The sequence below is a fragment of the Vombatus ursinus genome, unplaced genomic scaffold (genome assembly GCF_900497805.2).
Source record: "Vombatus ursinus unplaced genomic scaffold, bare-nosed wombat genome assembly UNPS02000582.1, whole genome shotgun sequence".
NCBI classification, from domain to species: Eukaryota; Metazoa; Chordata; class Mammalia; order Diprotodontia; family Vombatidae; genus Vombatus; species Vombatus ursinus.
Window position 1 is genome coordinate 5193442 of NW_020940360.1, and position 63625 is coordinate 5257066.

The following is a 63625-nucleotide window of genomic DNA, read 5'->3' on the forward strand; positions in this document are numbered from 1 at the left end:
CAACCAATATTTGCTAAACTTCTTTTATTATGTCCCTCAGAACACATTTCTCATTAAACTGTGGAGATGTGGTCTGGCCTAGCGAATGGCTAACTTTGAATGATTGCTGCTACAAGATGAAGACAAACAGTAAAGAAGTGGGTAAGAGGCAGGAGATAGTCTGGTATGCACCTTTAGATACTTCTGTGGCTTCCCAAGTCTCTCTTAAACCTGAATAAAAACATAATCCAGTAGCTAAGAGTCATGGATAATTATAAGGAGTTTACTGAGAGTGGCAATGATTCTAGAATAGGAGGGATCCCAGTGTGATAGGATGAGGTCCAGGAGGGCTCATGATGCTAGCAAAAGGAAGAGAGTGGTGAGTTTGCCACAATGGCAATTGATGATAGTAACTGTGCTTTGGTCAGATGTACCAAGTTTAATACTCTCCCTCTCCACCGAGTTTATAGATGATGACAACTTGGCATTTGGAGCAAAGAGCAATACTTTAGAAATTAGGATTTGAATCAGTGAATGAAGAAGTGGTCATTTAAGTAACAGAATGAAGTTTGGTAATATGAATAGAGGATCATCCATCCTAGGGAAGGGGAAAAATGCATTCACTTAACAAACAACTATTAAGTCCCTAGTTAATATCATGCAAGATATCATGCATGATACAAAAATAAATTATGTAGTTCCTTCCCTCAAGAAGTTTACATTCTAGCATGAGAAAAAAATATATATAAATATGGCATGTGGAAATATGTGGCCAGCACATAGCACAGTGCCTGACACATAAAGCTCTTTCAATAAATCCTTGTTGAGTGTGACCCTGGGCAAGTCACTTAACCCCAATTGCCTCACCAAAAATAAATAAATCCTTGTTGACTTGTTGACATTCTAAGAGAGATGCAAACAAAATGTTATGAGAGGAAAACAAAGGAAGATAGCAATCAGTAACGCAGATGAGATGGAGTAATTGGGGGAGGAAGAAAAGAGAGAGTATTGGCGCTAATAATATGGAAATGTCAGAATCTTGCAACCTCTGACTTAATGAGTTCTATGACCACAGAAACCAGAATGTCCAAGAGGACTGGGAAGATAACAGAAGGCCAAGGACACTACTGTGGCTGACTTCATCAAACAGATTTATCACTGCCCAAACCCTTTACTGTCTCTGTGCCACAACCTTAGCCAGCTCATAGCAGAACACAGAACACAAGATGTCCTCAAGTGAAAAATCAATGATAATCAGCTTGGTATGGTAGGCCAGCCTAGACAATACCATTCTACAGATTTTGGATTCTATATTCTGCATCAGAGTAGATGAGAGCCTAGTGCCTTCGTTAGGGCTATGGATGGCATCTGATACCTTCCTGTCTCTACAATTCAACTGTCCTGTCTCTCTGATTATGGTACCAACAAATATAATGGAAAAGAAGATCTAGGGCTTATAGAGAATAGCAAGCTGAGTGTGACTCAGCAATCTACTGCTGTGGTCTGAAAATCAAGCAAGATATTGGAGTACAAAAATAGGAGAATAGCCTGTGGGGAAGCCTAGAGTCATCTTCCCACAATATTTGGCGCTGGTTAAGGTCCTATATGAGAACTCTGGCCAGGTCTGGGCTTCACATCAGAAAGAACCATATGGAAATTTGGGGTCTAAATAGGGGATCATGATTAAAGCATTGATAAAATAAAACCTACCTGTAAAAATTAAAGGAACCTGGGTTTTTCAGCCTGGGGAAAGAGAAGGCTGTGGAGCAATTTGTAGCATTTTTCAAGTACATGAAGGAACCTAACATGTAGGATGGTGACCAATTGCTCTCAATCTATACAAGACTATAACATGACAGATTTAGGTTAGATAAGAAAGTATTTCTTGACAAATGAAAATTAGGATGGGAAACTGAGAGAAGAAGCTTTCTTTGGAGGACTTATAAAAATAGCACAGATTCCAATCTTTCTGGAATAGTGTAAGTGTAGTTTTGCCAGAAGAAAAGGGAATGGATATGACGACTTTTTCTGGTTCCTAAGCATTTCTGAAAAGCCAAGTTGAGCTATAAATTGAGTCTATTTTAAATGGTGTTAATTGCAGATAATATACTTGCAGTATATTGTATTTCTTTGATGCGGAAAGCGCAAGAACGAAACCACAAATCATTAAAGCATTGATAAATAAAACCTACCTGTAAAATTTAAAGGAACCTGGATTTTTCAGCCAAAGGCTTTTTACTAAAACTTGTAGAATTCTAGCATACAAGTTTTATCTTTGACTGTCACAGACCAAAAAAATGTTGTATAACCCATCTCTTGAGATTCCAAAGCAGGCTCCTAACTGTGTTTTGTCACCATGTGGAGAACCCAGTGCCTCACACCCTCTATGAATATTTATGCATATTTAATTTTCCCTTACTCACATTAGGCAAGAGTGAGGAATTGAACGGATGAGAACATACCACAAACTTGCTGAATTTAGAGTCCTCTGACTTTTTCATGGAATTATAGATAGAATTTCATAGAATTATAAATTATGTAGATACGAAAAGAACCCTTGAGGACGTCTAGTCCAACTCCATCATTTTGCATTTGAGGAAATTAAGGCCCAACGAGAATAAGAGACTCATCCAAGGTCACATAGGTAGTAAGTGACAGAGTCAGGATTTGAACCGAGATCCTTTAACTCCAAATCCAGTGCTCTTGGTGCTGCAACACAATTCCTGTAAGAACCTTAGGCAGGTTCTTTTCTCTGGTTCTGAGTTTCCTCATGCATTTTAAAAAAATGTGGGGGCAATTAGACTAGATGAGCTCTCCTTCCACCCCAAAATCCATAATCCTCTTACAATGATGGGGTACATTGAGTCTGCTAGTTAATTACCCTCACTCAGTTAAAATGAGTGAGAACACATCTCAATTGTTCACTAGGTTTTACTACCTCCCCAGGTAAAAACGTCTATTCAGATTGTCTGAGACACTTGGTGATAGTCCCTGGGGCCTCTTTAAAACCAAGGAGCTCATTGGAATCTAAGATTCAAGAAAGTGGAAAAGATTAAACATTCCAATTAGTCCTCTGAGAAGAAATGAGAAACCAATTAGTGGGAGAGAAGTAGAGCCCTCCCACTCACTGCTCCCTACTGAAGAATCTAGTTAACCTTGGGACTTATCATCATTCTAGCAGTAACCCAGGATCGATGATGATGGTGTCTGCAACAGGGCCCAAGGACAAACTGGTTACAGATTTCAGACATGACAAAAAGCCCAAAAGAAGAGTTAGTTACTTCATAACTAAAGAAAATATCTTGACTTGAAGTCAAGGACTTCCAAGAGTTGTGACATATTCCTTTACCACAAGCTTGAGCTCATTCTCAAGTTTATTTTGAGATTGAGCTTGAGCTCATTTTCTCCTAAACTTTGTATGTATTTATGGCAGAGTTTATCAGTGATTGGAGGGTGGGACAGAGCAGAGGAAAGGTGGCAAAATTTTGTACCAGCTATTTTCACTGTACTTACTATCTTAATAAATCCCTTTCTAAAACCTACTGAAGTCTGATTGACCAGTGGATATCATTTGAAATCATCATTATGGAATAGTGAGGACTTGTGAGCCACAGCTTTAGAAGGACATCCCTCAACCCTGTAGGGTGACCCCTAGTACCCTAAGTGGACATAATAGCTGTGCTCTGGAGACCTGACATATGAGTGAACGTGGAAGTTAAAATGGTTGCCCCAGAGAATGTGTTACACTCTGACCTCATGATCCTATGTTCCTCTGCTCCATGGAGAATTCTTTCTTCACGGTCTCTAGTCTTCTCTCTTCTATACACCACCCATTAGGCCCCATTGCTTTTTTCATGATCCCATTTTCCAGATTCAAAGCAGCTCCATCAAAGAGTACACCCAGTGCCCAAGCACCGAGGATGGTTTACTACAAAGTAGTTCATCACAATAGTGAGTTATTTGCCTTAGTCATTTATTCACTCATAACTCTATATGTCAATTGTGTCCAATTGGAGCCTTTAAAAACCCATGTACAAATGGACTCCTCAAACCCTTTATTTCTATACAGCAATCTTACAGAGATTTATCTTGTCACAAAGGAGGAAAAAAACAAAGCCTTTTTGCTGCCTCTGAAGCACTCCAAGAGAGATTATAGGTTACTGAACATTTTACAAAGTAAACTCTGCATGAAAAATAAAAATTGGTTCCTTAAAAACAGATTTAAAGAGAGAAGGGTTAAATTCTACCTTGAAAAACTGATTTAAGAGGGAAAAAACCTACCCTGCGAGGTTATCAGCACTTTCTGATTAATATCAAAGGCACAAATTGGTTTTCTCTACAGAGGAGGTAGTTATGGGCTTAGGGCCATGACTTTCTCAAACATGTTCTACCTTTCATTTTGATTATTACTTAAGAACTTTGGAGTCACTTAAAGTAGCAAAAGTGAAGAGATTTAACCTTGGAGAAAGAAACTTTCTCTTTCACTCATTAAGTCCTCACATTTAAAAAGTATAGAGTCCTGTTATATCACAACTCGTCATTGCATGGTTGGTCAGATCTCTTCACTTACGTTGGCCTGTTTCCTCATCTGTAAAATGAGGGGTTGGACCAGATAATCTCTAACGCTCCTTTCTGCTCTGAAATTCTATGAATTTGTCCTCTGAGAAATAAGGTCATGCAGAAAAGAACCAGCTTAAAATTTAGATTGTAAAGTAGGTGGGTATATAGTTTGTAGAAAAAGAACAAAGGCCAAAGGTCTAAAAGTGGGATGGATTCTAAGACCTAAGAAAGAGACGGTTGAATCAAAAGGTCAGAGTAAGAACAAGACATCCAAACCAAAGAATGGCCAATCTCCTCATTTAATAATTCAAAAAGCATTCATTACTTCATTGCTCATTTACTATATACTAGGTGGAATACAAAAGAAATACAAACAAAAAGGTAAATTTTTCTCTTTTCTCAAGAAGTTTACAGTAGAATTGGAAATGTACATATATTTAGTACATATACAAACACATATATATGCAGACAAAAACACATGCATACACAAATACACATATGTAATATACGCAAGTGCTTGCATGCATATATATGCACAGGCACATGTATGTATATGTGTACACACAAACATATGCATATGTATGTATGCACACTTATGCTAGCCACATACAAACTAGATACAGGGGCATAGAGAGGAGGACACTAGCAGTTGGGAGCACTAAGAAAGATCTGCAGAAAATAGCACTTGTGCTAAGACTGGGTCTAACAAAAATCTAAATATCTAAAGACGGAACCAGTTGTTTATGAGACATCATCCCAGAGACAATCCATCCTTAAGAGTGATCTGCACAAAGTTCACCAACATGGCTAAAATTTAGAGTCTAAAGAGAGCTGAATGGGGCATTAGTATATTTCAGAAGCAGGCCTTGAAGTCATTTCTTCCTTACTCAAGGCCAGCCCATTATCTGCTATGACCCGCTACTTTTCATCCTGTTACCTTATTAAAGCTGTGTAATCATCCCAATTAGTTTCTTCACTGATTCTCTAGAATTTTAAAGCAAATTATCATATTCTCTGAATTAGAGATTACTCTGCATCCTCTTCAACAATACTTTTTTCCATTAATTTCTTTCTCTTATCTTATTGTTGTGTATATTATTTCTATTACTACAGCAGACAGTGGAGAAAGGAAACATTCTTGCTTTACCTCTGAACTCAGCACAGAAAAACTCTAGTGTTTATCCATTACTGATAATGCCAGTTCTTAGTTTCATATGTATACATATACATGAACGAAATTAAGGGGCAAGCGCTCACATGGGGGTCAGAAGAAACAATACAAGGACACTCTAAAGGTTTCTCTTAAGAACTTTGGAATTGATTGGGTGACATGGGAGACACTGGCACAGGACTGCCCAGTATGGCATTCCCTCATCAGAAAAGGTGCTGTGCTCTAGGGGCAAAGCAGAATTGAGAAACACGAGATGCACAAATTTAGAGAATCCACCCCAAATGTTCACATGGACTGTATGTGCCTGACCTGTGGTAGAGCATTCCAAGCTCATATTGGTTTGATCAGCCACAGCCAGACACATTGTAACTTGACTCTAATATAATGATGTCATTTTGGTCCTCTTCAAAAATGAACAACAACCTATGTATACATATACATATGCATATACATATGCGTACATATATACATGTATGTGTGTATATGTGTATGTATGTATATGTATACGCACTCACATATACCCCTATAAATTGCTAAAATGGAAGAAAGTTCAGGTTCAAAAAGGTGGACCTGGAATCAGCCAGAGTCTGATCACAGTTTTACAAAGATTATAACTACATTTATTACCTGAGAAGAAGCTTGCAAGCTGGAGCAATGAGATAACACTCTCAGGTGCTCAAAGGGGAGTGGGAAAAGGGTGAAATATTTTTACACATTTTAGGTATTTATGACTATTTGAGGTATTCATGGCTAAGGGGGGGGCTAAGGGAAAAATACAATAGATTGAGATGTCAGAGGAGTAAGGGTTCAGGGACAAGACATCTGCAAGCACAACAAATCAGAAAGCAAGATGTCTGTTGCTCTTCAGATAAGTTAGGAACCAAGGTATCTACTGTGCTCTCTGAGCTGGTCAGGACTGGTTTCAGGAGTTTCAGGCATCTCTGAGTTCAGCTAACGTTTACTCTCAAAGGATCACTGACATGTCAAGCAGCCCTGGGCTTCAGAAGTCTTCCTGATTGGCTAGTTGCTGTGATACTCTACTGTCTGGTTCCCCTATGCAAAAGGAAATCTTTGGCATATTTATTATGGAAATTCAAGCATTACAGAGCTCATGTCCACTACATATATATAGACACATATAATATATATACATATTATATATATTTCTATATATTATATATACATGTATGTGTGCACATGTATATGTGTGTGTGTGTGTGTGTGTGTGTGTATATTTCAAACTGGGTGTCCCAAGACAGCTTAAATTCAATATGTCTAGAGCTGAACTCATTATCTTTTGCCCTAAAATCTCCCTTCTTCCAAACTGTTGAAGGTACTACCGTCCTTCCAGCTTCTCGGATTCATAACCTTGGCATTATCCTACACTCCTCACTCTTCCTCCTCCCACATATACAACCAGTTGCCAAAACTTGCCAACTCTACCTCCAAAATCTATCTTGCATCTGGCCACTTCTCTTGCTCCCACCTTAGTTCAAATCCATCACGTCTCATCTAGATTATTGCAATAGCCTCCTCCAAGATTAATAACAGGTGGGAGGCTAGCCCCTTCACAAAGTGATTTCACAGCCAGGCAAGGATAATAGAAAGTAATGGAGAGTCGTAACTCTACAGTCTTAAGATGTGGTGAAGGTAAGAGGCCACAGCCTCTGTTTTAGAGAATAGGCGGAGGTGGTTGTTTTTCTATCGTTTCAATCATGTCCAACCCTTTGTGACCGCATTTGGGGTTTTCTTGGCAGAGGTACTGGAGTGGTTTGCCATTTCCTTCTTCAGTTCATTTTACAGATGAGGAAACTGAGGCAAACAGGATTAAGTGACTTGCTGAAGGTCACACAGCTAGTACATGTCTGAGGCCAGATTTGAACTCACGAAGATGAGTCTTCCTTATTCCAGGCCTGGCACCCTATCCACTGTGCCACCTAACTGTCCTAGGGTCATGTCCTAGTATCAGTTAAGCCATCTCTCTAGATTGCGAACTGCCCTTAGTCCCCCATCCATCTGGTCATGCAAGGATGTCATCTAGAAAACACAGCCCATTCCCGAAGAAGAGAGACTCCCAAAGTTCCAAGTCTTGCTGTGAAAAGTCAGAATCCCCCCTCACCTTGAGGGAAATCTGTTACAAAGCCTCCAGAGTGATCCTTTACCAAGAGTAGATTGATTTCTTCCTCTCCATCCCAAAGATCCCCCCAAAATTATCTTTAAGCATCTATTTATAGGCCTGTCTTTTGGAAATAGAATTAGATTTGTTCTGTTTGACCTCAAAGGGTAGAACCTGGCAGCAGTGGATAAAAATTGCAGAGGCATATTTGGCTCAATGTTAGAAAAATTTCATAACAATTAGAGCTATTTAAATAAGAAAAGGGTTTTTTGTGACATAATAAGTCCTCCATCAGTAAAATTCCTATTTTTTAAAATTTTATTGATGTTTTATTTTTATATTGCATCTACAGACTGCACCCCACAAATTCCATGAAAGGTCTCTTGTAAAAAAAGAAAACAATTAAGATTAGCAATGCTGTGACCTCATCTTAAAGTGCATACAATATTCCACATCTGTAGCATCCCACCTTTGTTTTTTAAAATCAATAGAAATCTATTTTCTTATTCTCCCCCCTCTCCACCCAATTGGAAAAAGAAGGGAAAAAATTCCTTGCAATAAATATGCATAGTAAATTAAAACAAATTCTCTCAATGACCACATACAAAAATATTTGTCCTGTTCTTCACCCTAAATCTATCACCTCTCTGTCATGGATAGCATGTTTCACTATATTCAGGCAAAGGTTGAAAGACCATTTGTCAAGTATTATAGATGGATTCCCTATTAAGGTATAATAATTTAGACTGAATGACCTCTTAAGTACCTTCAAACTCTGTGATTCTGTGATGTGTGTGTGTGTGTGTGTGTGTGTGTGTGTGTGTATGTGTTCCACTGCAGGGAAGAACAGTTTTGGCAACCTGAATCCCAAAATACATATACCAACTGCACTGCCTCCCACTAGAAAAAGAAAAAAAAGGCAGAGGCAGTAGATTTGTAATTGTGGAAATCATATTTGTACTGACTACTAGTAGATTCATAATCATTTTTTTCCTGGGAAGGCCCCTAGTGCTCACTTATATGAGCACTCTTTTAATTAAGCAAAGCTAATGAGTGTCCTTGCCCTTTCTTTAAGTACCATCCAGGTGGTGGCTGTAGCAATTATTATAAATAAAGATAATGAGAGTGCCAGGGGATTACGGATTAATTCCTGAGAGAATTATTGTTTCTATTTGGGGTTTAAATAAGCAACTCAAAAACAGCAGAACAGAAAAATATTTTATCAATAACTAGCTAAAAAGTATGCTACCTGGAAAGTGCTTTCCAGAGCACTAGAAATTAATAAACAATGGAATTATTTTGCCAGTTTTCTGACATTTAATAGCTGGGTCACTTCTGTGGGTCTCATTTTCTCATCACTGTGACAAGACAGTTAAAGTAAGTGAACTACAATCCCTTCTAGCTTTGACAAAATGCGTTTTCCTGAGCTGGTGCAGGCTTTATCCTGTTGCAAAACGAATGTAGCAATATGGCTAAGGGGAAAGAGCTTTGTACTGAGAGTCATGAGACCTGGTTTGAGACCTCAACATCTGCAGCTCTGCCAGATTTCAACTCCACTGAACAAAATGCCCCTCCCAGGATACACTGATCACTTGAATCTCAATCATCATACTGCTTAACTCAAGTTTTAGATGTCACTTCCCTTAACCTTTTCTCCCCTCAGATTGGAGGACTAGAGGGTGAAGTACTATAAGCCTCCCAAAGCTTTCCTATATAAAAGGCAGAAATTGTTCTTTGGACTCATTCCATTCTCCACCTGCAGAACTCCAAATATCCCCTGGTATCCTTCACTTCTTTCCAGCTTCCTGTTGTGCATCATCTTTCCCCATTAGATTGTAACCTCCTTGAGGGCAAGGACTATCTTTCTTTTTCTTATTTGTATCCTGAGTATTTATCACAGTGCCTGCCACATAGTAGGTATTTCATGAATGTTTATTGAATTGAATTGGATGCTAGTCTCAGTTTTGCCACTAACCAGTCCTGTGACCTCTCTGGGTCTCAGTTTCCATATACATCTTTAAGGGAGAGGGGGTAGACTGCTGGTGAGCATGTGCAGTGTGGTTGGCTCAGGAAATCTCCATGGGTACTTAGGAGCATGTGCAGACATTCTGTAACTGGTTCTGGTCCATCAAGCACATGGTGAAGAAGATCCTTTTTGACTGACTGCAGGAACAGTTTGGGTACATTCAAAAGGCAATAACCAGTCAAAGTGAGTCTCTTCCTGGATGGTAGTCCGGAGGGAAGATGAAAGAGATCAGAGAAGGAGTATGAGCCACTTTAAGTCTCTTGTAGGGAATGGGGTCTCAGGCCTCTCTCACCAGAGTTTGCGTGAAGCCAAGAGTATCCATTCTTTCCTGGTTTTAGGTGAAAAGGATTAGAAATGGCTACAACTTGGTGAGTTTTAAAATGTAGAGGAGGTCTAAGAGTGGAGTCCATGCCAAGATTTTCTGGAATCCAGATGGTGAGGAGCAAAGTCCTAAGTAACTCCGCTTGATCTGGCCAGCAATAACAGAGATAAAGACTCATCCATCAATTAGTTGTGCCACATTTGGAAGTTAAATTGGTTTTTAAAAAGGAGGGTGTGGAGAGAGAAGATGCTGTGAAAAAACTGTGTTAAGTTTGAGCCCAAAGGTGGTAAATAATCTGCCCTTACATGTTAGGAGGAAGCATGTGTAAATCTGTTCTTGAAACATCTTTGCAACAAATAGCCCTTTGTAAAAGTGAACTAATACTAAATGGTTAAATAGAACTGCAGTGCTAATCGTTGGTGGTTAAGTTAGAGTCTCAAGCCAATAGCTCTAAAGAAGAGATTATCCTGACCCCTCAGGGGTTCTCTTGGACCCATAACAAGACCCATAACAACTCACTCTCTAAAACTAAGCCCACTCTCAGAATGGACTCAAGAGTCTTGCTGCGTATAAAATGGTAGAGTTGAACCAGATAGCCAATGAGGTTCCTTCTTGGTCTAAAGGTCAGTGATTCAACCTGTGACAATCTAAATTTGCAAACAAAGAGGTATTTATTCACTTTACAAAAGGATTCACCTCCAAAGTTTATTTAAATAGAAAGCTCCTCTAGCACATTGAATCCATGATTCAATTTACAAGAATCTGTCCTACACACAACTTTTTCCAGAATGCATATAGTAGGGAGAAGCATAACCATAGCCTTCAGGAAGTTTGGTTGGAAACTACATACAGCAGTTATAATGCAAAAAATCGTCCCACAGCTGAGCACATTAGCCAGTCTGATATCATGGGCAGTATCTGGCCAAAGTTTATATGCCTATTCTGTATGTAAGCACTGACAAGGACTTGAATACCTGCCTTTCTAGATGAACAGTCTTTTGCAATAGATATTGTTTTCCTGGAAGGTCCTAGAAAAATGGGGATGGGTTTATCTATTTTCACTTTAGAAAAGAACAACTCTTCAGAAGAAAAATTAAAATGTTTTTCCAAGAAATCTAGAATTTTTATTAATAGTTTGGGGGAAGTCAGAGGCTTCCAAGTAATGTGAATCACCATTTTCTAGCCAACATTTGACTCTCTGATAATATAACTGATCATGGAACTTTCATTAACTTAAGCTGCTCACTTTTAATGATATAAGGTTTTATGCAGGCCATTCTTCCTTTCCCAGAAGCCCTGAAGGATGGTTAGATCAATGCTTCCCAACCCAAACTATACACTGGATCAAAAAAAAAAATGTAAACTATCTCATGGAAATTCCCTTGCTCTCAGCCAAAAAGAAAGAAGAATCCAAGAGTGGAAAAAGCAGGGCATAAAGTAAGGGTATTTGATAACACTTATTTTCCTTAAGACTAGTAAAAATTACTTACAATCTGGTGCCAGTCTATAAATTGGCAGTTAAAAAATATTGGGCTATAGAGTAGTGAATATCCATTCACTGTTTAGACTTCTTAAAGAATTGGGACTAACCAGGGTCTCTCTAGACCTACAAGTAGAGCACCCACATCACCATGGAACCATATACAGCCAGATTTCTTCTCAAGCCTTTTATTTAGGAACCAGATGACAATTAAGAAAGTACTTCTGTGAATGTCGTATACTTGCTCCCCATTATTCCTTTGAATTTTAGCTACGTTCACATTTAATCTTTGTTTGGGACTTCTGTATAGAAGAGTCTTTCTTTAACATTGATCCTAAACTTATTCTTCCATAATGCTTACTATATGTGTGACCTTGGGCAACTTATTTGCCCTCTCTGGACCTTAGTTTTCTCACCTGTAAAATGAGGAAGTTGGACCAGATGACCTCCAAGTCTTTATGATCTTTAATAATATACATTTCAAACTCCATTATTTGTTTTATTACATAAGCTCATCTATGCTTTTGTTGAACTGATTCAATTCAAGATGGAATTATAAAGTATCTACTTTAAGATTCAAAGGCAAAAAATATATATTTATATAACATTTTAAATTTGTATTTGATCAAATAAATTTATATAACAGTTTAAAGTTTATAAAGGTTCTGAAATATATTATCTCATCTGTGCCTCAGGAGAACTCCACCAGGCAGGAGTTAAAGATACTATTATCTCCATTTTGTAGGGTTTGAAATTGAGCCTCAGAAAGGTTAATTCATATGTCTAAGGGAATATGTCAGTGGTGGGATTTGAATACAGACTTCTTGACTCAATCTCCAGCCTTCTATCCACTACACCAAAAGGATCAGAAGTGATCACAAATAATTTGTAAGAGGTCGAAAGAATGGCCTGAAAAATTTGAGGAGACAGAGTATTTGCTTACCAAGGCATATTCTTCCATACATGTAGTAAACTCACAGAACTGATACAGAGTGAGTTCTTTTAGCAAAGTGTATTGTTCAGTCATTTCAATCACGTCCGACCCTTCATGACCCCATTTGGGATTTTCTTGGCAAAGATACTAGAGTGGTTTGCCATTTCCTTCTCCAGTTCATTTTTACAGATGAGGAACCGAGGCAAATAGGGTTAAATGACTTGCCCAGGATCACACAGCTAGTGTCAGATTTTAACTCATGAAGATTAGTCTTCCTGATTCCAAGCCCAGCTTTTATCCACTTTGCCACTTAGCTGCCCTTTTCTGCAAAGTATAAAAGGACTATCATCCTCATCTTATTTGGTTGTATTTTAGGAGGTGGGGGGAGAAGCTTGAGCGGCAAATTCCATCATATTCTCTCTTCTCAATGATAACCTACCCAGGAAATCCCCAATAAAATTTCTAGCAGTATTCTTCATTTGTTTTTTCCTCCAATTGCTCCAGAAGGTTCAGTCCCACTAGAAATAAAAGTAAATATCACAAAAATAAAGCATCCCTGATATCAAAGAGAGTTGTAGCACCCCACCTCTGACTTCTCTCTTTAATTTTTATGAAAATTCTCACAAATAACTTATATTCTTACTCTTTACTCACTTAACCACAGATATATTTCTATTGGCAAGGGCATTATTTCTTTCTAAGCCCTGAGACTGATGTCTAAGTACTAATTTGCACAGCAGCATTTTTGTAAGACATGAAAAATGAAATGCTCCTGTGTGTAATTATTATTATTTGTAATTGCAGGTTTCAGTCTGCACATTGATTGCTCCCTGGGGCCTTAGTGTTATAACAGTATATGTAGCAATAAAAGCCATTAGAGAATTTCCAGAATTCTTTTGGAATGCTCTGAGGACTGGATTTTTTTTGTTTGTTTTGGTTTGTTTTTTTATTTTGGTGAGGCAATCGGGGTTAAGTGACTTGCCCAGAGTCACACAGCTAGTGAGTGTTATGTGTCTGAGGTCCTTCTGACTCCAGAGTCTGTTCTCTATCCACTATCCACCTAGCTGCCCCATGAGGGCTGTTTTTTTCTGGCCAACACTTGACAAATGCAGAAGCACATATCACAACATAGAGAAAAGAGAAAGCTGCTCAACTCTTTCTATATTGTTTTGACATACTTTAATTCAGATTCACATCTTGCCCCCCTGAGTGAGCGCAATTAGACAAAATAGGGTAGCCAAAGGAGGTACAGCTGGTGGAACACTTAGACCATAGGAGTATCAGACTATAGAGGGGGCAATCGAAAAAAAAATGAGTTCCACTGATGGAGAGAAAGCACAGAGTAGAATATGCAGTCATTTACAGGTTGTCTCACTCATTCAAATGTTAGCATCTTGAGGGCAAGGACTATGTTTTTGTATCCCCAACTCTTAGCAAAGCACACTATCTGGGACACAATAACGGCTCAAAAACTGCTTATTAAGTGACCAACTGAGCGAGTATGAGAGCAAATTAATAACAGATGGGAGGCTTGTTAAGTAGTAAATGAGAAGGATCCAAAGAAGGAGAGTGAGGGTATTAGGTGCCAAATACAAGAACCTGAAAGAGCGTAAGGAGAGAGTAAAATTCATAAAGTAAGTGACATCCAAGAGAAGTGTTCAATACTAAATTCAAGGGAGAGTTCCTCCTATTTAACAACTAATAAACAGTACACAGAACGGCACCACAGAGAGAGGATAGTTGTAAAGATATTTTATTACATTTAACAAATACATATATCTAGTAGAATGTAAATACCTTGGGAAAAAGGATTATATCTTATGCTGCTTTGTCATCATGCCCTCAACCCCACCCCCAGTGCATTTCACATAACAGATTCTTAAGTATTTACTTGGGGCAGGTAGGTGGCACAGTGGATAGAGCACTGGGCCTAAAATCAGGAAGACCTGAGTTCAAATCCAATCTCAGATACTCACTAGCTGGGTGACCCTGGGCAAGTCACTTCACCCTGTTTGCCTCAGTTTCCTCACCTGTCAAATGAGCTGGAGAAGGAAATAGCAAACCATTCTAGTATCTTTGCCAAGAAAAACCCAAATGAGGTCACAAAGAGTCAGACATGACTTGAGAAAAACAACAAATACTTATTGATTAGATGAATGAATGAATATTAAGATAAGGGAAGTATGTAAAATATAGAAAGAGAAGAAAATACATGTGTATTTTAAGACGTGTTATTTTAAGAAAATTATGTCAACGTATCTGAATGTACATAACATATAAAATAAGCATGGAATTCAGGGATTTATTTACTTTACAAGAGAAATTCACTGCTGAATTCCTTCAAATAGCTACCCTAGATGTTTAATTTAACATGTTAGGGTCCCAGGTTCTTCATCTATAAAATGGAAATCATAATGGCACCAACTTTTCAGAGTTGTGAGGATGTAAAGGCCACTAAATCATACATAAGGATCCTTGAAGGCTATATATTAACTTAGAAAACCACATGTTAATATCATCCATGATTTATTATATTTTATTTAATATCTCTCCATTACATTTTAATCTGGTTTGGATCACGCTTGGGAGGCTTGTGGGCCATGTGCAGTCTGTGGGCTGTGTGTTTGATATCTCTGATATGGAGTATATAATTTTGTCAACCTTAAAATGATAAGTAAATTATCACTGCTGTTGCTGTTATTGTTGCCTCTGTCTTCTCTTTTTAACTGGGGCTCAAATAGAAACAGTCCTGGGACAAGATCCATCCTCCTATTATTCCTTTATTTTCAATGTTGAGTGGCCGATGCTTGGCACAATGCCTGGCAGATAGTAGGAGCTTTGTAAATGTTTGTTGACTTGACTATTGCACATAAAGAGAAAACAAATGCTTTTTTGTAACTGAGTAAAAATATTAGGGTATAAGCTGAGAGCATCCTTAGGATAATTCTAGGGGAAGATAGGACAATGGGGATGATAGATACCTAATCTTGCTCCCATCTGATTTTGGTCTCCTCAGTCAGGTGTCCATTATCATTCTCATCCTCATTATCAAGCTCCCCCAGTTTATTTCAGTTAAATACTTAGCTTTTCAGACTCTTTCACTTCATGAGGTAGATCTGGAATTGTTTTTTCCTTGTGCCTCCTTCTTCCAGGTTGGTCAGGACACTGAATCAAGGAATTCAGAGCTGGAAAGGGCTTTCAAAATCACCTCTCCCTTATGTATGCTTTTAATGGTCCTCTTATTTTACAGATGAGAAAGCTGAGGTCCAGAAAAGTGAAATTCAAAAGGACAATTGATTATAAGGACGAGAAGGCCAGTATGCTTCTGTCCCTGTGCAGTATACAACAACAGCACTAAGAGAGAAAGATTGTCATAGTCCCAAGTTTTCAGTTGGCAAACCTCATCATCTTAGCTTAACCTTGAGAATGAATAGCTGTTGTGAGCCAGTGAAACCGAAGACCAGAAGGAGAGAAGGGTGTCACTCATATTGATGGAACGAGCTGAAGATAATGGGATTGTGCACAAAATTCCCTGAGCAATGGGAGTTCAGGGGAGTTTCCCCCAAAATATTTTTAAGTTTTCAGTTAAACAGCTTCAGTAACAGCTTGCTTAATTCTGAATAAATAAGCAAGCTGATCATCTCTTCTACAAACCTTAACTCCTGTGCCAAAAGGAATTTATATCAGCATACAGCCTAATTGTACATTTTCACCAAGCAAAATAATGTGGTAGCAAATAGCTAATAACCTCAAAAAGTACTTCTTCCACCATCCCTTAATCCTCTCATCTCTTCCCACATACACAGAAGGCATGTGAAAACTTGCCCAGGAGTGTTTTCAGTCAGGATTCATTTCTGCAATATGTCTTCTGTCCCTGTGGACTTAACCATTCCCACACACCTTCCTGTTTAAGCTCTCCCATATCTAAATACAGAGCAATGGGGGAAGATGGAAAAATTAAAATAATACATATCTAAGAACTGAATGTATTGATATGCATGCCATATGAATGTCTGACTTCTAAACACAAAGTTTTTAAAGAGCCCTTCTCCAGGACTTTATATAGTGATTTAACACTTACATAGTGTTACCTATACCCAACACTTTCCATTAAAAAAATTCTCATAAATAATTAGTTTATAATTTATTCAAATGAAATTCAGAATCTATTACAATTTTTATAGCAATACACAAATCATAAATGTGCCATAAATATATTGACAGTAATTTATTAATAAAATTCTTACTATGAAAATGATATTGAGAAATCTAATAATTATTCTTTTTTTAACTTCTACAGGAAAAAAATTATCTAATATTAAGTTTGTATATTTTACATTCAAACGCACATGGAAACAACTCATCAACCCACTGACAGTCATGTTTACCAATAGTACTCGTGTTGAGACTGGGCACACTCCAACTCAGATTTGATGTTGCTTGCAATACCGTATTAAATAACAACTATGCAGCATACATTGTCAATTGAGAATTTGCTGAGTTAGTATTGCTTTCATTGACATTGATTTGAACTTTGTTTTCATTTTTTTAATGAATGCATCTCTGAGGGAGTCTTATTTGATAATGTCTACTAATACTAGATTTGTTTTTACTTCATTCCTCACCATCCATGGTCTCATGTCTACTGTAAAAGAGACCAATAACCCATAACTTGGACAATTCTACCCTAATGTAACTAACCTCTCTTGCTATGCATTCCTCAAAGTATTGCTAGTTAATAATAATAATAATAGCTAGCATTTATGGAGAGCTTTAAGATTTGCCAAGTGCATTTCAAATACCTCATTTTATCCTCACAACACTCCTGGGAGATAGGTGCTATTATTATGCCCATTTTATAGATGAGGAAAATGAGACAGACTGAGCTAAGTGACTAGCCCAGGGTCATACATCTTATAAATGTCTGAGGCCAAATTTGAGCTCAGGTCTTCCTGACTCCAGCACTCTGTCCATTGCACCACGGAGTTATCTAGCTGTATTTAATATTTAAATACCTCAGTGGATCTCCAGTCTCACTGATATGAGTACTACTTCCAGTGAAACAGATCACAAATCATCCATGCCTTCCCATCTCGCCCATGTCCTAAAATTTTGCCTCAAGGGGTCTACCCAACATACTGGAAGCCTTACTCACCTCTTCCTAATATCAAAGGAGTGTGTGAGCACTTTGTCAGTCATTCTTATCTCTCACCACATGACCAAGCAATCTTTTTTTTTTTACTCAGGGCATCTCAAATGACATGACTTCTTTATAATTCCTTGTTTGTAATGTGATGCTACCTGCTCATGCCTACCATGCACCTTTCCATTGCCCATTGGGTGATCCTCTATTTCAGTACTTCAGAGGCTATTATGTTCCATGACTCACAGCTATGCAATATGGCTAGATACTGGTAGTAAAAAGAGAGGCTTTTGTTTCAGGGAAAAGATTGAAATCACTAAAAAGAACTTTACAGTTTCCTAAGGCAATCCAGACCACTGTCCTCCTATTTAGTTCTGGGCCTAACTGATCATTCATTGTCAGTATCTATCCAAGAATAATGTATTGATGGACAAGGTCCATTTAGCTTCAATTTTTTGTTTGTTTGTTTGTTTTCTGGTTTGTTTATAGTGAGAATATCAAGATCATTACTATGAATTTCATCTAGCAGTTTGCTCATTGTTTGGTCAATCAGTCAATGAAAATGTATTTATTAAAAGCCTACTAGTTGCCAGGCACTGGGCTAGGTGCTAGAGATATGACTACCAACAAATGAAATCATCCTTACTCAAAATGAGCTTACTTCCTGATGGGGAAGACAGAAATTGAATATGTAAATATATGCAGAATAAATAGAAAGTAGTTAAATACAAGGGAGTTTGAGAGAGAGGAGAAAAGCAGTTGAGGGGATCAAGAAAGCCTTCATATAGAAGGTGATCCTTGGGTTGCAACTTGAAAAAAGAGTGGGATTCCATGAGGCAGAGATAAGAAGGAAGTGAATTCCAGTCATGGCATATGACTAGAGCAAAGTACAGAGATGGGGGAGTGGGATAAGTGTGTTACCTGAGAAGAAGAAAGAGAGGTTAGGTTTGACTAAATTGCAGAGTGCAGGAGGGAGAGTAATGTCCAATAAGGACATTATTGCTAGGTTGAGACAGGGCTGTGAAGGGCTTTAAATACTAAAAAGTTTATATTTCATTCTTGAAGCAATAAAGAACCACTGAACTATATTGAGTACAGGAGTAACATGGTCAGATCTTCATCTAAGGAAAGTTACTTTAACACCAGTGTTTAGGATACATTGAAATGTTGAGAGACTGGAGGCAGTGAGACCAAATAGGTGGTTGCCACAATAAACTAAGTGAGAGGCAATGAGGATCTGAATTAAGGGTAGTAGTTGTTTGAGCCTCCATTCCCTTACATTTGTTCTACCCTCTACTAGGATGTAAGGACCTTAAGGGCAAAAGCTGTCTCAGTTTCATACTTGTATCACCATTGCCACAGTAAACTAAGTGAGAGGCAATGAGGATCTGAATTAAGGGTAGCAGTTGTTTGAGTAGAGAGTAGTCAGGTGCAAGAGATAGATGTTGAAGAGGCAAGATATGACAACTGGTTGGATATGTGGGGTGAGGGAAAAGGAAGAGAGCATAATGTCACAGCTACAAACCTGGAAGACTGTAAGGTGCCTTAAACAGAAATAGAGAAGTTAAGAAAAAAAGAGTAGGTTTGAGAGAAAAGAAGTTGACTTCTGTTTTGAACATGTTGAGTCTGAGATGTCTTTGGGACATCCGGTTTTAAATAACCAATTGATAATTGTTAGTGTGAGACTGTAGCTCAGGGGAGAAACTGGAGCTGGATATATAGATCTAAGTCATTGGCACAGATATGATAATTAAACCCCATGGGAACTGATAAAGTCACCAAGAGAATGAACATAGCTAGAGAACACTAGAGTAACTAAGAAAGACCTAACATTTAGAACATCAACAGCTAAATTAATATTTATAGATTGCCCAAAAATGCTAATTCTTAGTATCTTCCTTTTTCCCCAATTCTGTCACTGCTACGAAAGAAATAGAAAGTCTTCACATAGGACTGAGGGGTATTTTTCTCGTATTTTAATTTGCTTCATGAATTGTCATGTCCAAAGAATTAATCACTAATTGGTCAGGCTGTTGATCATAACCCTCTCCATTCCTAGCTTGGCTGGTCCCTAGTACTCCCAGTATGGTCTATCCTGTTTGGCTTCGAGCTCTTGACAAAGCCTAGGAAAAATGAGAGCTCTCCCCAGCATGATTAAGCATCAGAGCAGGATTTTTGTGGAGGTGATAAGTATACTATCCTGAAATATTTATTTTGCAAAGCTTTCCTCCTCCCTGAGGAAAGACCATTAAATCCCCCATCTTCCAACAGAAATAAGCAAATAAAGTCTGTTTTCCCAATGAGTATTGTTTTATCTCATATCATGTTTAACTTATGTGAAATTAGTACTTAATAAGAGGAGAAAAGACAAATAAATCCCATTACGACAGATGTTCAGATAAGATGCCAAGGGTCAACCTGATTTGTTTTGTATGAAGAAATAGCAGTATCTTCTTATCCTTTCATTTTCTCTTGCAGTAGACTTGTGAAAATCTAGAAAAGAGCCCTAGTTTATAAAAAATATTTATGCTTTTTTCCATCAACCATTCTCCCTAGGATAATCCCCAATCAAGGATAATTCATGTGAAGATAGATGACTAAGACCCTGTCCTCAAGGAATTTACAGCCTAGTTTGGGAAAAAGACATTAATATATAGCCATCCACCATAAAAATCAGGCATCCTGAAAAATTCTTTGCCATTGCCTGCCTTATGATATAAGATTTGACCTCCTTCCTAAGGACATTAATCCACTCAGTTTGGGAACTCTGTCTTGGAACTGAACTGTCCTGATCTAGTGGGTGAGTGCATCATACTTAACCCACTGAATTTAACTGGCCCCAGACCATACTTCATATCCAGCTTTGTGTTAGCATCTGATACACCAACAAATGCCTCCAGAGATGGTGGGTTCTTCCTCCTTAGAGATATTCAGGCAGAGGATAGATTAGTTATGTCATAGTGGAGATTTCTTTAGGTATGAGTTGAGAGGCAGTGTGGTATGATGGATAAAAAGCTGGTCTGAGTCAGAAAGACTCAGCTTCAAGTCTTATCTCTAACACTGGCTACTTGTGATTCTGGGCAAGTCACTTAACTTCTCAGTGCTCTAGGCAACTCTCCAAGAGTATAAGTTGAAGAGAAAGTGGGGACCCTCATTGAAGGGGGAATTTCCTCATCTAGAAAGTCATTATTTCAATAAAACTACAGGTCCAATCCCATGACATGGGTTGCACAAATGACTATTATAGCCTCTTCCAACTCTTAAAATCTGTCATTCTGTGATTCTCTATTCCTAAAGGAATAGGAAACTAAAGCCTAGCCAGGCCTCTCTCCAGCCAGCCTGCCACTCTCCCCATTATCCCCACCAAACTGGACCTCCAGAGACCTTTGCCTCCCTCCCTATGGAATTAACCAACTCAGCTCTGGCACTCTGCTCTAGAACTGAGTTTTTGTAATTAGTGGGCAAGTAAACACAAACACATAACTTACCACATCTGTCAACTGGCCTCCATTGCCTTACATTTGTTCTACCCTCTACTAGAATGTAAGGACCTTAAGGGCAAGAGCTGTCTCAGTTTCACACTTGTATCACCATCAGAGTTCCTGATACATAGTGAGTGCTTAATACGTTTTTCATTCATTCATTCATCATTCATAAAAGAAAGCCACTAATGGAAATTGGGACACAGAGTCCTTTCCTCTCCATATTCAGAGGAGCACATGCCCATTCTCTGCCAGGAAGGGAAGAATTAGACAGATTATAACTTATAGTTTCTGTCAGAAATGAAAAACAGCCATGAGGCAAATTGGCACTATTCTAATTTTCAATTTGCATATTTGAGGAATTACAACTTAGGAATGAATCCCTTTGATTTAGCTCCCCAAGCACCTTTCATTGCCAAGTATGGTACCCTGGGGAATTAACACTGTACTTCCCTTCTCCCTGTAAGTAGCACGTTAAATGCATCATTAGTCCCTTTCTCTCATCACAGGTGGGAGCCTGTGGAAAGAGGCACTACCTCAGCACTGTTCTTCCTATATGGCAGAAAGAAAAAGTGGCTTGTCTTCAGAAGAAAGTTGTCCAGGACCTATCTAAAATGGACCCAGTTCAATTCAACAAGCCTTTATCAAGGGCCTTGTATGAGCCAAAGGCTGTGTTGGGTTCTAGGGATACAAAGACAAAAATGAAAAACAGCCCCTACCCTCAAGCTTCCATGCTGTTGGAGGAGGGGGAAAATGAAACTGATAATCAAATAAAGATAATTTGAGGAGTAAAGATACTAATGACTAGGCATATCACAAAAGACTCCCTGAAGGAAAGAGATGCCTCCTGGCCTAAGCCTTGAAACTTAGGATTCTAAAATTTGGAGGTGAAAGGGGAGTATAGTTAATGCACACAGGACATCCTGCACAAAGGCAAGATTTAGGAGATGGAATGCTGAGCCCTGGGAACCACAAGTAGGTACCAATTTGGCTGGTATGCAGAGTAAGTGAAATGAGAATAGAAAGATAAGCCAGAGTGAACTGAAGGGTTTTAAATGCTAAAATGAGGAATTTATATTAGATCTTAGGGGCAATGGTGAGACATTTATGATCCTTCATCAAGGGGATGAGGTGATGGTCAGAGCTGTGCTTTAGGAAGATTACTTTGGCAGGTGCATAAAGGATCTGACAGTTCATCTCACTGGCCCAGTCACTGAATCAATATCAATAAACTAATGGTCTCCATAAATGTCCTCGCATTTTCTCTTTTATCTAGTCCTTAGCTCTGTGTGATAGGGATGGGGCCAAAAAAGAGTCTCTTTCTACAAAAATTATATTTCAGTCAACAAGCAGTAAGAATTTATTAAGTGTTTACCATATGGGAGTTTATGGGGTATTCAGGGAGGACTACCACCTTGTTGTATGAGGGCTTGCCCAGCCCTTTTCAGAGATGTTCATTCACCTTTGGGATTCTGTCAACTCAACTTTCATCTATGGTTCCAAGAAGATGTAGCATGCCCAGCAGCCACATCTCTATGAAACTATCTCAGCAGATGGGCTAAGCCAGGATGAGGGTAACCAACAAGCCTCAAGTCCATCAGTGTGTTAGGGAGATGTCTACCCCAAGCATATGAAGACTTCCCCCAGATGGAATGGGTGGGATAAGAACAATTTGTTCCAACAGCCAAGAAGGCAGCTAAAGATTCCACTGTGGAACCTTAGAACTTGGTCAGACAATGAAGACACCAAGGTCATCAACTGCATCCCAAGCCTTGGCCAGTCATCCTGAGACTTTTGTCTTGCCACAGGACTTCAATGACTATGGAAAAGAGGCTGACAACTTTGTGTAATTGCCTCATTTAAATCCAATTCCCACACAAGTCAAGACATCACCCCATGATGTCATTGGTCCTCTTTGTAAACAAAGGATGTAGAACAACTATGTGCCAACCACATAGGTAACTGCTAACCTGAGGTCCCTCTTTCCCCATTACTGGAGAGTGGTGGGTAGACATTGGGAACTCCTCTGAGATCCTCCATTAAAGTAGAGGGCCCAGAGCAGTCATCTTATCATTTCTCTAACTGTAGGTCCTGTGCTTTATTGACTATGCTACCTAACTGCCTGATTCTAACGGAGCATGGCCTATCCAAGCATCGGAAGACGTCAGGGTATCCTCTGTTTTGTGGGTTGTTCAGGGTAGTATTTTCTCCCAGAAGAAAATACTGGAAAGAAAGGGACTTTTCAATAGCTCACACCCTAAGGACCTGAAGAGCAAGGAGTTTAACAAGTAGCGAAAATAAAATATTATCTGATGAGTCATTACAGCAAGGACACTAAATATGCTGCAGTAATTAGCATGTGTTTCAATAAGAGTAAGGAAAGCCATACCTCTTTAATCTCATTTATTTTTTATTTTCCTTCTTATATAGTAAACAAGATATTACCAAGCAGCACAGTGTACTTCTCTTACCTCCTCCCTTTATTTCATGAGAATTTGAGGATAAATTTTTATGTAAATCAGTTTAGTATAGTGAATAGAGTAGTGGACTTGAAGTCAATGTGTGAACCTTACCACACAGGCTTTATTATCTGCATGACCCTTGGTGAGTCATTTGACCTCTCTAAGCTTCTGCTTTCTCATCTGTATAATGGGAATAATCATAGTATTTGCCTCATAGGACTATTGTAAAGATCATGTGAGATTATATATGTATTACCCTGCCTTGGTACTGCCAAGGATGCTGGAGATGGGTACCTGGGTTATTTTTAAACCAAAGTATTCCAGCATTTTCCATTTTTTTGACTGTGGGAAATTGCTCTAACCTGTGGACTGGTGTTAAGGAGCTGATGAGACATGGACATCACCCTTTGATGCCCAGGTTAGGCATTGTGTGAAACCTTAGCCATCTAAGAGATAAAGAACATGTTAGGTCTAGCAGTAGCTGAAATAGTGGTAGAAAAGAGGGAGCCACTCAGATAAGGACTAGCCCCCATCACAAGAAGAAGAGTTGGAGACTAGAACAGTGAAAGCTAGAGATGGGTAGCAGAAGTAGCCAAATATGAGTTTAGCATAGGTTAGTATTGATGGAAAGTTAATATAGATGCAAATACTCTGTCCCAAATACCACCAAAGTGGTGGTGACATAGAAGAATGAAGAGAGAAATCCATAAAAGAAACTTAGGGATATGGGCTGCAAGTAGATGGGCATTGCAGCTGAAAGTTTGTGACATCTACCAGTCAGGTTGCCAGCAGGATATGTGAACCTTATTTCACTGAACAAACCTCTGCTTCAGTTGTCTATGAATGACAGGCTGCAAAAACAACTATCTGAAGAGGACTACAAGAAGTGATTTAAGGCAAGAAGTAGGAAGATGATACTAAAAGATTAAAGTGTCAGCCCCCAGAAGACACCCTACTGTTAAGACAATGGCAGAAGTCAGAAGTATGCAGTGGAATTTTTTTTTTGCCCCATCCCTAACACACAGAGCTAAGGACTAGATAAAAGAGAGAATGTAAGGACATTCACGGTAACCATGACCATTGTTTTATCAGTATTATAACAACCAGTTAATGGTTCCACACAATGTACCAGGAAGTAGTTGGTAACAGTATGATGACTCTATGACCATGAAAGCTTTACATGATGACTTTGGACAAGATCAAGAAAGGACCCTAGGTCTGGTAAGAAACAGTTTTTACTGGCCCCAGATGGCTTTATGCTTATGTACAAAGAAAAATCCTACCAACTTAAGCTACACAATACAAGTATTAAGAAACCTTAGGAACATGTTTCCATTCACTTTTTATCACTAGAAGAAGATAATAATAATATTAGCTGTGTTTTGGTGGTGACTATTTCATAAGGTATACATAGACATACCCATCCTGGAGCCAGAAAGTTTCCTAAATGTATGTATGTAAAATATTCCTAAAATGTATGTGTGTAAAATATTTCTCAATGTATGAGAAATTCCTGCCCAGATTCATTTGAACTGAGACAGACACTTTGAAAGCGTCCTGGTAAGATATTACTTTTGACTAGCATTAAGAAGTCTAAAAGTGCACCTTACAGTCTCAAAGACACCCATAGTTTTAATGTTTCAACCCTGCTGAGTATGTTGGGGACGCTAGAACTGGAACAAAAATCTCAGTGGAGCCAACATGTGACGTTCCTAATACACATACACAGCTCCACCAGGAATGGAGCCATAGACTCCACACCAAACCTGTTGATGTTTGAGTGAGAACCAAAACCACCTATTGGCATGTGCATTTGAGTCTTTGAGGTTAGCGAGACCATAGACACTTACAACAAATAAATCTTTTGACTGAGAGAGACTCCCTAGCGATGACTTTACTTCAGGGGAGCTCTGACAGAAACAAATGAAGGTATGATGCCAAAATAATCATTGTCAAATATTCAATAAGGACAAAGTTTTGCTGAGAAATCTTGGTGTTCATGGAACACAAAAATTAGTAGATTAATGTAAAGCTACCTTAGGCCTAGTTGTGGAGAACTTAAACTTCATCATTTACAGAGTAGTAAACCCAGTTCAGTAATACTGCTAGCCAGCTTGAATCTGCTACAAGTTCAAGTTCAGAAATTCATGACTGGAGTTCTTATGGAGGACTGTGGCACTTCTGAGTTAGTGCCACACATGGACTATAGATATGTTTGTCTGTTAGTTACGTATAATTTTCCTCTTTATTTCTTTGTGTTATATGCAAAGTGCTGTTTGTGTATGAGTTGCATGTTTATTATTCTGTAGGCCTGTTGATGTTGCTAATGCTATGTTTATTTCTCTTTTAAGCACATTTGCTAGTGTCCAGTGGATCTGCATGGACTACTGGGCTATGTGCATGTAATATGCCCTGCTTTTAATTTAGACCTAAATTAAATTTAGACACTGAAGCATTCTGCCAAATGATGCTTTATTCTGTGCTATGTCTATTGAATGAATTGTTGAATTTGAGATGATTATCTGGTCTGCTGAGCTAATCATCCTCATTCTGTTAAGGGCTGGTGCTTATTTTGATGCTATGACGCATAATTGTAGGTGTCAAATGTACTTGTAATGATTTTTCAAGGGACTGTGGAATTTATGACCCTGGGAAGGAATGTAACAATGTGTTGGTATTTCCAGAAAGATCAGGGCACTGGAGATGGATGTGTGATGGCTTTCGAGCAGAAGTGTCCCAGCACTTTACCCTTTCTTAACACCCACCTTCCCCACCAGTACCACCCCTTCCTTTTCCCCAGGATTTGCCCTAAACTTGGGGCTGGTAGAAGGAGATGAATGTGACTCAGGTGCCTACCCTCGCAGCTAAGAAACTGTGAACAGATGAAGTCATCCAACAGGTAGAAAACATGCCGGAACTAATGTGCAAAAACAAGAGAGGGACAGGAGTTACTGGGATAGGAGCTACTATCACAAGCAGCAGAGCTGGAGACAAGAAGAGCAGATACCACAGAGGGAAGTGCCATCGGCTATAATGCTATCTTGGCAGATAATGTACAAGATCTTTTTGTATGGATGCTGTGCCACTGAAACCATTCCATGAATTGTAGACCAGCAAGAGGTAATTCTTTCATATGTAAACTTGTATTCCAACTTTCAAGTGCTACATAAATATCATAATATATCATAATGTAGTAGTTCAAAAGGCAACGTGATGTGGTGGATAGATAGCCAATCTGGGAAGGAGGAGATCTGGGTTCAAGTCCTGCTTCTGATACCTACTGGTTGTGTGACCCTAAATAAGTCATTTAATCTCTCAATGGCCCCAGGAAACTCTCTAAGATGATAATTTACAGAGTGGATTCTGATTTGTGTTCGTAGGGGTTTCCAAACCAATGAAATCACAAATTGAGTCTCTGCTCCTCCATCAGTATTTTGACAGAAGTATTCTGGCATATTTACCTTTCCTGCTGGTCCATAAAATAATTTAATGAGAAAGAGAATTATGTTCCTTATTTTTTAGACACATCTTCTTCTTTATTAGTTGTAGAAATCATATAGAAAGTATAGTGATATTACCAGAATAATATTAACTGACTTTTATATAGCATGTTAAAGTTTGCAAATTGCTCTACATACGTCTCATTTGAGCCTCAACAATCCTGTGAGTCAGGCATAATAATTGTAATTATTAACATTTATATAGTACTCACTATGTCCCAGGCATTGTGCTAAGCACTTTAGAGATATTATCTCATTTGAACCTCACAACAACTCTTGGAGATAGGTGTTATTATTATCCCTATTTTACAGATGAGGAAACTGAGGCAAGCAGAGGGGAAGTGACTTACCCAAGGTCACATGGCAAAGTGTCTGAGGCCAGATTTGAACTCACTACAAATTCTATCATCTCCCATTTGCAAAAGAGAAAACAAACAAAGCCTCAGAGAAGTTGGATAATTGGTCCATGGACACATATCTACTAAGTGCCAGTGGGAAAATCTGACCAAATGTCTGCCCTCCAACTCCATATCTAGCACTCCAGACACTCATCCACCATTCATGTAGCAAGGCATTTCCTTACTTTCTTTCCTCCAGCTGAAATGGTCTTTGCCCCTCTAATGTTCTCTCAAAGCTGTGGAAGAGAAGCAGGGAGAGCATTCTACCTGTTTCAGGACAATCCCTCACCCAGTCACAGCTTTTTGGGATTTGGTCTTACTGTCTCTTCTCTTTGACCATATAAGACTCTGGGCTGAGATTCCCCTCCTCCATCCAAGCTTAGACCTGAGCTGATGTCCTGCTTGAGTCATCCATCCTTAAAAATGTTACAATATCTTCTTCATCCATCTGTACTCAGTGTAACTTGGTTGTTTTTTTAAAAGGCAGATTTATCTCCAAAGTTGTTGTTAAAGGAGGTGCTAGGAGTAGTTCTGCCTGAGTAACTGCGTTATCATATAAATTTATCTTATCAAAACAAGAATCCAGCTGCTTTCAGAGGGAAGTTAACAAATGTTCAGGAAATCGATGGGCTGGCTACTCCAGTTAAGTATGCACTGAATAAATTATGACAGATTATATAATCGAGAGCCAGGTTACTAAAGGAGGGAGGAGTTGGAAATGTATTATTTGCTGCCCCTCCTTGGGAGGTTGGGAGGAGGAAAAAAAGTGGAAGAAACTCCAACAAACCCAAAGACAGGCCATTTTACAATCACATTTCCTTTAGCATAAGGCTCCAAGGGATGAATGGTTTTTCCTAGTAAGTAATTTAAATGATGTATTGCTTGCTGAATTGTTTATAGTTTTTAATGGATTATTGTGAGGTATTATGCAAATTAAAAGTTATTGGTCTCCTGTAAATAACAAAAAGGATCTCAAAATATTTATCCAGTGATTTATAACTCCTCAGGTGATCAAAGAAGATAATTTGTCTCATTCCTTGAGTTTTATGAATTGGGATAATTTTTTTAAAAAGATGGTTTTACGTGCAAAAAATACCCAAAAATGAAAGTCATTCTATCCTTATACATTATGCCTCCATTGCTATTTCAAATATTCAGGATATACTTTTTATTTTATTTTTAATGCTTAGTATAATATGTGTAGCTCAGATCAATGAAATAGCTTTTGCTTGAAGGTCATTTGCTTGCAGTGCTCACTAAATACTGAAAGTCAAAATTCTTCTTTAATTTGAACCCCCAAAATGGAACCTCAAGTTGTTGAGAGTTTCAGTAGAATTTTTCTGTTGCTTTGCTTTTTAAATACATTTATTTTATTTAATAACATTGGATTCTATACCACTTGGACACAGGTTTCCAACGATACCCTTGATCTTTTCCTCTGCTATCCTGCTGAACAACTTTACCTTCACAGTGACTAGAAGATGACTGGCTACTTGGTGAGCTTCCATTTACCCAGCACTTTATAGTAACCCAAGCTCATAACATCAGTGATGAAGGCAGTGGCTGTCTTTTTTTTTCTGACAGTGTTAGCCCTTTTCTGCTCATTGACCAATGTTCTCAGGTTATCAAAGTTGACAGTTGGGCAAAAGCAATGAATTTTCTTCAAGTAGTAATGCTGCATACCTGCCTTCCCACATATATAAGATAACTAAGTTAATTTGATAGTGATAGTCAAGACCACCTGCATTTCCTCGGCCCCCAAAAGTGCTTCAGGTTCTTGCCCAACAAACCCATGGTCATTGTGGATATTCCAGGAAACTTCAGATTCTTCTTCAGTCTGGAAGGAAAGGAAGCTGCATAGCAAATTTGGGGAGAAGAGAAGAGTGAGGTGTGAAGTAAGGCTCTTTACTATATAAATGGTGGTATTTTCTCTTTTGTTTCCTGATCATCATAATGCACACTCCCAAGAAAAGCCTGTCCCAGTCGGCTCTGCAATACCACCGCAACATGCCCACGTGGCTGAAGCTTACCTCGGATGGTGTGAAGGAGCAGATCTACAAGCTGGCCAAGGACCTGATGTCCTCCCAGATTGGTATGATTCTGAGGGATTCTCATGGCATGGCACAAGTCCAAGGGACTTGCCCCTGATCTTCCAGAAAATGTTTATCACTTGATCAAGAAAGCTGTTGCTATTTGAAAGCATCTTGAGAGAAACAGAAAGGATAAGGATTCTAAATTCCTTCTGATTCTGAACGAGAGCCGAATTCACAGGCTGGCTCAGTACAAGACCAAAGAGTGCTCCCACCCAACTGGAAATATGACTCATCCACGGCTCTGCTCTGGTTGCATAAATGTTGGTTTATGTACTAAAATAATAAAGTCATATCTAACTGAAAAAAATAAATAAATGATGGTGTTCATGTCTACCTTTGAGAAACATCCCATTATTGTCTTTATACCCCCATGCCTACCGAATTGTCCTGCAAAAGATCATTATGTAGCACTGACTTGGTATTGCTAAACAGATAGGATGCTAGATATGGATGTCCAAGGGCCTCAGACAGAAATTCCACAGCTTTCCCCTCGTCCACCCTGCCTATAGGACTGGTGGAATCTGACTTTGACTAATAAGCTGTTCCCTCTCATCCTAAAATATTGGGAAGTGGAAGAATGAGAAGCCAAGATGAGAGAGGTTAGGATGCACAAGAGCAAGAGAAACAGCATTTGGAAGCCAAGAGGGCAGAGAAAGGAGAAGAAATGTTAAGTCAAGAGCAAAGAAGCCATGGAGAATAGTTTCCATGGCAGCAGGAGAAATTATTAGTACAGAACTCGAAATATGAAGCATGCCTGGGTCTATCCTGCTTTGCAGTGTTAGAACCAAGGTGGAAATTTTCTGTTTACCTTTTTTCCTTCCCTCTCTCTCTTTTGAGAAGTGTATGCCTAATATTTCCTGGTGAGACTTATCTCAGTTTCTTAAAAAATTGTTTATCTTTCTTTTTACTTTATCACTTGAGTAGGTAATTATGATTAATAGTGTTAACCATAATCTGTGTGTGGCATTGGTCAAATACAGTGGGTAGGGGCAATTGTGTTGAGAAAGGTAGAAAGATAGGTTTCCCAGAATGCTATCTATGGCTGAGATGTAGCAGAATGCTACTGATGCATTTTTACAACTTCTCAGGGCAAAGAGATTACTACACTATGACCCCTATAGGCCAAGAGTTCTTTCCTTTTTTGTGTGTGTCATGGAGCCCTTTGACAATCTGGTGAAGCCTATGGGTCTTTCCTAAGAATCACGTTATTAAATTTAGAAAATAAAATACATGGGATGACAAAGAAAACCAATTATATTAAAATATAGTTATCAAAATATTTTTAAAAACAAGTTCATAGACTGTTATGAACCTCTGCTCAATGATTTTCTGATGATTTTGGAAAAACCTAGGAAGACATATGAACTGATGCAAAGTGAAGTAAGTAAAAGAGGAGAACATTGTATATAATAAAAGCAATATCGCAACAATGATCAATTGTGAAAGAATGAACTATTCTGATCAAGACAATGATCCAAGACAATTCCAAAGGACTCATGAGGAAAAATGCCATCCATCTCCAGAAAGAGAACTGATGAATGCTGAATACAGATTGAAGCACAATTTTTAAACTTTTTTTCTTGTTTCTGTGTGTATGTGTTTTCTTTTGCAACATGGCTAATATGGAAATATGTTTTGCATGACTTCACATGTATAATCCATATCATATTGTTGCCATTTCATGGTGTGTGCAGTTTAATCCCATGGGATGTTGCCACTCAGCAACACCAAAAACTGTTGTGGCTTCATGGGGTGTATTGTGACGGCAGTCTCAGAGAATTCAATCAGACTACCTCTAATCCAAGTACAGGCATTTATTGAGGATTGATGCCCCTCAGAAGTGGGCTGGGTTTCAAGAGGAACCAACAACTTAGTAAGACAACACAGGCAAATTTATAGTGTATTGATGCTGATTATGTAATAGAAATTATGGATATTAAAAAGGCAGGAGGGGTGTGTCAAGGGATTAGGTAATAGGAGAGGGGTCCCTTCTATGGTTCAGCGGTCAAACATCATGGTCGTGCTGCTTTCTGATTGGCTAGATATTGTGGTACTGCCTGGTCAAGATGGATAGTTAAGTATTGTGGTCCTGCCTTGGGCTAAATGGGTGGTGTAATTGTGGCTGAGTACAAGAACACACCTGTTTAAATATGTGAATTGGATCTGAAGGCAGTGGCTAATTAGGGGCAGTGGCTGTATTGAGTCTGGGGGCCTGTGGTGTGGTTAAAGTCAGATAGTGTGGTTAAATCAGGACATACCTGTGGTGTGGTTAAAGTCAGATAGTGTGGTTAAATCAGTGGGGCCCACAAGGAAGTTAGAATATTGGGGCTGGGATCAGCTTTATTAGGATTCCATCAATATTGCTTGCTTTCTCAAGGGGTAAGAGAGATGTGGGAAGGAGAGAATTTGGAACGCAAAGTTTTTTTTAAATGAATGTTGAAATTTTTTATATATAGTTGAGAAATATTCAATGAAATAAATAAAAATACATTAAAAAAAGAACCCCTGAGGGCAGCTAGGTGGCACAGTGGATAGAGCACCAGCCCTGAAGTCAGGAGCTCCTGAGTTCAAATCCGGCCTCAGACCAAATACTTGACACTTACTAGCTGTGTGACCCTGGGTAAGTCACTTAACCCCAATTGCCTAAAAAATAAATAAATAAAATAAATTTAAAAAAGAACCCCTGCTCTAGGCAGTGAGTGAGAAGCAATGGTTGAAATGGCCTAAGTAAATGAGCTAGTATTGAGGCAGGGCCTTTGCAGTTTTCCTTTCCATTGTTTCCATCTACCTGGTTTGAAAAGAAAGCCTCTCCTCCAAAGAAGAAAAGGCTAAGGGAGCTGCTGGGAGTGGGAAACCATGCCCAAGAAGAGAAGGAACCAGGACTGCACAAGAATGGGCACAAGTAAGACAGTCCTGTTCACCAGCAAAACAACACAACACCACCACCATGTCACTAGAAGACTAGGATGAGAAATTTAGAGCTGGAAGGAGTCTTACAGTCTATCTAATTCAACCCCCTAATTTTACAGACAAGGAAACTGAGGCCCAGAGAAGTGAGGTAACTGGTCCAAGTAGGTACTTCACAAACGTATGTTGGATGGAGTTGGGAAGGGCAGAAGCAGCTTCCACACATTTGTAGAGACAGAGGGAAAGAGTCACCTCTTCCCAGCTCCAGGGATGTACTCTTCAGTTTTACTTTGCCCTTCCTTCCCCTGTTGGGAGCTTCACTTCCAAGTAGAAATGCGGCTGGGTAGCTGATCCTGACCTTTGATGACAGAACTGTTTTCCTTCATCTTCTAGTCATAGCTTGAGCCAGTAATATCCAGCGCAAGCGGCCATAGTCTTTGGCAAGTTCCACATTTACCAAATCCTTTGCTGAGGGCTATATGCAGATACCATCACAATATTTTCTGAATCAAAAATTGCCACATATGGTTTGGCAAAGTATATTCTTTTTGTAGAGCCGTTAAAAGCGTACTCTTCTTGAAGTCAGGAGGGATTGTAAGGTCATTCATGTATATAGCATCCCTGTTGTTTGAGGAGGGAGAAAGAAAAGAAGAGAAGCCAATTTCTTTCTCTATGTACGAGGTAATGTTCAATTTAAGAAACATCTATTAAGAGCCTACAATGTCTAGCAGGGTTGGGGAACCTGCAACCTCAAGACCACATGTGGCCTTCTAGGTCCTTGGGTGCAGCCTTTTGACCAAATCTCAGTTTTACAGAACAAATCCTTTTATTAAGGGGATTTGTTCTGTGAAGTTTGGATTGAGTCAAAGGGCTACACTTGAAGACCTGGAGGGCCACATGCTTCAAGTCCGAAGACTCCCCATCCGTGGGCATAAGGCATTGTGCTAATTATTAAGAATACGAAGATAAATATGCATACACACAAAACAGTAACTTTCAATTTTTTCACGTCAAGTCAATAAACATGTATTAAGTACCTTCTATGTGCCAAACACTGTGCAAATTTAATTGATGGTAATAGCCTATTTCTCAAACTAAAGAAAACTAGGAAAAATAAAATAAGTGCAACTGTTAGGCAATTTTAATTCACCTCTACTTCTCATACCTGTTTCTCCCCATTTCCTGCTTCTCACCTACCAAAATTGAAGTAGCTCAAAAGAAACTCGAGATGTGCAAATTTAGAGAATCCATCCCAAATGTTCACATGGACTATTTGTGTCCAACCTGTGGTAGAGCAGACTGAACTCGTATTGGTCTGATCAGCCACCGTCGGACGCATTATATCTTGACTCTAATATAGTGGTGTGATTTTGGTCCTCTTTGAGAATGAAGCACAACAGCCAACCAACTAATCTTACTACTATTATGATGTGATCACGTCCCCACTCATAATTAATATAATCACAAAAGACCTAGATGCTTCAATTGAATCAATTAAAATTGATTAATTAATATTGAATGATTGTGAATAATTGAAATAGATTAAAACTAGGTACTTCTAAGTCCTTAATCAGTTTGAAAAGGTTATGTTAATACTAATAATAGCTAGCATTTATATAACAGTGAGGTTTGGAAAGCACTATACCTGTCTTATTTGATTCACACAACATCCTTGTGAGGTAGGTGCTCTTATTACCCCCATTTTGCAGATGAAGAAACTAAGGCTAAGATCTGCACAAGCCATAGCAAATAAATGGGTAAAGCAGGATTTGAACGGAGGTTTCCATTAGTTCCAGCTCTCAGGGAATTTTTAATCTCCCTATATCACATCAATACCAGTGGAGCAAGCACAGAGGTCACTAATCATACCTCATTCTCACTAGATAGCTGGTTCACCTCCTTTTCCAATCACACTTCTCTCTGATGATATATATCCTTTACCCTACTTACATTATACAATTCTTTTTACTAATACTCTGTGGCCTAATCACTTCTCCCTTGTCCTTTGGGTGAACCACAACTTAAATTCCTGACTCACAGCATCACCAGAATATTGATGTTTAAAAAGTGGACTGTTGTTTCAGGGGAAAACTTGGGAGGTCATTAAAAGTATCATGAAATTCCCAAAGGCAAGCCAAAGTGTTCTCCTCCTGTTCTACTCTGGGCCCAGGTCATTATCTCTACAATCTCTCTCCAAGATATATAAACCATTAGACCAGTTCTGTGATTTGTCCATCCAACTATGTGAATTAGTCTGGATGACAAGCATTTTTTATACTCTTGATTTTTTTCTTCTATATTCTGGGGCTTACGTAGTCAACACAATGTTATCCACCAACAAGAACATCTGGAGGACTTCACCATCTACCAGGAATCATTCTATCATTTAGACTACACACTGGACATTCTTCATGACTGTGGTAAACACTTTGTCAAGCATATGTCTCCCTGTTTAATGCCTTGCTTGAAATCAATCATCAAAAGAAAAAATTACCCTTGTTGTACCATTTTCAAAGAATCTTTTATAGTTGACATATGCATAGTGGGATCTTCTGTGATCTTAATCAGCCATTGGCAAACTAGAGCCTGTGGGCCAAATCTGTCCTGCTGTTTGTTTTTGTATAGCCCATGAACTGAAGCTGGCCTGTACAAAAACAGATGAAAACAAATCTCATCTAATAGATCATATAAAAACAAGCAGTAGTCTGGATTTGGTCCCTGGGCCATAGTTTGCTGACCCCTAGTCTGTACCTTTCAGACAATTGTGTGATGATAAAAATCTGGCTTTTTGCAGAGTATCATTTGTGAAAATTGCCCAGGCTCTTCTCAGTTCATCTTTAAGAAAGCCCAAGATGCATGTATAAATTTATCTCAAAAAGACTCAAGAAAGATAGAAAATTAAGTATGTGGATTCATAATTAGTGATGTTTTCTCAGTCACCTTTTCTGAGCAATAATTAAAGGTTATCTTTTTCTAAGTGTTCAATGTCTCATCATCTTTCACACATCTTGGGAACTGATCCCTTTATGCCCTCAAAATTTTGTTGCCACCAACATGGACTCTTCTGGATGTAATTGGTCTAATCTAGCTTCTCTTCATCTGTTTTCCTTAGTACAATTTCTACTTTCTCACAGTTAGTCATTTTTTCTTACTTGAATAAACACTATTTTGCTCTTCTGGAGCCATGATCTTTCAAAAGTTGTGGTGAGAGAAGATAAGTTGTAGGAGATTTCTAGAAGGCCCTTTGGTAGGAAAAAAAAAAGACTTCTACTTCTGGAATTTCAGAAATCACTGAGAAACTAGATGCAAACTTGGAACTCTCTACAGTTAGTTTAACTTCTGCCATTTTGATCCTGAGTATGCAACAATGGCTGAAATTCTACTCACAAAAGTTCCTCTGAGGGGACGAAGCAGCCACTGAGCACCTTTCCTGCCTCTGAAGTCTGACATGTTGCTTGCTCTATTATATCACAAAAACTAAAACACATTGACAGTGCACATCTTAGATTGAATGATAGACTCATATGCATTTGTCTTATTCCCCTGTCCTATCTCTTTGAGAGTACCAACTATACTTTTTTACACATCTTTTTATAATAATAATAGGTAGTATTCATATGGTGCCTTAAGGTTTTTACAAATGTCATATTTGATCCCCACAACAACCCCAGGAGATAGATAATATTATAATTTCCATTTTACAGATGAGGAAATTGAGTCAGGCAGTGGTTAAATGACTTTCCCAGGGTCCCAGAGCTAGTAAGTATTTAAAGCCAGATTTAAACTAAGGTCTTCCCAACTCCAGACTCAGTTCTCTATCTACTATACCCCAAAGCTGCCTCCTACAACCCATCATACTATGCCTTGTACAGAATAGAAGCTTAGATGTAGTAAGCATGTGCTAAAAGTTTCTTGAGTAGAAGAAAATTAATTTCTCAGCTGCAATACTACAACAATCTGTGATGTTCTGTTATCAGTAGGAGTACTCTTTTGACTAAAGTTAGTTGAGACTCCCCTCACCACACTCACCTGATAATTTTGTGGATAGCCTGGAGAGCTGCTTTTGACCCCCAAAAAAAAGATTTAGTCCTTGCTGTCAATGTAGCAATAAGCCTCTGAATTTAGCTAGGCTTGGTTTTAGACAACACACATACAGTCCATCACCAGGTCCATACCTGAAACTTTTCCAACCTGGTAGGCCCTTTAGAGCTCTCTAGCAAAGCCTCAAAGAACCCAACATCATCTTCTCACCAATAAGAGGTATTGCAGAAGGACCTTAGGGGAGAATAATCTCAAAATCAAGTCAAATGCCAATTACTGAGTCCAAGATTTATTTTCTCAATTAGTATTCTTATGCTTAATTACTTTGCCTGACGTTGATTTTGTAAGCTCTTCAGTCAGGGACCAGATCCAGATCTTTTCTTACATCTTATAAGTAATGCTCATTAGATGTTATTTCTTTTTGTTATTATAAGAATTCTCAAGTTGAAGAAGATCTACAGTGAAGACTTCACATTCCTCTACTATTTTGGCCTTAGCAGTTATGCCAGATTCTTGCAGACTTTAAGAGAATGTTTGAGTTCTTCTAGTGGATTATTTCCGTTCTAAAATTAATTTGGCAGGAGTGTTTGAAGTGTTCACAGCTCTCTTAGCAAAACATGCTACATCACCATCCTTTTTGAAAGCCAAGTCGACACTATGCTGTACCTGCTTTAACAAAAAAAATTTAAAGAAATTATGCTATTTGAAAGTCAGAGAAAGATTATATTTTAAATATTTAAGAACTAGAACTCAAAATGATCAATATTTTTAAGCTAAAAAAAGAATATAGAAAACTTAAAAAACAACACTTCCAAAGTGCCAAGTTATTAAATGTGGTCAAAGCAAAATCTACATGTATATATGTGTGTATATATATGTATGTATGTGTGTGGGGGTGTATGTATGTATATATGTGTGTGTGTGTGTGTGTGTGTGTGTGTGTATATATATATATATATATATATATATGTATACAGACACAAACATTGTTATACGTATGTGTTTGTAAGACGCTTCCTCATCTCTGCCTCCGGGTTCCCCTGGCTTACTCCAAGTCCAGGTTAAAATTCCACCTTCTACAGAAAGCCTTTCCCACTCCCCCTTAATTCTAAGGTCATCTCTTTGTTAATTATTTCCAATTTATCTTCTTGGTACATATCTGGCTGTTGTCTCCTCCATTAGACTGTAGCTCCTTAAATAAAAGTGACTATCTTTTGCCTCTCTCTATATCCCCAGTGGTTACCACAACGCCTAATACAAAATAAGTACTTAATAATGCTTATTGACCGACTGACTGGTGGATAGAGAGATGGCCTTGAAGTAAAGAAGACCTGGATTTAAGTCCTGCCTCTGACACCGAAGGGGCAGCTGAGAGGTGCAATGAAGAGAGCACTGGATTTAGAATCAGGAATACTCATCTTCATGAACTGAAATCTGGCCTCAGACACTTGCTAGCTGTGTGATCCTGGGCAAGTCTCTTAACCCTGTTTGCCTCAGTTTCCTCATCCATAAAATGAGCTGGTGAAGGAAATGGCAAACCACTCCAGTATCTCTAACAAGAAAACCCCAAATGGGGTCACTAAGACTCAGACATGACTGAACAGCAATACAATCTAACACAAATGAGTTGTGCAATCATGGGTAAGTCACTTAAGCTTTCAGGGCCCCATGTAACTATAAATAAATGAGTATTTATTAAGTATATATTATGTACTAAGCACTGCGCCAGGAATAGAGGATACAGATACAGAGAAAATCTCTGCCTTGAAGGAACCTACATTCTAATAAGGGAATTACAGAAGAGATGCAAATCTATACAAGGAGCTCCTCACACTGATAAAATTTAAGTTACAAACTGAAAAAAGGAAAAAATAGGATGTATGTGTATGATGCATGCATATATGTATGTATGTGTGTGTGCATGCATATATGCATATGGTATATCTACATATTATGCACATACATATATACACATGCATTTGTAATGTATATATAAATGCATTGTATATACACACAGACATTCATATGGAATAACACCTTTATTTTAACTCATTAAGTTAAAGTTTATTTTGCCTCTTACCTTTATGAAATCAAATCCATCTGAGGTGAGCTTCATTTGTTTTCTTTCCTTCTACCTCAAGAGCAACTTCCAGATCCCATGCAACTCTGAGATGCTGTGAAGACCGGGAATAAAGCACCAGACTTAAGAGTCAGAAGACCTCTCTTTTTGAGTTCTAGCTCTGTCACTCACAACTTGTGTAGCCACAGGCAAGCTATTGAATCTCTCTGTGCCTCAATTTCCCTATCTGCAAAATGGAGATAAAAATACTCACTCCTATCTACCTCATAGGGTTATAGTGAGGAATACTCTTTGTAGCTATAAACTGATTCATAAATATGAGTTATTAATTAAATCACAATACCTTAACAACATAAGATTTACAGCTGGAAGAGACCTTAGAGGTCATTGTGTCAGATTCTTTTATTCTGTAGATGAGAAAACTGAAGCTTAGAGAGTTGGAGTGACTTTTCCCAAGTCACACAACTAGAAATAGAGCCAGAACCGGGATTCAAACTTAAACCACTGAATTCTAAATCCAACTCTCTTAAATATTTCCCACCATGGCTTTTAAACTAATGAAGTTGTCTGTTTATGTCATGAGCCATAGTAGTTAGAGGTAGAATGATATCTACTCTGAAGAAATGCTATACAGTTAACTGAAGTTCTTGGCCCTGAAAAAATAATAATAATAATAATAATAAAACAAAGCCAGGCCAAAGTACTGAAGAAGGTGGAAGATGAACAGTGGAGAACTCCTCCCAGATCCTCCATTTAAGGAGGGCACCCAGGGAAGCCATCTCAGCATTTCTTACATGGCTGCACTAATCATGCCCTGGCCAAGTACCCTCCCCAACTCACACGCATCTACTTTTCAATTTCCTTTTATGTACTGTCTTCCTCCATTATTCTGTGAGCTCCATAAATGCAGGAACTTTCTTTTGCTTTTCTTTGTATCCTCAGGGTTTAGCATAGTGTCTGACTTCTAATGGGCACTTAATAAAAGATTATTGACTGACTGACCATAATCAAATCAATTGTTCCTGGATAGGGTATGTCTGTCTACCCCAAATATGGCTCCACTCCTTAGCTTTCCAACCAAAATACTACTTCCCAGTCACGTCTCCTCAGTGCATGCTCTCTCCCTTTATTAGAATATAACCTCCCTTAAATGCAAGGACCGAATTTGCTTTTGGCTTTGTATCTCCCCATCTCCACCCCCCAGTGCTAGGAACATAGTAAACATTGTGGTAGAAGTAAACTGAGAGTTGTGAGTCTGGGGAGAAAACATCTCCCCAGAAAAAGAAAGCTTAGAGGTCTAGAAAACAGAGTTACTGGGTTATATAAAGGCCCTCAGGTTGTATTTTATTCAATCATAGAATGAACCTGCCAGATTCTATCTTAAAGGAGACCTTCACTATCTTAGAGATTTTCTGCCCCTTCAGGATATTCTGATAAGATTAACTACAGGGTAAACATCCCACTGAAACAAACCCATCTTTGGCAATTTGCTGAGACCCCAAGGTTAATACATTCTCCCCCAAATTGCCTGGCATCCTGCCCTGATTACCCAACTTTCCAAATGCCTTACTTGGTAAGCTAATTGAAACTTCAATTTGCCACACAATGTCACCCTATGGCTGTGTAAAACCCCATATACTAGGGGGTAGCTAGGTGGCAGCTAGATGGTGCAATGGATAAAGCTCCAGCCTTGGAGTCAGGAGGGCCTGAGATCAAATCCAGCCTCAGACACTAGATACTTACTAGCTGTGTGACACTGGGCAAGTCACTTAACCCTGATTGCCTCACCAAAAAAAAACAACAGCTGTATACTGTATACCCTTTATATCCCTTTGTTTGGGGCCTGGCAGCTGCTTATCAGCTATTGCTGATTAAACTTGTATCTTCTAGCCTCTCCTCTTGATATATTGACCTCCAGTCAAATGGACCAAGATGGAGCAAATTATTTGATAGGAGGAATTTGGGGGCCTTTGGTTTGAAGAATTACCCAACAACATGTAGTAAATGTTTTTTCATTCTCTGACTTGCTCTCTGTTGGGCCTGTAACTGGTCATTCTATCATATATCATATCATATCATATCATATCATATCATATCATGTTCCTTGTTGGATATTGCAACATTGATATTTCCCTCCTCTCTTTCCTGGGCTCCAGATGTCAGAAAAGCTGCTCTTCCCCTGAAAAGGAGCAATGAGCTCTTACATCTTTCTTTTAGCTTTACCCTGCTACCTCAGCTTCAGTCCTTTCAAAAGGGCTGGGCTCTCATACATTGTCACCAGATTATGAAAGAAAATAACAGTGAGAAAGAGTCTTTGATTCTAGGGGCCAACTTTCTTTTGGAACAAACAATAGCCAGCTGACTAAGTAGGGCCTAATGGCTTTTTTTAAAATTAGTTCTTCGGGCAGCCAGATGGTGCAGAAGACAGAGCACCGACCCTGGATTCAGGAGAATCTGAGTTCAAATCTGGCATCAGACACATAACACATACTAGCTGTGTGACTCTGGGCAAGTCACTTAACCCCAATTGCCATACCAAAAATAAATAAATAAAAATAAAATTAGTTCTTGAAGTCTCTCTTCTCCTAGCAGTATCAGCATCTCTGTCCCAAGCGTCTTGCTAACTCAGAGTTAGATAGTTCCCCTTAATTCTTTTAAGTTCCTGATTGCCCACCTGTATCTCCCTCAAATAATGTCAGGGTCTTTCTTTCATCATATACTGAGGTGATCCAAAAAGGCTGTTGTTGTTGTTTCAGTCGTGTCTGATTCTTCATGACCCCTTTTTGGGGGTTTTACTGGTAAAGATACTAGAGTGACTTGCCATTTATTTCTCCAGTTTATTTTATATGAACTATAAATAAAAAAATCACAGCATTAAAATAATAGAATGAAAAAAAAAAGGAAGAAAGGCCATTGTCTCTCTCCTGGCCCATTTCTATTCCTTCCTTGCCAATCTGTAAAATTTTAACTGACTGTTAAGTCAATGCCAATGAACTGGCAAAATAGTTTTAGATATAACATTTTATATAAACATAAAATGTTATATCTAAAACTATAATTACATATTATAATACACAAAATTATGTGTGTTTGTATATGTATAGATACATAGATCTGTATCTGGGAGCCTGCTGGAGACCCCACTACCTGAAGCGTGTTACACTTCATCACTCCCCTTGGGCGTTCCAGGATCCAAACAAAGCGCATTTGGGGGTGCCTGGTCTAGTTGCTCTTGCCCCAGCCCCCATCGATGGTGTTTCCTCAGCTGCAGGGGGTCCCTTGCTCTTCAGTTCTATTTAACCATTTAACAGTCAGATACAATTTTACGAAGGAATGATTGCTTCAAAGATATAGCAAGAACAAATATACAAACATCTTCTGCCCCAACATTTGTGAGGCACACTCACCTTGTACAACCTTAGTCTCTGGGAAGGGGAAAAAGAGTAGATTCGCAGATTAGCTCAGCTCCTATATAACACAGTCCCTCCAAGTTCCAAGCCCAAAGCCACTTTGGGGATGAGTGTCAAGTCCCAGATACCCTGACTCCTCAGGGCTTCCTTTCCGGGGTAACGGCAATATTGGTCATAGACTCCTGCCTCCAAAGTCACCACGTCTTATTTCCAAGTCTGATGATTCTACCATCCGTACCTAGGACTGAAAAGGTCAAACAAAACAGATTGGAACAAAACATCAAGCTCATTTCCTGGGGCCACAGGACCTAAGAGCAGGGAGGGAAAGGTAAGTCCAACCTTGCACCCACCTTAGTTCATTTTGCCAGGACCTTCACCCTTTCTAAAATCAGCTAGAAAGAGAGCAAGGGTATCCTAATCTGATCATCTTTTAAAGACACAGACTTTTCTGATAATCAAGAGAGTATTTTCCCATCCACATGGTAGGCAAATGAAGACTATCTTCTCCCAGAAGCTGATCTCTCCCACATGGATGCCTCCATGTTGGGTGATCTGGGCATGTGCAAAGTAAAGCCCTATTATATATGTACATGTGGCCAGCAATAAGCCTCACAAAGCTTTGTGCCACCTTTTTATCTTTTTTTACCTTTTACCTGACTTTTACCTTTATAGTCTCTGCATTCTTACTGAATTGGCAAAATTCTCTCCCCCCCCCCAATTTTTTTGAGATTATCTTTCTTATTTTGGAATTTATCTTGGGTCAGCTTATTGAGAACTCATTAATTTTGTATGTATAATATTTTAATATACTCAGGCTACATGGCAACCACAGAAGTTCAGTACCTGCTTGGCCTCACACAATGACATTAACTGCAGAGAGGGGATGAAAAGGAACACTTTGAAACCACACTTTAATTTATAAAATTAGCTTTTTCTACTGAATTGTCAGGAGATTATTCTTTTCAATATATCAATAAGTATTTATCATGTGCCCACCATATTTCCAGTGCCATGCTGAATCCTGTGGGGGACTGAGAATTGTTTAACATAGTCCTTGCCCTCAGGGACCTTATGGTCTAGTTAGGGAAGCAAAATTAAAATATATGGAGGGGAACAGAGCCAGCCTTACACAAGGAGTGGATTTCTTAATTGAGTAGAACCTTGGGTATCTCTAAAGTTCCTTCTAAGTCTCTGATATTCTGAGGCAGAAATTACCTTCATCCCTTATATAGCCCTCTCCCCCCAAAAAAACCTTTCCAATATGCAAAATTCATTTAACAAGTAATCTTGTATTACTATAATCTCAGAGAAAGCAAATACAATCCCAGCTCTGGGCTTATACTGACTAGGTTCAATCTTGGGGAAAATCTCTCAAATAATTGTCTTTAGCACATACCCTCTATGGTCTGGGTTAATAAGGATGAAGGATGCTGTTGAAGGTGTCTCCCTATACAGGTTATGAACATCTTCATGGATACCATTTTGGGGACTTTAATAGTGTCTCCTTGATAGAGTGTGAGCAAATACTTTTATCCTGTGTAACCATTGACCTACAGACACTGTATTAAAGGTAATTAATTGGGCCAATGGTACCTAGGGCAAGGGCATTTTTTCATACTCCTTCAAAAAGAAGTCTTAAAAGTCTCAAATATGGTTTCAGTTAGGATACTCATACCCTAAGGAGGAAGTGAGATATCTTCAATAAAAATCTTTGTCTGTCAACCCTGTCAATCCAGACCAGACTCTTTTTGGTCATACTATCTACCCTCAAAAAGCAAATAACTCTAGAAAATGTGACACATTTACAAACCCATTCATACTAGGGTATCAGTGACTGATATCAGATCCTTTGAGGATAGGGAAAAGCAGAGAGACCAAGATATCAGATATTAGATGTAAGAGGTGTTAATTATGAAATAAAAGGAAGAAGAAAGAGGAGGCTGGGAGCACTAATGAAATATCTCACCTATTTCATAATTTTCTTTAAGAGTACTCAGAATTAAAGAACAATAAAGTGATCAACTGTGTTTAAATTCTTTCATGCCTTCAAGTGACAAGACTTTACAAACTGTCTTCCAATTCACTTTCCCTGGTTGACAGTGTTCCCCACTCTGACTCCCTTTCCCTAACAGCATTCTGTATTTCATTACCTTCCATATCAGGTTCCTTCCTTTAGTACTTGCCCCATATAGCCTCCCCATTATTCTCTCTAAGTCCATTCTGTCTGGCTGTTTTCAGTAGCTTCTCCTTTATAGTACTGCTGCTGCCATATGAAAGTAGCTTAGCCCAGCACCTGGCATATAGTAGGTACTTAATAAATGCTTATTGACTGACTGACTAATGAAAACTCCATACTCCTTACATTTTTGCGCAAACCAACAAAGCACAAGGTAGTTCTAAGCTTGGAAACTAGAAGATAAGTGAAACTTGCCCGGTTTCTTTTAGCAAAGAATCTTGAAAGATTAGTGATCAATTAGAATTTATTAAACATCTTTTGTTGTTGTTGTTCAGTCATCTTTCAGTCATGTCTGACTCTCCGTGATCCCATTTGGGGTTTTCTTGGCAAAGATACTGGAGTGGTTTGCCATTTCCTTATCCATCTCATTTTACAGATGAGGAAACCCAAGCAAACAGTGTTAAGTAACTTGCCCAGGGTCACACAGTTAGTAAGTTTCTGAGGCCATCAAGAAGATGAGTCTTCTTAACTCCAGACACTGTACTCTATTCACTGCACCATTAAACATGTACTCTATGCCAAGAACTGTGTTTGGTAGGGTCTGGAAAAACAAAGACAAAAGCAAAACAGCTCCTGCCCTTGAGGAGCTTATATTCAAATATGGAAGACACCATACACATATGTATGTATATACAAAACATATATAAAATATAGATCATTTTATTAGGTGGGGCAAGGGAATATGGCGAGGGGAGATAATAGCAACTAGAAAGACATACATGTGGTAAATTTCCTTACAAATAATTTCAATTTTTTAATGGAGGTCTTTATAAAGGCATTCCAGGAATGTTGAAATTATTCATCATAAAACAACAGGAGTAGATAGTTTTGATTTTGTGACGGAATGCTTTAGACTCCAAGCATAAAGGAGTATGAAAGGAAACATCTAGCTGTTTGTTCTGTCAAGTCAATAATAGTCAGAATATGCTGGCCTAAGGATGTAGCAAACTTTATTGGGCTTCCTGGGAGTAACATTCTCTTGAAGAGTTCCTCTTCTTATTTTGTGGTTTCTGGATGCTGACTCTTGTGATGCAGAATAATCTATTATCAAAGTAGTCTGGAGGACAGCATAGCTTAAGAGAGAAGCTCGAAGAGCTAGGAAATGGGTGCTAGAAAAGAATTCTAAACCTCTGGGAGCAATGCCAACATCTGCTTTTAATAACTGGCCTTAGTGGCTGGGAAACAGATGCTAGAAAGCCGAATTGTCCCCCACTCTCCTTCTCTGATTTTTGCTCTGACCTTCATTTTTAAAGTTTCATTTTTTATTTTTCCTTTAGTTAGGGATATTAAAGCCACCTTGACACCTTGAGAAGCTGTGGTGATTTAGTGAGCATATAAATCTGAGCTTAATACCCAAAAGAAGAGTTTTTAAAGCCTTGGGGATTTGAGACTAAAAGTGACAGTACATCCTTTTCGCTTGCTCTCCCGCTATCACCTGGTTGAGAGGCTGACCTCTCAGGATTAGATAGATGTAGGTGGTAGGGAGTGTTCAACATTCCCCATAAAAATCCAAATAGACTTCAGACTTCAGGATTGATCACGGAGCCAAACAGGGAAATTGAATGATTTTTAGTCATATTTCAGGAACCAAACATCCTTGAAACTACTTCTTTTTCATCGTAGGCTATATGATGCACAAGAAAAAACACACAGTATCTTAATTTTATGGGGTATATAATTAAGAGAATAACATGCAAATAGAATTCATCATAAGATCACAGGATTCATTGCTGTAAGGGACCTTTAGGGATGCAAGCATGCTTTAGCTAGCTGGAGGGCAAGACAAAATGCCACTGAGACAATTTTTATCCTCCATCCTCTAGGCAAACAAATGTTGACTTGTGAAAATGTTGGTGCTAAATGGCATCTTTCTTTTGTAGCAATTTTTAGACTTCCTGGGAAAATTAATCCTGTCCCTACTCCATAGAGAGATATGGTGGTGTAGAGGGCCAATCACATGTGAAACAAAACATTTAATAATAGCAAAAAATGTAATGTAGGGCTAGAATACCTGCCCTTTTGCTACCCTTGAGTTTAACAAAGCAACAGACAGCTCAATTTCTGCTATACAGTATCTTATGTTCCCTAGTTAAACAGGGTAAGTCCTTTCCATTTCTGGTAAGTTAGTGGAGTGGAAAGAAGGGCAAATGCCAGGTACAAGATGTTTAGAGAACAGAATAAGACAAATGTAATACTAAATGTCTTAGTCTCCCGTTTCATTAGGTTATAAAGTGAGAAGGGTTGTTTTTTTTGTTTTTCAAAACTATGTGAAATAGAGCAAAAACAAAAACAAAAACACATAAACGATGTCAAGAAAAACCTGGGTTTGAATCCTAACTTTGACACTAACTCAGTGAATGTCAGCAAGTCTCTGAATCCGACTGAACCTCAGTTTCCTCATCTATCAATAGGAACAGAGTCAACAAACATTCATTAAGTGTTTATAAGTGCCAGGCATGTCCTAAGGAAATTAGATGATGAAGGAGAACAGGCTTATAGGTTTGGGGAAGGGACCAATTGTACTTCACTTCTTGCTTTATTTTTCCTGCAAATATTCTTTTACAAAAGCTCTTTGAAGTTAATTAGCCAGTTGATATTGAAGGTAAATCAACTGGTCAGTTGGTTACATGGTATATGAGTTAGTAATCACTGGTTGGTTGATGTTGGGGAAATACATAATAATTGATTGATAGAGGATGGGAGGAGGGGGATATGCTGGGTGGAGGTTTGAGAGTCACAGTATTAGATAGACAACTCATAGGCCCTAAGGTCTCATAGAGTCCTAAAAAGGGGATTAATAGTAGCCCTCTGGGGACTCAACCTGCTAATTGGGATTGGAAGAGTAAGTCTGAAGCTTATGTGCTACAGAAAAAATTTCAGTACCAGTAGAGAGTTTACTCTGGTTGTGTTGCTGTCAATACCAAATAATACAAAGTACAAGTTGGTATCAGTCTTAAGGAAGTTGAAAAGATTAGAAGAACATATCTCTACTTTGTAGGTTATAAAGAAAAATGGAAAATTCCTCAAATGAATGAAGAAAGAATTTTAAGGAGTGGGAAATAAAAGAAAGAAAGTGATATGAAGAAGAACAGGGGAATTCTAACCTGTATCTCAATACTAAAAGGTTTAAAAATGTGACAGGAAAAAAGGTAAGAAAGACCACAAAATATTTGGAACTAAATTATAGGTAATCTCCTATTATGTATGAGTGTGTGTGTGTGTGTGTGTGTGTGTGTGTGTGTGTGTATGTATGTACGTATAAGTCCTCTCCACTTACTGGAGAGGAATGAGAGATTATTCAGGGGAAAGAAGCTACAGCTTATGTACCACAAAGTAATGGTTTCTATAAAGGTGTCACTAAGTAATGGTCAGAGGGTGACAAAATGAGTAGTGGAGATTGGTGACTCTCTGCTGAGAGGTACTGAGGCAGCCATATATCAGACTGCCATAAACAATAGAGAAAGGTGCTATCCTTACTAGGATATGTATACAAGACATAATGAAGAGCTTCCCAATGAATGTCAAACTAAGGTGACCTCTTCTCACTCCTGGTGATGGAGGGAGGGGTAAATGATGCTATAGCAAACAAACAAAAAACTGGAAAATATTGCTAATGATTACTGTATAAAGTTCTGGACAAGAAAGCCAAAGACTTATGGAACAGTCAATACAGTTCACGATAGTTGTACATTGAGGGTAGAACATTGAGAGAAGAAAAGAGGACTTAGAAATTAACGGTTGGCTAAGATGATGTCTGAGAATGGGATTTGTATTTCTGGATGATGGCTTAAACCATAAAAGAATTATGAACATTTAGCCAGGAATATATCATAGATAACAAGAACCAGTGAAAATATATTTACCTAGAGTCTATGCATCTGATCAAGATAACTTTAAACTAAAGAGTAGGAGGTAGAAAACTGTTCATATAGATTTTCCAAGTCAGATAGCATTGACAATAGCAGGTACTACACAGGAAGAAGAATAACAGAACAGAAAATAAATAATTCCTGGGAGACGATAGCCAGGGAGAGAACCCTCGATGAAACCCATGGCTACATACAAATAGACAAAGTATGAGTAATAAATAGAGTAAACTATCAATTTACAAAGAGGCAAAGATACCATCATTACCACTGAGACTTGGTAGGATGAGACTCATGACCAGAATATGGCTTTGGAAGGGTAAACCTTATTGAAAAGCAAAAGAATTGATAAAGGCAATGGTGGAGTAGCACTGTATATTAAGAAATACACATATTTCAAGGAATTCAGAAAGCTGATCAGGATTCAATGGAGACCGTTTTTAGTTAAGATCAATGAAGGAAAAAAAAAGAAGTGATAGTGTTAGATGGAATAAGGAATTAGATGAGATATTCAGGAAACCATTAACAACTGTGGCACAAGATGATATTAAAACAACTGAGTACTTAAACTATCCTCTCTGCCTCTCCTCTATGTTTCTCTTTGTTCTCTGTCTCCTTCTGTCTCTCTCTTACTCTCACTATCTCTGTCTCTGTCATTCTGTCTCTTTCCATCTCTCTGTCTCTGTCTCTCTGTTACTCTCTTTCCACACACCCCAAAAAATTTGCAAAATTTGTGTTTTGCATTAATAATAACTTCATCCTTCAAAAGGCAGAAGATACAAGAGGGGCTGTTGTTCTGATCCTGATTCTAACCATCAAAAAAGACTAGCTGATATAATTAAAATGATGGGAATTTGGTGGAAGTACCAACTCCATCATATAATCCACTATAAAGAAAAGAAAAACTATACATAATTCTATGGGCACTCTAGATTTTGAAAAAGTGGAATAATTTCAAGGATTCAGAGAAATTCACTTAAAAATTTCTGCAGGGGATGTCAGTCCAGAAAGAATGGAAAACTCTTGAGACTTCTTGAAGTTACTAATAGAAAAAGGGCACTGCCTGAGAAGACCAATGTGGCTAGAAAAAGAACTGATCTGCCCAGTCATAATTTTAAGATGTGTATAGAAGTTAGAAGCAAAGGTAGATAAATAATTCTGAATATAAAATAATGACATGGTCCTGTAAAAATAATATTACAAATCTAGAATAAGCTGAGGCTGGTGAAGAATGCTAAGAATAACAAATAGAGGCTTTTAAATTGTGTTAATAGGCAAGAAGAAGGTCAAAGAAGAGATAGAATTGCTGCTCAGGGTGGACAAAATAAATAATAATAGTAGATGAGAGTGAGGTCTGACTACTCCACTATTATTTCATTTGTATTTTTTCTTCCAACGAAAATATATTTGTGCTGGGATATGTAGAACAAAAATGGTTAATGGGAATAGTATTAAAACCTAAAGTTTAAAGAACACCCACCTGCCCTCAATGAGTTCAAGTCACTAAGTCTGGACAAACTTTATCTTATGATATTGAATGAACTGGAAGATTATGATTAATGAGCTGTTATTATTGATCTTTGTGAAATTGTGCATAGAGAGATGTCACAGGACTGTTGTTGTTCAATAGTATCAGTTGTGTCCAACTCTTCATGACTCCATTTTGGATTTTCTTTGGCAAAGATACTGGAATGATTTGACATTTCCTTCTCCAGCTCATTTTACAGATGAAGAAACTGAGGCAAATAGAGTTAAATGACTGTCCCAGGGTCACACAGCTAGCAAGTGTCTGACACCAGATTTGAACTCAGGAAGATAAGACAGCTGTCCCGTCACAGGACTACTAATTTCCATAAAGGAGGAGAGGCAGAAAATGATTAACCAATGAAGTTGTATTACTGATAAAATTCTAGAACACATGATTAAAGGAAAATTTTATGAGAATTTAGAATGTCAAGCACTATGATCACTAAAAGCCAGCATGACTTCGTCAAGATCATTACACCAGACTAACTTCACTTTCTTTTTTGATGGAGCTACTAAACTGGTAGATTAAAAGAATGAGGAAGACATAAAATACTTAGATTTCAGCAAAGTATTTGCTGAAGTCTCTCATGTCCTTATAGAGAAAATAGAGGCATGTGAAGTACTGTTAAGAGGCTTAGGACCTAGTGGAATGACTAGAACCAAAGAGTAGTCATTAATAGGTTGATGTCAACTTGGAAAGAGGTCACCCATAATGGATGGTTCAGGGATCTGTTCTTGGCCACATGCCAATTACCATTTTTATCAATGATTTAGGTAAAGTCACAGAAGACAATGCTTTTCAAATTTGCATATGACATGAAACTTGGAGGAATAACTAATACTTTACATGACAAAGTCAGAATTCAAAAAGGTCTTGTCAGGCTAGTCAAGATGGATAAAAGTCTATTAAGTTAAAACTTAATAGGAAGAAATATAAAATCCTATAATGGAATAAGAAAACAAACTATATAAATGCTGTTTAGCACTACTAAATAATGTTTCCTGCAAAAAAGATCTGGAGGTTTTAGTGTACAACAAGCCCAGTATAAATCAGCAGTGTGACACAGCAAATAAAAGTTAATGATATTTTGGGCAACATTTAGAAATACATAGTATACAAACCTCCAGAGACCTCCTCAGGTGATTCATCAAGTTGTGCAGGTGACCCTTGGATCTCAAATACTATACCTCAAGAAAGATTGATCTAGAGAGCTCTGAGGGCAGAAAATGCTTCCTACCAATGCAGGTCAGCACCTTTCCCGTTACTTGAATCTTAGGGATTTAACCGGTGCATCAAAAGTGTAAAGGATTTGCCCAGAATCACAAAGCCAGTACTGTGTCAGAGACAGGACATGAACCCAGGGTCTCTTTCCATGAGGCAGCTTCTCTATCCATAATACCATAGTGTATTTCACATAAAATGACTGACATAAATATATGTGTGTATGTGTGGGGGGGGGGGGTGTATCACCTTAAAGTTTGAAAATTATTTTACATATATAACAGTGGTATGGAGGTGAGTGCTGTGATGAACAGAGCTGTCAAGGCTATCAAAGATAAAAATTAAATAGTCCCTGCCTTCAGTGAGCTTATATTCTATTAGAGACAACATAGGAATAAATGAACACACAAAATAAAGATAAAATAAACATAGAGTAAATGAGGAGAGGGGGCACATATAAAGAAAACAGTATGCGTATAATATATACAAGTATAATATAATTGAGGAAAACAACTACAGTGCCATTTTAGTCAAAAATAAAACTTTTTTTTTAGATCAGCCAATCACATAATGAGAGCAAAGAATAGCAATAGAGAGTCAGCTAGCTTCATTTGATTCATGATCCAGAATTGTGGAAAAGTGTAGTGCGCTGTTTCAGGAAGCAGTCGTATCTCACTAGCTAGGTTAGATAATCCAAGTGTAAGATCATGAATTTAGAGCTGGAAGGGACCTGAGAAGTTGTCAAGTCCAACACTCTCATTTTGCAGACAAGGAAAGTAAGGCACATAGACATGAAAAGATTTACCAAAGGTCACACAGCTAATAAGTATTCAAGGTAGAATTCGAACCCAAGTCTTCCTGACTCTGAATCTAATGTCCTATTCTCTATGCCATGTTGACTTCATAAATTTGAACTAGTAGCTTCTGAACACCCCTACAAACCTGATTTCATGATTCCTTGACCTTGGACAAATCACTTCAACCTCTGTAGGCCTTCATTTCCCCATCTATAAAAGGAATTTGAACAATTTGTGATTTCCAAGGCACTTTTCACCTCTAAATTTTGTGGATTTATTACTTACAGAACAACATGACCTCTAAGGGCCCAATTCCCAACAAATGAGAGTCTCACTTCTGTAGCATTCCTGACAGGTGGTCACAGACTCCAATTTAACACTTCCAGGGACAGGATGGGTACTGTTACACAAGGCAGCCTGTTTCATTTGTGAGTAGCTCTGACAGGGAGAATATTCTGCCTGATACTGAGTGAAATCTGCTTTGTTGTAACCTCCACTCATTCATTCTAGTTCTGGCCCCTAGAGTCACACAAAATCAGCCTAATGCCTGTTCCACATGAAAGCCCTTCAAATATTGAGAGAAATGATTATTTCTCTCCTAAATTAATAGACAATTATTGAATTAGGACTAAGGTTTTTACCCTTCCCTTTCCTTATTTAGAAATTATCCCCTGTAGATTATTAAGGGAATCTTTGAAGTGCAGGGCTCATAATGAGATGAAATCTTGGACAAAACTGATCCAACTGGAAAACTCAGATCTGATCAAAAAGTAAAGAACTTTTAGTTTAGGTAAATTGATGGAATCTGACCCATTATGTTTGACTCAGACAGGTCTGGGTAGAAGTGGATTCCCGTTTTTGTCTAGATTATCTTAGATGGGGTGAGATGAGTATAGATAAGTCTCTTTAACCAAGACTGATGATCAGAGTCACATCCTCAGACACTCATTAGAATAAGCCCACCTCTCATTATAATATTCATTCTCTCATTACTTAGGGTTTTTTTGCTCTTTATTTTGTTTTAATTTATGGCATAAAACAAGTATTCCCATAACATAGTACAATAAAAATGATGATTGTACATGAAACTGCAAATCTACTATGTACAACTTGCTATTTCTTTCAAATATACAACAAAATTATCATGTAAATTTCTTTTTTTTCCTTCCCTTTCCTTTTCCACCCCGTTCCAGCTTCTTAGAGATAGCTACCATTATTCACCTATGTGTATATATATATATATAATTATTCTATATATACTTCTATTTATCAGTTCTTTATATGGCTACAGATAGTATATTTCTTAATATGTCCTTTATAGTTAAATATTTTGGTATTTATAATAGACAAAACAACTTACTCAAAGTCATTCTTAATTCTATATGTATCTCTCATTTTTAAATGTGTTACATGTAAACAATATATTGTTGGATTCTGATTTTTTCAATTTTTAACATTTTTATTTAAAGTTTTGAGTTCCAAATTCTATCCCTCCCTCTCTCTCTACCCTCCCCTTTCCCTGAAATGGCAAGCAATCAGATATAGGTTATATGTGTGAAATTATGTAAAACATTTCCACGTTGGTCATTTTATACAAGAAAACTTGAATGAAAGAAAGAAAAATAGCATGCTTCAGTCTGTATCATTATCAGGTCTTTCTCTGGAGGCAGATAGTATCTTCATTAGTCCTTTGGGAATGTCTTGGATCATTGTATTGCTGAGAATAGCTAAGTCATTCACAATTCTTCATCAAACAATATTGCTATTACTGTGTACAACATTCTTCTGGTTCTGCTCACTTCACTCAGCATCAGTTCATGGAAGTGTTTCCAGGTTTTCTGAAATCATCCAGTTTGTCATTTCTCATAGCATAATAATAGTCTATTACAATGATATGCCACGGCTTGTTTAGCCATTCCTCAATTGATAGCATCCCTTTGATTTCCAATTCTTAGCCACCACAAAAAGAGCTGCTATAAATTTTTTGTACCCATAGGTCCTTTTCCTTTTTTGGATGTCTTTAGGATATAGACCTACCAGTGGTATTGCTGTACCAAAAGGTATGCACAGTTTTATAGTTCTTTGGGCATAGTTCCAAATTACTCTCCAGAATGATTGGATCAGTTCACAATTCCACCAACAGTACATTGGTGTCCCAGTTTTCCCCCATCCCCTCCAACATCCAATATTTTCCTTTTTTGTCATATTAGTCACTCTGATAGGTGTGAGGTGGTACCTTAAAGTTGTTTTAATTTGCGTTTCTCTGATCAATAATGATTTAGAGCATTTTTCATATGACTATAAAGAGCTTTGATTTCTTTGTCTAAAAACCGTCTGTTCATATCCTTTGACCATTTATCAATTGGGGAATAACTTGTATTTTTATAAATTTGACTCACTTCCCTATATATATATGAGAAATGAAGTCTTTATCAGATACTTGTTGAAAAAAATTTTTTCCTAATACTCTGTTTCCTTATAATTTTGGTTGCTTTGGTATTGTTTCTGCAAAAAAAAATTAATTTTATGCCATCAAAATTATCTAGTTTACATTTTGTAATGCTCTCTATATCTTCTTTGGTCCTAAATTCTTCCCTTATCCATAAATCTGACATAAACTACTCCATGCTCTCTTAATTTGCTTATGGTATCACCCTTTATGTGTAAATCACGTACCCATTTTGACCTTATTTTGGTATACAGGGTGAGATATTGGTTTATATCTTATTTCTGCCATACTGCTTTCCAGTTCTCCCAGCAGTTTTTGTTAAATAATGAGTTTTTGTTCCAAAAGCTTGGATCTTTGGGTTCATTATATACTAGATTACTATAGTCATTTATTATAATATAATTTGTACATAATCTATTCCACTGATCCACCACTCTTTTTCTTAGCCAGTATCATATTGTTTTGATAATTACCACTTTATAAGACAGTTTGAGATCTGGCAGGACTACTTTACCTTCTTTCACATTTTTTTCATTGATTCCCTTAGTATCCTTGAGTTTTTGTTCTTCCAGATAAATGTTATTATTTTTTTCTAGCTCTATGAAATAATTCTTGATAGTTTGTTGGCATGACACTAAATAAATTAATTAATTTAAGTAGAATTATTATTATTATTATTATTATATTGACTCAGCCTACACATGAGCAACTAATATTTTACCAAATGTTTAGATTTATCTTTATTTGTGTGAAAAGTGTTTTATAGTCATGCTCATATAGCTCCTGGGTTTGTCTTGGCAGGTAAACTCCCAAGTATATTATATTGTCTATAGTTATTTTCAATGTAATTTCTCTATCTCTTGCTGCTGGACTTTGTTGGTAATATATAGAAATGCAAATGATTTATGTGGATTTATTTTGTATCCTGAAACTTTGCTGAAGTTGTTAACAATTTCAAATAGTTTTTTAGTGATTCTCTAAGATTTTCAAGTATACATCATATCATCTGCAAAGAATGATAGTTTTGTTTCCTCATTGCCTATTCTAATTCTTTTAATTTCTTTTTCTTCTCTTATTGCCAGAGCTAACATTTCCAGTACAATATTAAATAATAGAGGTGATAACGGGCATCCTTGCTTCATCCCTGATTGTATTAGGAAGGCTTGTAGCTTATCTCCATTGCAGATAATGCTTGTGGATGGTTTTGGATAAATATTACTTATTGTTTTAAGGTAAGCTCCATTTAATCCTATGCTCACTAGTGTTTTTAATAGGAATGGGTGCTGTATTTTGTCAAAGGGCTTTTTCTACATCTATTAAGTTAATCATATGATTTATGCTGGTTTTTTTATTGATATGGTCACTCCCACTCGTTACAGTGTATGATCCTTGTGATACATTGCTATAATCTTTGCTAATATTTTATTTAAAAATTTTGCATCAATATTCATTAGAGAAATTGATCTATAATTTTCTTTCTCTGTTTTGGTTCTTCCTGATTTGGGTATCAGCACCATATTTGTGCCATAAAAGGAATTTGGTAGGACTCCTTCCTCACCTATTTTTCCAAATAGCTTGTATAGTATTGCGGTTAATTGTTCTTTAAATGTTTGGTAGAATTTGCTTGTGAATTCATCTGGTCCTGGGGATTTTTCCTTAGAAAGTTCATTAATGGCTTGTTCAATTTCTTTTTCTAAGATTAGGTTATTTAAGAATTTTATCTCTTCTTCTGTTAATCTGGGTAATTTATATTTTTGTAGATATTCATCCATTTCATTTAGATTATCAAATTTATTGGCATATAATTGGGTAAAATACCTCCTAACAATCATCTTAATTTCCTCTTCTCTGGTGGTGAATTCACATCTTTCATTTTTGATACTAATAATTTGGTTTTTATCTTTCCTTTTTTTAACCAAATTAACCAACAGTTCATCTATTTTATTAGTTTTTTGGGTTTTTTTTTTTCATAAAACCAGCTTCTGGTTTTATTTATTAGTTCAATAGTTTTCTTACTTTCAATTTTATTAATCTCTCCTTTGATTTTCAGGATTTCCAATTTGTTGTTTAATTAGGGATTTTTAATTTATTCTTTTTCTAGTTTTTTTAGCTGTGTGCCCAGTTTATTAATCTGCTTTTTCTCTATTTTATTGATAGGCAATTAGAGATATAAATTTTTCCCTAAATATTGTTTTGGCTGCATCCCATAAATTTTGGTGTGTTGTCTCATTATTGTCATTTTTAAATGAAATTAATTGATTGTTTCTGTGATTTATTCTTTGACCCACTTGTTTTCCAGGATTAGATTATTTAATTTCCAATTAATTTTAATCTCTTTCCCTGTCCATTATTGAATGTAATTTTTATTGCATTATTATCTGAAAAGGATGCATTTGATATTTCTGCTTTTCTGCATTTGGTTTTGAGGTTTTTTTAATGTCTTAATACATGGTTGATTTTTGTGTAGGTGCCATATACTGCTGAAGAAAGGATATATTCCTTTCTATTCCTATTCAATTTTCTCCAGGGACCTATCCTACCTAACTTTTCCAGAATTTTATTCACCTTCTTAACTTCTTTCTTGTTTTTTGTTTTTTGTTAGATTTATCTAGTTCTAAGAGGAGAAGTTAAGTTCTCCCACTAATATAGTTTTTTTTAATAGTTCAGAGATTTTATTCTAATAGCTTTAATTACAATGCTTGTTTGTTGAAATGAAAACTGAAAACAAGTACACAAAACAGTCAATTACTAATTGTGTATTGAAAGCAGTAAGAGTTTCCACAACACCAAACAAACCAATTCTGAGCTTTTCTGTACATAAAGCTTAACAGTTCCAGATTCTTCAGTGTTTATCAAAATACAAAAGAAAAAAAAGTAAAGATCTCTTTTTTTTTCAGATAGTAAATCTGACCCTTTTAGTAATGTAGTAAAAAGGACATTTCACACATATACAGATAGGGTATTGTTCCAAAACAGGACTGAATACTTCTAGAATGGAATGACTCCCCAAGCTCTCATACTCAATTTATTTTCTTTCAAAACCTAGACACCATAGAGAAATGCTTGGTGTTTTTTGACCGCTTTTGAAATATTTCCAGCCAAGCTTCAGGGCTAACATAGGCTGTGCTTATTGTGGAAAGGTTTCACACTTGACCACAGTAGTATACCTTTATTACCTATTTATTCCTATAACTCATTCATCTTCTGCAAAAATTTAGATCCTAGGCTCTTCCCTGGAGTCAGCAAGATCTGAGTTATGTGCCTCAGACACATAACACTCACTATCTTTGTGACTCTGGGTAAAGTCACTTAACCCCAATTGCCTCACAAAAAAAAAAAATTAGATCCTATATTATTTGGTGCGTATATGTTTAGTATTGATATAACTTCATTGTCTATTGTACCTTTCAGCCAGATACAGTCTCCTCCTTTATCTCTTTTAATTAGATCTATTGTTGCTTTTACTTTGTCTGAGATCATGATGGCTACCCCCACTTTCTTTGCTTCAGCTGAAGCATAACAGATTCTGCTCCAAGCTTCTTACCTTAACCCTGTGTTATCTCTCTGCTTCAAATGTGTTTCTTATAAACAACATATTGTAGGATTCTGGTTTTTAATCTCTTCTGTTATCCACTTCTGTTGTGTGGGAGAGTTCATCCCACTCACTTTTATAGTTATGATAACTGACTTTGTATTTCCCTCCAAGCTGTTTTTTACTTGTTTATCTCCCTCTCTCTTACTCCCCCACCCTTTCCCTATTAACATGTATTTTACTTTTGATCACTGCCTTTCCCAATATACCCTCTCTTTTATCAGTCCACCCTCCCCCTTCTATTGTCCCCATCCTTTTTTACTTCCCTATAGGATAAGATAGATTTCTATATCCAACTGAGTGTGTATGTTATTCCTTCTCTAAGCCAATTTTGATGACAGTAAACTTTAAACTTTGCCCACCACCACCCCATCTTCCCCTCCATTACAATAGCTTTTTCATGTGAGATAATTTACCCTATTCAATCTCCCCCTCCTTCTTCTTTCTGTGCAATTTTCTTTTTCACCCCTTTATTTTGTTTTTTGGGGTATTATCCCATCAAAGTCACATTATATCCATACCCTCTGTCTGCATATACTCCTTCTAATTGCTCTTCTAGTAATAAAATTGTTTAGAGTTACGAATATTGTTTTCCCATGTAGAAATATAAACAGTTTAACCTTATTGATTTTGTTGTGTTTTCTCTTTCTTGTTTTAGTTTGTTTGTTTGTTTTAATCTTTGTATATTTTCTTTGAGTCTTGTATTTGGAAGGCAAGTTTTTTATTCAGCTCTGGTCTTTTAATTAAAAATGCTCAAAAATCCTCTATTTCATTAAATATCTATTTTTTTCCTTGAAAGATTATATTCAATTTTGCTGTGTTCTTGGATGTAATCCTAACTCCTTTGCCTCCCAGTATATCATATTTCAAGCCCTCCAGTTCTTTAATATGGATGCTACCAAATCCTGTGTAATCCTGACTGTAGCTCCATGTCATATGAATTGTTTCTTTTTGACTGCTTGCAATACTTTCTCCTTGGTCTGTGAGCTCTGGAATTTGCCCAATATGTTCCTGGGAGTTTTTATTTTGGGATCTCTTTCAGGCAATGATTGGTGGATTTTTTTCAGTTTCTGTTTTGCCCTCTAATTCTAATATACCAAGGTAATTTTCTTTGACAATTTCTTGAAAGACTTTGTCCAGGCTTTTTTTGTTATCATGGCTTTCAGGTAGTCCAATAATTCTTATATTATCTCTCCTGGAACTATTTTCTAGGTCAGTTGTTTTTCCAGAAATTCACATTTTCTTCTATATTTTTACTTTTTTAATTTTGTTTTATCATATCTTGATGTCTCGTAGAGCCATTAGTTTCCCAATTCTAATTTTTAAGGAATTATTTTCTTCAGTGAGCTTTTGTACTTCCTTTTCCATTTGGCCAATTCTATTTTTCAGGGAGTTTTTTTCTTCAGTGAAGTTTTATTTATCTTTTCCCATGCTATTGCCTCTTTTTTCATGATTCTCTTCCATTACTCTCATTTCTTTTCCCAATTTTTCTTCTACTTCTCTTCTTCTTTTCTTCTACTTCTACTTCTCTAGTTGGTTTTTTAAATTCTTTTTTAAGCTTTTCCAGGAATTCTTTTTGGAACTGAAACCAAATTACATTTTTCTTTGAGGCTTCACATGTAGGCATTTTGACACTATTGTCCTCTTCTAAGTTTATGCCTTGATCCTCCCTATCACCATAATAACTTTCTATAGTTAAGCTCTTTTTTTTGCTCATTTTGTGTCTTTTTTTGTGAGTTGGTGTTTTTATGTGAGAGTTGGACTCTGGTCTTGCATTGTCCCAAACTTTTTGTGGTGGGGCTCTGGGTCTTACTACTAGCTTTCACTGGACTTCAGGGCCTAGCTGTTTGCTTTCTCTGGAGGGTAGTCTTCCCTTCTGGCTTGTACTAGTGAGTGGGGCTGATGGGGTGCTTGGGTGCTTGTACTGGGACCCCAATTCCAAGACCATATTTCTCCCTAGCCTCAGAAACACTATCCCTGGCAATTTCCCTCCAGTCCAAGGACACTGTGCCTAGCAATTACTCATGAGTGGGCCCCAGCAAGACATTCATCTCTCTCCCTGGTGCAGTTACACAAAGCTGGGTGAGAGAGTGATGGGCTGGCTGCTCAGGGCCCCAGCTCTAATATCATGTTTCTGGAAGCCTCCCAATTTCTTAGTAGGCTCCTGTCCTGTGAGAAAATGTTCTCTTGTTGCAGAATGTATTCTCTTATCAGGACAGAGAGAGGGGTGCCTGGCCGAAGGATTTTTGTTGCTGACTGACCTAAGGACTCTTCCTCCTGCCAGATCCCCAAGGTCCATGCCTCTAACAACTCCTTCAATGTCTGGTGTACTCCCTACACTTTCCCATCCATAGCTCCCAAAGACACCTGGACCTTTAGATTATCCAATCAGTATCCCTGGCATTCCTTTCCCATGCTCCTTTTCCAAATAAACCCCAACTCCATCCTCAGCCTCTTGCAGGTTCCTTAAGAATTCTTGCCTGCTGAAAAGCGCAACAATAAATCTTTGCCAAGTTGACTTAAAGAATGCTTGAGTCTGTGAATTCATTCCAGACGACACCATTCTGTACCGTGGTCTTTGAGGGGTCTCAGCCTCTCAGACCACAACAGGGCCTGCCTGCTGGCCTCACCTGGGTGTGGGGTTTGGCTGCTGGCCTGCTTCAGGGGTGTGGCCTTGCTCCTCAGTTGCTATGGAAACAGGGTCTCTATGCTGGTAGGTCCCAGGGGTGAGGTCTCACTGTTGGCCAGCCCTGGGGCAGGGCTTCAATACTGGTCAGCAATGGGGTCAAAGCCTAGCTTGTCGCTTGTGCTGAGGGTGGGGCCTTGCTATGCTACACAGTCTCCTCACTTGTCTAAGGGGATGCTGGTGTGAAGGAGAGCAGGCCTAGCTGGTGAATTGCTCCAGGCTTAGAGCCTTGCTGCAGACCCCTGGCTGTGAGGTTGGCTGCTGCTGCTACTGCTGCTGCTCTTGGACCTCGTTTCTCTCCCACAGAGAGAAAGACTTTTCCTGCCAGGCTGGTCAGCTGCTTCCCTACTCCTGGATCAATTCTAAGGCAGTTTTGTAGTTGTTTGGAGGAGAATTTAGGAGGGCTTCAGAGGGTTTCTTCCTCACTCCACCATCTTGGCACCGGTAGCGGATTCTGATTTTTAATCTATTGTGCTATCCACTTCCATTTTATGGATGAGTTCATCCCATTGACATTCAAAGTTATAATTACTATTTGTGAATTTCCCTCCATCTTATTTTTACTATTTTCCTTCTCAGCCTCTCTTTTCACCTTATCTGTTACCTTATTTTTTCCCCTTACCCTCTTATTCCTTACTTTACCCTATCCTCTAAAAGTCCCTCCTTTATCTATTTACCCTACCCTCCTAATCTTAATCAATACACCCTTCTAAAAGTCCCTCCTTTATCTATTTACCCTACCCTCCTAATCTTAATCAATACACCCTTCTAAAAGTCCCTCTCTACCCTATCCCCCAGTTTTTTCACCTCTCAAGAAGTTCAGAAGACTTCTAAACCTCTTCAGATATGCAAGTTGTTTCAACCCAGATGAGAGTAAGGTTCCAATATTACCAGCCCTCCACCCCCAACCTGTTTCCCCTGTATTAGTTCTTCCTTTCACATCCCATTTTGATGAGATAATTTCTCCTTTTAACCTTTTCCTGTCCAATTGTTTTTCAGAATCACCTCATCATGTACAACTCAGCCCCAACCTTTCTTTCAAACTACCTTAATAACGTTATCAATTTTAAGAATGGTCACTAATAATAATTATAATTAATCAAATTACTAATTAATAACTAATTACTAATATTAGTTTTATTAGTATAATAGTAATTATACTAATAGTAATTATACTCATAGTAATAGTAGTACAATTACTAATTAATAACTAATAATTAATAATATTTTCATACATCATAAACAAACAGTTTGACCTCAATCAGTGCCTTATAATTAGTCATTAATGATTTCCTTGTATTTCTTCTGAATCTTTTATATCAAATTTTCCATTGAGTTCTGGTCTTTTTGTTACAAATACCTTAGAGTCTTTTCATTACTTGTTAACCAATCAAAGTTGATTTCCACCCTCAGGAACACCCACTCTTCCAAAAGCATATAAGCATTGAGTGAGTTCCAAGAGATATCTTTGGCATTTGATGGTGCCACTGACCCTTCTAGTAATTATCTGCTAGTATGATTAATAAAATAATTAATTACTCAAAAACTATGTCCCTTGAACTTTTTATGTATCACAATATCTTAGAATTTTTTTCCTCAAAGTTAAACATCTTCAGTTAATTTCACTGCTTTTTATAATTTAATTACTCAACATAATAGCTATTATAACATTCTGTTACTGTAATATACAATTATATGCCACAAATAACTATACATAATATTATACTAATATAATAATTTATTATGAAACATGTTAAGTGATTTCTATGTGCCAGGCACCATGCTAGACACTGGGAATACAAATGAATGAACTCTACTCTCAACAATTTGTCATCCTAGTTATCTATTTAAATGTTAAATTTAGACCGTGAGCAACTTAAGAGCAGGGACCTCTTATTTTGCCTTTCTTTGTATCCCTTAGCTCTTAGTGGCACATAGTAAGCACTTACTGAATGATTGTTGGCTTAACTTGACTTGACCTATCCTCTTGACTGAGTTTGTCAATGTTCTTAAAATGTAGCAGCCAAAAAAAAAAAGCACTAAATTCTCAGCGCACAACCTTTGTCGTCTGAAATGAAGCAGTCGTTTCATCCCTTCTACTAATAAATCTTGTCATCATAACTATTGCTGATTTAATAATAATGCTGATAATAACTGGCATTGTACATAGTGATTTAAGGCTTGCAAAACACTTTATGTGTATTCCCATTTGATCCTCATAACAGCCCTTCAAGGTAGGTGCCATTACTATCCCTATTTTAAGGATAAGGAAACTAAGGTTAGGTTTAAGGGTAAGGTTAAGTGACTTGCCCAGGGCCCCTGGCTAGTCTGAAGCAAGTGAATCTGAGGCAAGATTTGAATTCAAGTCTTCCTGACTCCAAACCCAGTTCTCTACCCGCTATATCACCTAGCATCCAAATTTCATTAAGATTTGACAATCTGAAGGTAGAAATTTTTCAGTGCTAAACTTAAGCTTTGGAAATAACATAATTACCAATTTCTATATCCTTTGCAAATATTCAAGAAGCCACAAGACTCATATAGGACCTACATTAAAAGTTTTACATAAAACCTTATGGATTGTTAGATCATACTTGTTAGTTTTCTAGTTGACATGAGAAATTCTAAAATTCAATTCAATGTCCATTCATTACTGCCTCCTACATGCACTAGTAGACATTGGGTGAGATATAAAAATCTCTCTAGAATGTGGTTTTAGACAAGTAGAACTTGTCCTTAGAAAGAAAGAAAATATATGGTATATATCACCCAATCACCCAGTCCCAAAGTCTGGAGTTAGAAGTAGTCAGAAGTCCTGGGTTCAAATCATGACTCCACTACTACACATATATACATATGAGAGAGAGAGAGAGAAGGGGGGAGCTTTAGTTTCCTCATCCAAATTAAATTATCTGATCTCTAAGAACCTTTAAGCTCTATATCCTTTGAAATGTTCATCAAATGACTCTCTTTAAGAGAAGCTGCTCTAAGCTGACAATATTGAAAGGCAAGATGTCAAAAATTTCAAAAGCCTGCTATACATCTATACATGACTAGTTCAACATCTTGCCTTAAATTTTTTTGTTCCAAAGCATTGCCAAGTCATTTTAGGTGCTGAGAGACTCACTGCTATTTCAAATCTTAGA

General features: G+C 37.7%; 1 pseudogene; it reads left to right on the plus strand.

Annotated features, from left to right (window-relative positions):
- The first annotated feature begins 23351 nt into the window (after positions 1-23351).
- Positions 23352-60665, plus strand: LOC114037344 (annotated as a pseudogene).
- Positions 60666-63625: the final 2960 nt, after the last annotated feature.